Here is a 72,089-nt window from a genome sequence, read left to right as displayed (position 1 = left end):
TCTATGACTTGTATAGGACGTCACTTATTAAATGTTGGTTTTTGATGAATTCATCCTAGCGGCCTCAAGAATAATTAATTACATTTCTTATGAAGACGAAAAAAATTCCCTAAAAAAATCAGCATGGTACGTCATAAAACGATGGATTATCCACCCTTTTTTAGGATGCTGTGAGTATTGGTGCAAAAAATATGACGTAACAAAACAAAATTAGCCAATGAGAGTCCACTATAAATTTTACCAAATGGTCAATAACGGCCTCTCATTTGCTAATTTTTTTTGTTACGTCATATTTTTTGCACCAATACTCACAGCATCTTTTTTAGGGGTTTTCTTATCCACTCCTCCTCCTCTTATCCCTCATTTTTATGACGTCATTCGTGGACTTTCTTCGTCTTCATTTTTTATTTGTTTGTCCCTCCTATTAAGCTTTTATTGGTTGATTTTATAAATTTCATTTTGCTATTTATTTTTTTGGATTAAGGATTTTGAATGTTCTTGCCCATTTTAGATAGTTTAACTCAAAGCATTGTTTTATAACAAAGATAAAATAACAAGGATAAATAAAAAGGAAAGCGGATGGATATAAAAAAAAATACATCCAAACATATAGAATTGTTTAAAATTTTCTAAATGTTTGGCATATTCTTGACTTTGTGCTTGCTGTTGTTACAGGATTGATTGTGTAGCATAGTGGACAATTATCGGGTATTGGACAATACAACTGACCCAAATATGCTAATAATACGCAACTTTAACATATTTACACTGTTTATATTTACATTTTATAACAAAATCTTATCGTGCGTTTCAAAATCAACGGAATGACAGAAGTAGATTTAAGGCTGTATTTTCTCCCAATGATATATTGCCAAGAGTCCTTTTCATTTAGTTTACAGTCAAAATTGATTTAATCTATTTTTTAATATCGGATCTTAAAATTTTACAGAACTCAGGAATACAAATACCAGTTAGACATTAATTTGTTAACTTTTTTAGTAAAATATTTTATCTTTATTATTTGTTTGTTAAATGTTACTATAAAGTCAAACTGTATAAAATTAACACATTTTCTATAATTACCTCCGGTGGACAAACTAAAGTATAAATATATAAATTATGTAACGTGCATTATCCTATGTACAGTAATTTATTGACAATACCTTCAAAAATATATTTTATTATTTTTTTTAAATTAAACTCATCGTTAATAACCAAATGCTAATAATCCTTTGTATAATTATATACTAATTTGTACTTGAGAAAAAAGACAGTTAAAATAGTTATAATAATTATCTATAATACAAAGTAGCTTCATGTCTGTCAATCCGTCCGTCCCTTAAGATCTCGGTAACCACTGAACCGATTGCATTCTACTCTTCAGAGAATATATCTACTGGTCCTGTGGTGGTTTTAAGCTATTTTCTTAGGGGTTGGAACACCCACATCCCCCCCCCCCAAAAAAAAAACTTTCCCCTCAATTTTTTCAGGCATTTAATCTAAAATGTGTGGTCGCAGTACAAATGGTACTTAATAGAGGCTAGGGGCGAAGCCGCATATAATTTTTTTTTTAGATGTCAACATCTATAAATGGTAAAGCACAAAAAATCATTGATGGACCAACGGACAAAACGAGTTATAGAGCACTTGTTTGGTAGCCATCAAAATAAAAATGAAGGGGAGAAGAAATAATGTGACTGACCGACTAACAGACTAAGTAAATTGTTTCCTTGATACTCTTTGATTATGGACATTTTTACCAAAAATCAGCAGTCTAACATAGATAGCAGCCGATTAAAACACTTTTAAATTATTTGGTTATGGACAAACTGGAGGACAAACGGACGTTACTAAAAAAAATATTGTTATATTTATGTTGATATATAAATAACTGGAAGTGAATATTAGTTAAGTTGTGTGGATTTCTAATGTGAAGAAAACACAACAAGTTTTGTAGAGAGAGAGAAGAGTCTTTACACACAAATTTTCTACCAGCATCCATTATTATTGATTTACACCCCTGTTTTCCTCTAATATTCAATTATTTATAGTAATATTTTTTCAGTATCGCTCCGCTTCCGATTTATATTCGCTGCGTTACAGCCGGTTCTAATCCTATCGAAAAATTATGTATTGTATTCCATTATGAAGAATATTTCTATGTTGATAGTTAGGACCTTCGGCCCCTAGGGGCCAACAAAACTGTTCTTCAGATATGAATTGATGAAACATGATAGAAAATCCTAAATTTAAAAAAAAAAGTTATAAAAAAGAAATAAGTACATTTTAGTAACATAGGAAATTACCCAAAATTGTCCACAATATTGAACACAAGGGAAAACATTGAAAAAAAAGAAACTTGAACTTTAACTTTGTTGAGAATTAAATTGTTAACTTTTTATTCCTCATTATTCAAATTCTAAGTTTAAGTGTATAATAATGGTGTGGAAAATATTTGAAAATTAAGTTAAGGTTAATTAAACAAGTATCGTAAAAGCAATATTTTTTTAATGAATATTCTTAACCCTTAACAGTAATGCCCTTTGTTGCACCTTTATTATCTCAGCTCCTATTAGAGCTAGAGGTCTAAAAATGTCCCCTGTGTGATAATACATTTCCGACTATAAGCAAGTCAAAGTCAATTTTCGCTTCCATCACCCTTTTATTTAACAACATTTGTTTTTATGTCCTTTTTTACACAAAAATCTAGAAATTTATTTTTTTTTGGAGCTAGAAAAACATATATTTCGGCGGCTGCAGCTGTACTTGACAGCTGCAAGCCACCGCAGGCGGTTTACTAGAACCTATCGAGCGAAAAACATAAAAGTTACTACATTTATGCGGATCTAAATCTGTATAACCATTGATATCTGGATTAAAATACACAACAAGTGTTTTATTAGTTTTCTCTGCAACTCCCAACTTTATATCAAAGCATTTATCAATACACAGCTTTGCTCAACAGAAACTCCCTCATTTTATCTTGTTTTTATTGGCGGATTTGTTTCTGGTTTTCTACTTAAAAAAATAGTGAGGTTTTGAGTGTTTTGTCCAGTAAGATCTTGTAAATTACCAAAGAGATCTTTTATACTTGCAAGAGAAGCTATAAGTCTCAAATAATCATTTTATTTTTTCCTTGATACAATATAAAAAAACTAGCGGTTTCGCCCCAAGCCTCTGGGGCTTTAATTTTAAATTCAAGAAAAAAATCTATTTCTGGTGCTGCCACAAATAATTTATGTGAAGTAGTTTCCCCAGAGTTTTTTTTTGAGGGGGGGAATTTTCATTTTTTGGGGGGTTGGGGGTGTCCCACCCCCAAGAAAATAGCTTAAAACCACCAAGGACCAATAGGTATAAACCCTGAAGAGTAGAATCCGATCGGTTCAGTGGTTACCGAGATCTTAAGGGACAGACAGACATATATCATTCTACTTTGTATTAAAGATAATGAAAATACTTAAAGCTATATAAACATTTATAAAAGTGTCATATTATGTGATTTCTTGACAATACCAAAAAAAGTAAACTCTAGAAAAAATATAAGTTTGGGAGTGTATTTTTAATGTATTGTTTTTATTTGTCAAGTTGTCCCCTCATGTCATATACTTATATGGTTTATCATTTGTGACATCAGTCACACACCCTCACTTAATACAAGCAAGATATTTCAATATCTTATGGCATGTGTTATACGAAAGATGTTAAAAATGGTATCTACTTGCATTGTTTGGAAGAAAACATTATCAAGGAATGATATGGGGATGACCTCGCCAAAAAAACAAATTGAAAATGTGCTAGACATTTTTAGAGAACTATCATCAGAAATCAATTTAATATTTACTTTTTAGACATCTTTTTTCTTTCATTAAGATTTAGCTAAATATTTAAAATCTGGAAATTCACTTAACTCAACAGCAATAATCTGATATTTTATTAAGGATATTTTGTTCTCTTTAGCCTTTTTAGTAAAGTGTTTTGTTAGCCTTAAGATTGGGTGTGCAATATTTATCTTTAGTCATCATCAAAATACAAATGTATAAACACAACATGGAAATAGCAATTTCTTTTTTTCATTTTCAAATATTGTATTATATATGAGCTAAAATTCAGTATTACAAAAGTAAAAAAAAATTACATCTGTCTGTCATATTTTTTTAGTAATGACATATTTTGATATATATTTATGACTTATATTAATTGGAAATGATTATTTATTTAGTAGTGAAACAATTATATTCAAGTAATAAAAATTGTAAAAATATAAATTTTGTTTATATATAGAATAATATTATTATATAAAGTAGTAAGCTTTTTTGTCTGTAGTGAAGGATCTAATTAATTGATGAATCGATATGGTTTAGTTAGCTAGGGAAGGTACTCTACCCTCCAAATAAAAAATAACTCTGCCCAAATGGTTCTACTTCATAATTAAGGTTTTAGGCTATTTCATTTTTATAAATAAGTCTTGGTATGGTCATATGGTATTTTTCTGTTTTTCCACATCCCTTAGAATATAGAGCTCCTAGATGCTAGGTGCGCAGCTGCTGGTAACCTACATATAAGAATATGATGATAGATTTGACTATTTATCTATAAGCTATATATAGAAGAATAAAATAGTGTGTCTTCTATCTATAGATCTACATGTTATATGAGAATCTAATGGTTGGTCGCTCAACAGCCAAATTTGCATTTTTGTATTTGTCTTTCCTATGGATATTTCATTGAGAAATCTTCTATGCAAATAACTGTATATATATGTGTGTATTTGGGTGCCACGGATTTTGGCTATATTAATGTTTCAAAACATTCCATAGATTTTTTGTATCCAAGTAACTCTATAGCTTTCCGATATTCTTTTAGCAAAGAGTGGATATATTTCTCTCAACATTTTGAAGCTTATTTGTTTCTACTAGAGGCAGCGCCCCCTAGTTTATATGGGATCTGCTTTCAAAGGGTAAGAAAGATGACAGGAAAATAGTATAAAACCATCTAAAAATAAAATAGCCTTATTACATCTTGGGACTCATTTAGTTATGTAGTTTTTAAAATCTTAAGTTTCAGACAATAAACTTTACTTCTGTATATAATAGGAGACAGATTATTAAAGTGTATTTTGGGGGATTTACCTTTTTTAGACAATAAAGAAATATTAATATAAGTTTTGACATATTGCATATTAAATACAATTTTGATAAATTACCTACGCTTGCCTTATGTTTTGCTTTATGGATATTTTGATAATATCAGATATATAATGCTTTGATTTTTTATTGATATTGCCATCCACGTTTTATCAAATCAAACATGTCTTTTTACTTGAGGTAGATTCTATGTTTCCAAAATGATAAAATCTATGGAACCCTATATGTGCTTTACACTACGTACATATAATATATATGTGTATAAAATACAGGATGAGTGTAAAAAAAAGTTAAAATTTCCATAAACGTTATTAGCTTGTATTTTTGTATTTGCCGTCCGTTTATGAAACTAAGACGTCAAAGGGTTGGGGTAGAGGTATGTTTACTTCCTTAAAATTAAAAAAAATACACTACTCTCCTTTTATCCCCCTAAAAATAAAAAGCTTGGCCCTACCGTAATATTTAGTTATGAAACTGAGATATACTATTAAAATCCGCAAAACAAAAATAATAAAACATGAAACATCCTTTAAAATGTAAATGTACACATAAAATTGTAATAATTGTTCAGTAGTTCAATACCTTGAAGAATATTCTCACTCAAATTTTTAGGTAAAAATATATATGCATTAGATTTTTTGTACTTTTTTATTGGGATGATTTAAGAATGATAGAATTGTTCTATCGGTTTAAAACGTTTCATATACAGTAGGAGGTTTTTATTAGTTCCTTCAACTATTGAGTTTCCATGATAGTGAAGCTCCAAATAGGTCCCGGTATGGTTTTAGGCTATTTTCTGCCCCATGTATCAACATCTGCATTCAGAGCTTCTAGATACTTATAGAGTAGCCACAAATGAATTTAAATGCAGTGAAGTATATTAAGTAATAAGATAAAGGTCGATAAATTGATGTACAACTCCAATAACGAGAAATTAAATTATCCCTTATTTAGTAGAAATTTCTTGGGGGAAAAGTTAAGGCACTGATAACATGTACAATTCAATAAAGATTTAATTAAAGTCCCAATGTTTTTTTTTAATCTTTTGGGACCAGTAGACTTCTTGAGTCACAGGGAAGTCTAACTGCTAATATATGAATTTGCTTTAACAGTTACTTTGGATCAAAAAGTCTATTCAAACGGAATTGCAATTTAAATGCACTAACAATAAGTGTTTTTAAAAGGGGATAATGGGTTAGAAATTAATATATGAAATAAATGTTGGCTGTGTTTTATTTTAGAAGCTATCAGCAGATTTTTAAAAGACCCAATACAAAATCGACACAGGATCCTCTCCCCGAGGGTAGAGCTACATGTAAATAATGCGCCCTCTATTCTTTTACTTTTATATATATTGTATATAATGTGAACAAAATTATGAAAAAAAATATCATTATTTTTTATTATTACGCCAAACGATGCATTGATAAGTGAGATGATGTTTGGCCTACATTTTATGCCAAAATCACAACATTAAATATAAAATATAGTCCACGTTATGCACAATTTTCAATACACTTTTTATTCATCCTTTCAATTTTGTGTATATAGACGTTTTAGTTGTAGCGAAACTGCTTTATAAACTTATCATTTTAAAGTAAAGTAAAATAAAAGAAGAAACAATAGCTGTATATAACATATGCATACAACAGATCACATTGAGCCTAATTGAAATTCCTATATAGTAATTTCAATGTCAAATATTGTCAGCAACAGTTTTTTTCTTTCTCTAAATTTTGCATTTAAAGCAGCTGCAGCCTTTAGAGTCTGCTAGTATCGTCAGAAGTATAAAAACAGCAGAGAACATAAAAAAATTTGCTAGCAGACGAAAAGAATCTCTACCACTTTTGCAAAGTAGTTGTATGGATTAAACATCTACATATACTTAAATTTATTTAAAAATTACAACGTCTTCCGCCTCTAGACTGCAATTTTGCATCATAGCCCAAAATAAAATCAATAATAATTGATTTAATTTTTTTTTAAATGTATTTTGTATAATAAGAATTACTTGCAATGTTTATCTAACATATATTTTTCGTATGATGATAATATCTAAAACTATTGAGCATGCTTAATAGTCTGGAGCAAGTTATAGATCATGTGGCTGTCAAAGAAAACCGTATAATTACCAGTTACTATAGATATACGGATGATGAGTAAATTGTAGTAAGTTTTCGGATAGTTTTCCTCAAAGTTTCTAGTCGAGCATATGAACCCCCCCCCCCCTTCCTCTTAAGATAAATTTAGAATAAGGAATGATTTAGCTCAGTTTTCCGTGTGTTTGTGTTTTACTTTAGGCCATGTTAAGTAAGGTTTTATTGTATACAGAATTGCCTAACATGGTTAGGGAACCGTAGTTATAGGACTCCCAAAGGGCCAGGAATAAATCGCCCCCTTATTTTCAATTTATTTACAAATAAGGAAGGGGGGGGGGTATAAGATCACTAGTCATGTAAATAAAAGTGTCATATTTTGTAAGAAATTAATGCTCTATTGTAATATTTTAAATAAGATGTAAAATGGTTCTATAATCAAAAGTAACTCTCACGATTATAGAGAAATAATTTGTCATATAGAGAAATGAACTTAATCTTTAAAATATGTATAGACAAAGCATTTTATCAAGATGATTATGAGAAATTTCTTATATTCCTGATACATCATATGCTCGATACAAATATCTTTTCCGCATTTATCTACATATTATCTTGGCTTGCATTTTCAGATTTTTAACAGACATTAGAGTAAAACACGACAGAGGGGAAGGGTTAAATAACTGTGTCTACCCATCGCACTGGCCTTGTGTCCTATTTCAATTAGGTCATTGAAAATCAACCACTGGTGTGGTGTTATTAATTCAGCTGAGCCAAGTAGCAGGACATAATTTGGTAGCAGACGAATAAGGTCATAAAAAAGGAAGGGAGGCAGTTATCTGTAAATACATCTATACTATAGATCTCTTTGCCAAATTATCCTCATAATAAAGTAACAGGATGTGTGTTAGTCTGTATGTTTGTCTGTGTGTTTGTTGGTGTGTCTGTACCGAAGGATCTCTCTAACCGCTGAACCGATCGGGTTCTCCTTTACAGGGTAGCTTCTCATAAGTCCCGGGAAGGTTTAAAACTATTTTGGGGGAGGGTACCACCAACCTTCCAAGATAAATTGCCCCCAGAAAAAAAGGACAACCCCACAAACAAAAATTATTTAAATTTTTTAAAACTAAAATAAAAAATGGAGTCGATGGAGGGGAACCCCCACTCCCCCCTCCCACCAATATATTTCACTTTTTTTTAAATCTAGGGGCGTAGCCGCTAATATTAAATATCTTAAGAAATCCTATTAAATTTCTAAATATCTATGTAGAGCACAAGGCTAACTTAAGAAATTTTATAGAATTTGACCCATTGCTTTTCCATTGTAAAATTATGTCATTCTTATATAAGTTATGCTTGTAAATATTTTATTCACTAGCGGCTTCGCTCATAGCCTCTAGGAGCTTTGCCCCAAGAGGTAATTAAAGAAGAAGAAAAATTACCTCTGGAGATGCCCCCACAAATTTTAAATAATTTTTAAAAAAATTAAGTACCTGATGCGAAGCCCCCACTCCACCACTTATTTTAAATAATCAAAAAAAAAAAAAAAAAAAAAGAAGGGGGGATTTTTTCATTTTAGGGGGTGGTTAGGGGTGTCCCATTCCCCAAGAAAATAGCCTAAAACCACCACAGGACCAGTAGGTAAATTCCCTGAAGAGTAGAATCCGATCGGTTCAGTGGTTACCGAGATCTTAAGGGATGGAAAGACATCATTCTACTTTGTATTATAGATGATATAGAGATTTTTGTACCATAAATAAGAAGCTTACCAATTGCAAGCGATGTATATTTAATTTAGAAAAAAATGTATTCATATATTTTTGTCTGTTTCAAGAATGTCCAAGCTTTAATTTTTTGGGAGAAGGGGGGAGTTATGTTGGTAAATGTAAATGTGAAAAACTTAGGGATCTACATGGATAAGATAATGGCCGACAAATTGATGTACTTCCCCAATAATGATATACAAAATTACCACTACGATTATTGTATGAATCGTTTGGACACTTAACTCAAATAAACCAACCAATCAAATGCAATGTAAGACCCCAAAGTAGTTGAGCCAACGAATAAGAAACGTTATTATAAAACTTCAGAGACTTGTAATAAAAAGCCCATTGTCCCTGTTAAAAGCATGATTTTATGAGTTTTGAAAAGTACTTTGCAGTTTTGTAATAATCATTAATTTCCAGAAAATGTTATTTTGTTTACTTTTCATAAATTCTTTTCAAAAATTTGTTCTGTTTTACATCATTTTTTTTCTTTTTCAATGAAGATATTTTATAATTATTTTGTTATATAAGCTTGATAAATTTGCTATTTGAATTATTATGAAGATTACTCAGCATAAATCAAGTGAGGAAAAATATTTAACATTATTTAAAGAATAATTACTTCATTAAAAATATCATCTTTGGTTCATGAACGATGAACTTATGTTAAACATTTTTTAATTATATAAGTGGAGGTGGAGGTTTGTCTCCCCCCCCCCCCTTCTTCATACCATAACATTTATTTATAAGAGCGAAGCTTTTCTATAATTAGGGTCGGTCTGTACGTCCGTCCGTCAGTCCGTCCGTCAGTCCGTCCGTCCGTCCGTCTGTACGTACGTCCGTCTGTAACGGAAGTTTTTTACGTTGATTTAGGCATGTTATAATTGTCCTATCGATTTCAAACTTTGCATGATGATTCCTGTAGTAGTTAGGTACTATTAAAAAAAGCATAAATACTTTGTAATCGTAACCAGAATGTCCATACGTCCATTTTAAACATGTTGATTTGAACTTTTTAACAACAAATTTTTATGTGATAAAATAATCCGATTGATCTGATTTTTTTAATACTGATTGTAAATATGATAAAAAAAAGTACAATGTTATAAGCGAAGCATATCCATAATCAAGTACTAAACATGTAAGTATGTTCTTAGACATTATCCTGTATTTAAGCAATTTTAAACAAATTTAGTTATGTTCTGAATATTCAGTTCTGAACTCTACAAGTGTTAATTTTCGTTTATCCTACCGTTTTAGAGCTTCGCTTTTATGGATGTTGTCATCCTTTTTTTTAAGGAAGTCCTGAGAAATATAGACAGATTTATGAGATTAAAAGAACTTAAAGTGAGGCGGGGGGGGGGGGGGGGGCGGGGGGGGTGTAGTTGAGATTTAACCCTGACTAAAAGATTTTTTTTGATAAAGTATGGAATTTTTTCGAGTTCTTTCTAAAGGACCGAATTACCCTTTTAAACTTCGTAGTGATTAATCGATTCTAACAATTTACTTTTTAAAATAGCTTTAAAAAATTCTATCTTCTCATAATATTAAAATAATCTGAAGAACTATGTATTTTAAGACTCCACTTATGTTAAAAAGTTAAGCTTGTAAAAAAACAACACAATTCCACCTCAGCTGCTATTAAAAAGTTTATAAATAAGATGTAACAAAGTATTACTCATCGTCTCTAGAATCTGCTTATAGTGTTGGTTGTTTACAGTAATTAAGAAAATACTTGATACATCCAAACTTATTGACTTTACTAGAGTGTGGCTCACATATAACATATTATTTTTTGTCTTTCATACATTTTTCTAATGATCGTTTTAAATTATGAATAAATTGACGTCTTTTTTCTTAGCGTTTTACTGTGATATATATCTTGGGGGGAGGGGGGGGGGGGGTGTTTTAGCCTTACTTTGCACCCATTTTAATTTCTTTATTATCTTATGATTTGATATTCTAAGTACCTTGCATTTTGTGAGCCACATTTTTTGTTGACTTTATAGCCTCGAATGGAGAGTAAAGAAGTGTAGCTCACGGTTGAAGAAAATTTAGTATATTAATCAGAAACTTTGTCTTAAAACGATAAAGATTGGCAAAATTTAAGCTTAACAACTCTAGGATTTAACGGGATAAGACAATGGCCGATTAACATACGTAAATCCCCAATGATGATACACAAAATTAACCCTTCTTTATTATGGGTTTATTATGGGTTAATTATGGGTTGAAACGTTTGGACAAGCACTTTAATGGTCTCACCTATCAAAAATCAGAAAAGTCTATAAAAGTTGTTAAGCCAACAAATAATAAATTTTTTTTATAAAACTTTAGAGACTAGTGCAGTAAACAGCCCAATGTCCCCTTCCTCCCTGTCAACAACTGATAAGTCAAATACTGAATCATATGATCAATATATCTGACAAAAAATCTACCTTTTTGTAAAGATTTATTTAAGAAAAACAGATCTCGCTGTTTTCAATATCAAATCAATTAAATGCTTCTTTAACATCAAATTACATGACAAAATAATCGTTATTTTCTAAATGGTTTTACTTTAATTAAAGCTTTTTAGACTATACTTTATTGCAATAGGAATCTCTACACAAGATTAACAAACTATTTAACTTCGCAATTTTATTCTTTTACATAAGGATTTTTTTAATCGCCATTTTTTCCTACTTTTGTCTGAGACATGACATTGCTATACTTCATAGAGTATATTTATTTCATTTATTATTTATTCAGTTTTCCCACGGGCTATTTCATTTATATCCTTCCTTATTGCTATTCATATGTCATTAACAGGGTTAGGGACATAGATACATAAAAATAATTTAGATATTGAGAAATCTAATAAAAGTGTATAGTTACATATAATATAAAAGTAAAGCTAATGTTTATATTTTTTTATTGCTGGTAAAGTCAATTTATAGTTTATATATTATTCTATTTATATGTATATTCGTTTGTCTTTGATTGGTTTTACACTATTTTCCTACCCATCCTTCTCCTTAGAATACAGAGCCCTCTAGATGCTAGGGGCGAAGCCACTAGTCATACAATGTAATGTAGTAAGGTTGTTTTGTCTTAAGTTTAAGATTGCAAGGACTACTGAAATGATTAAGTTCTTCTTTTATTAAAGCTTTACATAGGTTCGGGGATGGTTTTGGGCTATATTATGATGGTTTTCAAAAGGTAAATTGAACTGTTTAAAGTCAGTAAACCCTAAAATAATAATTAAATTGATAGAAAAAAAACATTACAAATTTGTGTACAATTATACATGTAAATGTTTATGGTAGCTAGTTATATATATAATGTTTAAATATCCATCAAATGATAAGACTTGGGGGTGACGTATTTTTATGGGTATTCGCACATCTTATATGCATGGCGTAATCAGGGGAATTTTTATGAAAACATATTTTATTAAATCAGTTATGGAAATTATTACCTTCTAAAACATTCAAACAAATGGCATGGTATTTATTTCACTAACTAGCTTTACGAAATAGACATGTGTTTATACTTTATAAGTGAAGCCAAATTTGGTAAAGGCAATTTTCCTCTAGTTTAAGTCAATATTTCCGTTAAAGTAACCAATCAAAATATGTAACCCATAAACTACTTCTTTTAATTTACAAAAATAAAAATAAAAACTGATTGTTTTAAGATTCTTAATACGGCCTTGTCCATAACAAATTGTTTATTTCCCCTTTTTCTTTTCTTCAGAACTCTTTATTTGCATTATGCCTGTTTGGTCTCATAGTATATGTATATTTTATAAACCAAAGTTCTTGTACAACAAGTATAAATATTTTCATAATAGAATGTAATTCATTATAAGTTAAAAGAGGGGGTGGATATTTGAATGTAATTAAACTGGTGGCCAAAGTTTTATTAATATGCTCTCTTTTTCGATTATTTTTAATAACTAAATGGTTGGATCAAAGTAGTAGGGTCTTAACTTTTCAACAAAAAATGTAGATAAAAACGGTAATTTTGTCAGGGAGGGAGGTGACATTGGGCTGTTTATAACACAAGTCCCCAAAGTTTTATAACGCGTTTTCTCATTCGTTGACTTAACTACTTTGGGGACTTTAATTTCTTTATTTTCTATTGGTTGATCTATTGAGTGTCCAAACGTTTCAATCACTTATTGTAATTTGTGTATCATTATTGGAGATGATTGTACATCAATTTATTGGGACTGTGTATGTATTAAATTACCTTCCATTGTCTTATCCTTTAAGATCCCTGTAGAAAAACCCTACTTCCTTGCATATAGATAGAATTGCATTTGTGTTAATGTATTAATACAAGGATGCCAACATCCATAAAAGCCAAGCTCTGAAACGGTAAGACAAACGGACATTAACACTTGTATAGTGTCAAAACTGAAAAACCACAATATAGATGAATAAGAGTCAAAGCAAAATTGTGAGTAAATTTTTTGAAAAACTTCTTGATACAGGATAATGTTTATGGAAATACTTTTACGACTTGATTATAGAGTTGCTTTGCTTATAATATTCCAGTTTGTTGTCCTAGGAATCAGTATACCAAAAATCAGAACAATCGGATAATTAGATCACATAGAAATAGTTGTTGAAAATGTAAAAAATCAACATGTTTAAAATGGACGTACGAACATTCTGGTAATGATTATTGAGTTGATACGCTTTCTAGATCGTACCTAACTACTACAGGAATCAACATGCAAAGTTTGAGATCGATAGGACAAATCTAACATGCCTAAATTAACATAAAAAAAGCTATCCATCTTGGACGTACGGACGTACCGACCCTAATTATAGAAAAGCTTCGCTTTTAGTAAATATTTGTGTACATATGATATTGCAAATATTGATCACTACCAAGGGTACAGGGTTAAGACAATGGATAATTAATTATTCTTCCCTCCAAATTAGTGGATTTTTAGCGATGGTAGATGATAAATGATGGGAGAAAAAAAGGTTGTAAATTAATCATTTTGTCTTCTTTCTTTCCTGGTTATTGCACAATATTAATCAATAACAAAAGGGTGTAGAGATATGTATATAGAATAGTTTGTAAAAAGGTTTCAAATAAGAAAGAGAGAGAGAGAGAGAGAGAGAGAGAGAGAGAGAGAGAGAGAGAGAGAGAGAGAGAGAGAGAGAGAGAGAGAGAGAGAGAGAGAGAGAGAGAGAGAGAGAGAGAGAGAAAGAGAGAGAGAGAGAGAGAGAGAGAGAGAGCGAGAGAGAGAGAAAGAGAGAAAAATATAAGATCTTATTTATATTATTGGTAGACAACATTGGACACTGCCAACCAATCAAAAAGTCCCCAAAGTCTGAAAAAGGAGATAATGTGTTTGTAAAACTTTGGGTACCAGTACAATTTAAATTAAATGTCCCTTCCTTCCCTAGATAGAAAATATTTTTGGCCCTTCCAAAGACACGCTCTATTTCGCGCATTTATTTATCCCAATATTTCAGTGATTAATGCACTAAGATGAAACCTTTCAGCATTATAAATGAATATGTTTATCAGAATAATATGCTTAATAATAAATACAAACACAATGGTTATGGGAGGTTTTTTTTAAAACTTATTGTTGTAAACATACGTTTTCTTTTGCAGGTTTTTATCTATTTTATAAAGCTTAAGTCAAACATCCTACATAAATATCCAGAGAATAGTAATTTCATGCATCGTATTATATACAGCTTTCTGCGGTCATTAAAATAAGAAAAATAAAAAGATTAAGTAAAGTTTTGCTAGCCTTGAGGACTCGAAGGATGGGACTTTTTTCATTTTGTTTTTATATTCATAGAAATTTGTCTGTAATACGATGCTATACCTGATTTTTTAGTATGAGAACCGGTCCTAATCCAGCGGATAATAAGCGACTGAGAAGGCATACTAGAAAAAAAACACATATGAGGTAAAGTCCCTTCAGACTAGTGCCGAAACCATAACTTATTAGTAATAAGAAAATTCTGAATAAAAAAAATTACAAAAAAATACTTTACAGGTGTTTTATTACCGAAAGCAAATATTTTCAACATATGGTTCGTTTGCCTGTCTGTAACACAAGGGCCTGTTTTAAACGTCATATGTCCAATAGATTTCTAACAATGTTTATAGATTCGTGCATAAATTGGGTGTTTTGTGACTTTTAGACCGATTAATTTCGATATAAATAACATACTATCAAAGCAATTTTACAACAAATTTAAACAAGGTCTGACTAATTTTCAAGAACGTTAACAACATTGTCCGTTTGTTATTTTGTCTTGTTTATCAAGTTTTGCTGAAATGTACATTGCTATCCTTGTTGCTATACAAAAGACATAATTTTTCTATCTACAAAATTGATACCTTATTATTTTTCCAAGTGTTTTTTAACAATAAGAAAAAAATCATGTCATTGCCGTCAATATTAAAGCAAATATTAAGGATTCTTTTATAAGTTTTTGTTGCTTAGGATTCCTATATACTTTATTTTGTACTAACGGCTACAACCGTGGCCTCTTGGGGCACTTAAGGAAGGGGGAAAGTCATTCCCCTAATTTTGATTTGAGATTTTTTAAAAGAATAACAAGGTTCCTTTTTTTCTAGTAGCAAATTATTTTGGGAGGGTGGTGGTACTTTTCCCCAAAATAGTTGTGAACCTCCTCAGGAGAACCATATAGGTTTAGCGGTTAGAAAGATCCCTCATTACACACAGACACACAGAATAACAAACTCTTTTTTTTTGCAATAATTAGGGGGGTTAATAACTTTGATTCCCAAATTAGGAATGTTTGAATCGCACTGTTGAATTAAACTATGGTATAAGTAACCCTTTACTATTATACTATCATCTATACATTGGAGCGACTCTAAATTTTTAGTATTCGTTTTTTCTTTTAATTTTTTGAGAATCACTTTTAATCTTAATTTTACTCTTATTCCTAATTCCATTTCAATAAAATTAAATGGATATCTCTGCTACACTTTTCTACAAAAGTTAAGTTTAATATAAAAGATATTTTAGAACCTCATGTATTTCAAAACTAAATTAACATTAAAACAAACAAATTAAATAGTTTTTATATATCTAGATTTGAACGGGTAATTAATCAAATTCGTATTTGTAAAACAAAATGATGAACAATTAACCATTAAAAATCAATACGGACAATTAACCTATCAAAATCAATTAACAAGTAAAATAATTAGACAGAATTATAATTAACAAATAATACCGTGCTACTTTTTGACAAACAAAGTAAAGTTTATTCTTATTTCAAATCAGCTTGACTCAATGGTGCTTTTACTATGTTTTAAAAATAAAGTTTTTTTGTTTTACGTAGACTCTTAATAAATGTAGACATGTACTAACTATTCTATCATAGGATAATTCCTGTAGCAATATGGTACAGTTTCAAAAGCATAGCCACTTGATAACCATAATTAGAAAGCCTTTGTGTCTATTGGGGTCTGTTCGTCCGCCAGTCAGTCCACCCGTAGCGGTTAGCTTCCTTCGTTAATTTGGGCATGTTAGGATTGTCCTATCGATTTATAAAGTAGTCAGGTACGATTTAAAAAACGTAGCAACTCTATAATATGTCATATAATTATTTAATTCACTTGTTTTTTTTTAATACTGATACCTATGACAACAAATTACAATATTAAAAACCAAGAATCTCTATGATCAAGACCTAAAAATGTAAGTATGTCCTTAAACATTATCCTGTACTTACTTAGGTAGTTTGTTCAACAAATTTACTCAAAATTTTGTTACCACTTTTATACATTTATATTCTGATTATTTATTTTTTACACTCTACAAGTGTTAATGTTCGTTTGTCCTACCAGTTTACTGCTTCACTTTTTATGGATCATGGAGGTCATGCTATATTTTCAATTTGTTGTTTGTTCTGCTATCTTTTTAGTTAGTTTTTACTTTTATATATTGAAGCATGGATGAGTAATAATTCGAAGTCGTAGTAAGTAAATAAAAAAATAATTTAATTAATCTATGTATTGCAATTATAATGACTAAACAAATAGAGTTGAAAAACTTAAATTATGAATGTGAATTTATATTGAACATTTCTTGACACGTGGATTCATATAAAATAAAAAGTGTACAAAGTTTAAATAACTTCAATTTAAAAATCTAAATACATTTGATTGTTTGATATCCAGTAAGACTTCAAATCAGACTAATATCCGCTGGATTAAAACTTGTTTTCAGCCAAACTGAAAAATCATGTATAGCATCGTATCATAGACAACTTTTCACGGACATTAAAAATAAAAATAAATAGAATTTAAACTAGTTTTGTTAAATAACTATTATATATTTTTGTATAACAAAAATTTGAGTCAGAAATAAAAAAACATCTATTTAAAAAAAAACTACAATTAATTTTATAAAATGTAATATTTTACTGCGTAAATTTAATAGGTTATGTTTGACATTATTCTCAATCGTAAAATTCTGTTGTTTATAAATTTGAACTGTATAAAGTAGAAGAAATTATAATGTTGAATTAATGTTAGTTAGACTTTATAACAGCGTTTAATTATTTAAATTATTTTTCTATTATTCTCATTTCAGCACTTATATATTAGTACAACAGTCCTTTTGATTATTTATACTGGCTGTACCCTTAGCATAAAGGGACAGCGCTCTTTCTTTGGGGCTTTATTAACCCTTTTTAAAATAGACAAAAACCTATTAAGACCTATTAAAAATGGGTTCTTTGGATTACGAGAACTTTAAGTACAAACACAAATTTTTGGTTAAAAGAACAAATAATTTGAGATATTAATTGCATACTATGAAATGTGTCATATGATTAATATAACTTTATATGCATAGTAAGAAGTATGCATTACAATAACCAAATAAAAAGTAAAATAAATTAACATATGTAGGACAATTAATATGGCTGTCCAAGGTCGTAATCTACAAAATTAAATTTGACAAAGTGTAAGAAAATCAAGTCACAAGACACAGGTAAAGTGTTACATGGCTCTATGCTTGTAATAAAATTAAAAGATGTTTGTCTGTCTGTTTGTACCGAATCTAAATTTAAAAAGATGGGTTTTGGGATTCCACTCCCCCTCCTCAAGTGCCCCTAGAGTCCTCTAAGGGGGGGTAGCCGCTAGTAATTACTAAAACTATCAAAGTATTGCTCTCTTTGACTTAAGTAAAAATGGTCCTAAAAACAGTTGCTAAATAAAGGGGATAATAAAGTAAAGAATGACTTTGACTGCTCTTTAGTCGGAAAAGGACATCACACAGTAAAATTATACCTCTAGTTATGATAGGAGTCAAGTTTTATAAGGTGGGCATCCCCCCCCCCCCCCCAATCCCTCTTTTAATCTAGTAGGATACGACTGAGGACCTAATCTTGGACTCAGAGTTCTATTTTCTAAAATAAAACTAGCTATTACAGACATACATTTAGATTTATTTGAAATAAACAAAAATCTTTTTTTGATTATGAATAAAAATAAAATTTTCAGGTGGCAGTGGCTGAAATATTCCAACAAATATATACATATTTTCATATAGTGGGAATTGGAAGTAACAAAATAGGCCCAAATCCTCGGAAACTACATATTCCTCTGCACGGGCTGTGACGGCCTCGTAAACCGATACTTAACACCACCTCTCTGTAGCAGGGCTCTCGGAGATAGTAACCTTTCCCCCTCACAAATAAATTTCTACCCCCCATTTCACCTCCCTACCCCTTGCAGGCCTTTTAGAGCTTAGTAGTTCTTTATCTAAGATTGTGAACGGTGTAAATAATTTTTTTTAAAATTGTGTTATGAAATTAATTTATTCTGTAAGTAAAAAAAGGAAAAAAATATAGGTAAAAAAAACAGGATTTTGATATTTTGTCAATATTGTTACTATTATTTTTTATTATGAAAATCTAATGATTTAAAAAAAAAACCATTAGGGCCTCAGACTGTAGATGAATTGATAAGCTAAATTACTTATACACCATTTACAGCAAGTAATGACCATACATTTTTAGTAGCGCAGCTGTTCTATAACTAGGAAATGTCTGTACTTTCTTTCGGTAGGAAAACAAACTGTCCTGTAATTATTATCAAGTGTGCTGTTCTTTTTTAGTTTAATTTTCAACGTTTGATATTCATGGACATATTTATGCCCTACCAATATTCAAATTTGTAATGGTTTTATATTAGTTTTTAATAATACACATTTTTTATCATTTCTTGTTAGAATACACTAGTCAATTGATTTTTTTGTGTGTCCAAATTTACAATCTTAAGGCTTTTATGCCTAAAGCAAAAAAAAAATAAATAAATGTGCTTTATAGAATAGCATTTTATATAATTTGGGTAGGTTTTAGGCCGATATTCCCTAAATTCTGCTATGAAGTCTCTAGAGGCTAGGAGCGCATCTTTTAGTAATTAAAGGTAAAATCTATATTTGGGTTGAAATAAACTATTTCAAAAGATGCTAGACCGAATGGATTTTACTTTTTCGAGAAGGTTTAACAAACACTAAAGTGATTTGAAGCTGCTATTCTTTTGTTCAACATAAATTTCCCGTAAGGACGAATCCTTCAAGTTAAAAGGAACTAAATTCTAAAGCATCTATATTAGAATATAATACAAAAGGTTAAACTACATAAAAGATAGGCATATACATTTTTGGGTGAATCCAATTATCAGTTGTTGAAAATAAATTTAAATGAAGTATTAAACTTTTTTCATGAATTTATAGTAAAAACAATATTTTTAATGATAAAAATATTAATAATTGTTGCACTCCCCCCATTGTGGTGTGTTTTCTTAAGTTTTGGTAAAGTTTTAAACAATTTTCTTTGGCTAATTAACCTACCAGCTTCAAAAGTTTCCACAAAATATAAATAGATTAGACACTTTGTTTACACAATCACTAATTATTATAAAATTAATCTAGCCGCTGAAATAATAATTTTGATGGTTTGATTTTTATTAGTAGATTTGAAAGCACTTCAAAACTGAAAACCCAATTTTTAAGATGAACAACTGTAAAACTATTTTCCAGTTAGGTTTCGAAACCGATTAATATCCGCAGGTTTAGAACCGGTTCTAAGCCATACGGAAACATCATGTATAGCATAGTATTACAGACAATTTTTAATTATTTTTTTGTTTAAAATCTTAAAATTTATACCAGTAATGTTAGTAAAGGCTTTTTGGCTCCTTGGGGTTAACAAAACTGGTTTTATCTTATAATCTTCTTATCAATATCCGCAGAAAGCTGTCTTTATTCGATGCAATAAATAACCATTAAAAAATAAAAGTTTCAGGATTTGGAGAAAAAAAGTCATTTTTCTTTTACTGCAAATTCATGTCAGGAAAAAACTATTTTCTAAAGTTTACTTCAAAGTGCTTTTCTTTAATTCAATTATTTTTCTCTCTTTCCTTTTCATAGAGAAATTAAATTATCTTTTTCTATATTATTGGTTAGTGATTCATTTAGTTTTACAGATAAGTGACAGAGTAGAACAGACAAAGATTTAATTGTAAATGAGCTAATTTTTCATATAATACAATTTTGGGTGATTCTGTTCATGGGATCTATAGCAAAACTAGTTATCTATCGCATCTATCTATTATAGGCAGCTTTCCGCGGATATCAAAATTATAAATCATAAGATTAAGACCAGTTTTGTTAGACCCGAGGGACCGAATGCCCGGACCAACATAACTTGTATTGAATTAGGATTCTTATCTCAATATTCGTGAAAAATTGTCTGTAATACAATGCTATACATGATTTTCCAGTCTGAACCCCGGTTCTAACCAAGCGGATATAAATCAGTTTCGAGGCCATACCGGAAACAAAATTACAACAATTTAAAAAAAAAATTTCCAGCACAATCTTTAATAGTAACATATCAACGAATCACTAACTAAGTACTTTAAGCTGCTCTATTCAGTGATTTAATAACACTACCTGCTAATAGTATTATACTATTCTTATGTTTGATAATCTAGCCTCTAGGAAATTTAAAAGGATTTAGCCCATTGTTGCTGTTCTACTTATAGTTTCCTCTTAATTCTTTAGAAAGGTCATGATTCTTAAGGGATAAGACAATGGACGATATACTGATGTATATCCCGTTCCCAAATGAAGAAACTAAGTTACTAATTCTGTAGATAAACTTCAATGGTTAACAGATTTTTTGACACATCTAGTTTTGAACTAATCAATCAAAATTTTTAAAGTTTTTGATCCAATCAATGGGCTGGACAACTCATTTGTAAAACTTTGGGTACCAGTATAATTTACAGTCCAATGTCCACTGTCTTCCTGGGAAAGGTGGAACAACTGCAGTAGACATTATTATTGAAAATCTTGACTGTATAATTTTACCCACAAGTGTATGTAACCTTGGCCTTAGTAGGCTCTCTCTCTGCTTCTGCCAGTCCAATATACAATTGAATACAGGGATAACAACTTTCTTTGTAAGCCAGCATTTTAAAAATTTAAAATAGAGAGGGAGAAAGATATATAAGAAGAAATAGGAATGGAAATGTGTGTGTGTGAGAGAGAGAGAGAGAGAGAGAGAGAGAGAGAGAGAGAGAGAGAGAGAGAGAGAGAGAGAGAGAGAGAGAGAGAAAGAGAGAGAGAGAGAGAGAGAGAGAGAGAGAGAGATAGAGAGAGAAAGAGAGAGAGAGAGAGAGAGAGAGAGAGAGAGAGAGAGAGAGAGAGAGAGCGAAAGTGAGGAGTTCATAGAAAAAAAAGCATTGCAGATGGACATACGGACTGAATGACAGACAAGAATAAAGACAGGCAAACACAATTTCTTTAAGTCACAATTTTTTTTATAAAATGGTCTTTTAAGACTTTAAATCTATTAGTAATTTGAAAAACTAATCTTTATTAACGAACCAACAAACAAAATTTGTAGAATTGCTTTGCTTTGAAATAAATATGAATTATACTAACAAGGCAGTAATTCTGGTTATGGAATATTCTTAAGAATTTGGTTCTCCAGAAATACAGAGATTTGGTTCAGGAATAAGGTATAACCAATAAGCAAAATAAATCTAAAATAATATTTGGGGGGCAAATGGAGAGGTCGTCAATTTTACGATGTGTTGCCCCCCAAGGACAGCTGAAAAACACTTATAGGTTTCGTGATTTTCTTCCGAATTAATTTCGTTATTAGTATGAGCTGGATTTGGTTAGAGATTCATACAAACTTCTGTTAAATGAATAATCTGAAGTGTCTCCTAAAAAGAGGACACATGTCACAACCAGGGAAAAGGGAATGTAATTCTGACAAACAAATCTAAAGGAAAATTTCCCCACAACCCCCTTCCCCCTTTTCCTCTCCTTCTTACCAACCCTCTTCAGTTACATGAAAAATAAGATATACCCCACCTTACATCCATAGGTTTCGTGATTTTTTGTAGAATTAATTGTTAGAATAGCTAGGCCTGGTCACAACGTTTGGCAAAACTACTCCGACTGATGTGATATTAGAAGGAAGTGAGGATACTTTGGCCAAAAGATTTGTCGTCTTTTATAGAAGACACGTTTACCAGCTTATTAGCTGAAGCAAAACATGAAGCGCATTTGCTCGTTTCTGGGAGTTGATGGGTTCGAATCCCGTTTAAAAACGCGTCACGTTTAAAGACGTTAATAAATTCAATTAACGCTGCTAAGTCGGATGTGTAACACTAATATTAAAGGTAGTACACCAAAATAAGACGTTTGAAAATTTTTTTATCGGATTTTGGTTTGAAGTCTTATTTAGTTTTATGATGAGAAATGTTAATTGCTGTCAAAATATAACAAAATTAACACAAATGTGCACCTAGATCTTATATATATCTAAGTAGATAGATACACCTTATTTGTTTTGCATATTATGTATCAAGATTCACATTTGCAGTGTGTAAGAGTGTTCGTGTGCGTGTAAGTGTGTGCGTGTGTGTGTGTTTTCGGGTATGCAAATATATTATACATTTATGATAGGGTGGTATACCTTTTTAACTTTTTTTTATAAATTAAAATTAGTTGTCATGTTTTGTTTAAGTCAAAATAAATTTGCTCTTTACCTGGATGCTCCTGCTGGTTTGCTGGCATCCTGTACCCGCCAGTATGGAGATAATTAAAAAAACTCTAAGTTGTATCTCATATCTATATTTAAAAAATCACTCAGTAATAGCCCTTTATCTTTTACACAGAGAAAAGGGTTAATTGATGATATGCATGGTTTTTCAGTATGGCTCACAAATTGTTCTAATCCAATGGAAGTTGATAAATTTTAAAACCACTCTAATCCCATACACTTATACACATAGTTTGCATAATTTAAGGCTTATCGATCTTACCAACAATTGTTGGGCCCAAATATATTTATGCGAAGAAGAAGGCATAAAAGTTTTGCGTATTTTCAGTGCATTTTTATGCCAAGTTTATTTACTGCATATATCGCAGTTGTGGCAGAGATAGAAATAAGCAAGAAAAATATGGGGAAAAATTCAGAAAAAAAGGAATTATTAATTTGGATTTTGCCATTGACAAATTTTAAAGGTGAAAAAGGTCATCAAAAAAAACTTTTATTAAAAATTGAGATTCTATGCTTATAATATTATTTCCAGTGTGGCTTTAGAACCGATTAATATCCTATGGATTTGGGGCAACCAAACTAGAATTAATCTTATAATTTTATGCTTTACTATCTGTGAAAAACTGTCTATAATACGATGTGATAAATAACTATACTAATCGCTCTAATATTAACCAGAAATCAATTTTATAAAATACAGATGTAAAAAAAATTAAATGCAGACCTAATAATAGTAATATTGGGTTTAAAATCTTAAAATTTTCAAATGATTAAGTGTTAAGGACTGACTAACAATGTCTAAATGTAGAAAAGCTTAACTAAACTTTCTGTAAAAATATAAATACTTTGAAATGCTGTTTTACACCTGTAACACATTTCAAAGTTCTCATGTAAAAATTGTAGCAAAAGGATTCAGTTTAGGTAAAAAGTTACCCGTACTTTTTATTATTTTAACTATATTTTCATTTAAAGTTACAGTATGGTTAAAAGCAAAGCTTTTATATACAGCCCAGTGTGTTCGAATGTAACAGATTTCTGTAATAATAAATAAATTCATAAAAGCTTTCAAAATTACTATTTATAGTATTTTAAGCTTTGTAAGATATTTTGTCATCCTTATCAGTTACGAAGCTACTCTAAGATTCTTTTAGTATGTCCGTCCACCTGCCAGAACGTAGCACTATGGGGAAAAATATTATTTTTCTCTGTTGCTATTTAAGAAACTAGTGGCTTCGCCCCTAGCCTCTAGGGGCTTTGCCCCAAGAGGTATAATTACATCTTCTATTACTTACCCAGCAGAACGGATCACAAATTTTCGCACCTACCCAGCAGGAAAACATTTTGCGATTAAATTCGCGAAATTCGTAAATTTCGTAAAATTCGTAAAATTCATAAAATTCGTAAAATTTGTAAAAAAAAAAAAAAAAAAAAAAAAAATGGGGGGGGGATTTTTTTGGTTTTTGGGGGGGTTGGGGGTGTCCCACACCCCAATAAAATAGCTTAAAACCACCGCAGGACCAATAGGTATATACCCTGAAGAGTAAAATCCGATCGGTTCAGTGGTTACCGAGAACTTAAGCTTCAGACGGACAGACAGACGGACGGACGGACAGACATCATTCTACTTTGTATTATAGATGAAAAGATTTCATGATTTCCTTATAACTATCTTATACTTTTATTTGTGTATTACTACTATAGAACTTACATAATTATTTTGGTGCTTTGCTACTTATGGATGTTGCCATCCACAATTTCATTTTGAAACACTAAATTATCAAACTAGGTTGTTCTTACTGTGATTAATAATAAACGAGAAATGAACATAAATTGTTTTAAAATTGCATAGTTTAACTATTTACTGTATTTATTGCGACATTTTCAGTTTTTTTAGTTTTTAAATTAAATTGATCAATTAGGTAATAGCATAATTGTTTTTTAATAAGGCAACAACCATTTGGATTAATTTCAAATAATATTTCTTTTTAGAACAGGAATCGTTTTTTTATATTTCCAAAAAACCACTCCATGGCGGTTCTAACAGCATGCCTACCTTTTTTCTACCATTGACACAAGCCGCGCAATTTAAATTTTAAAAATTTACGCAATTTTTTTGCTCCCCCTTTGATATTTAAAAGAAAGCTTAATTTTAGGTATAGGCAAGTTGGCTCATGGAAAGAAAACAAAGTAGCGGGTTTCGTTGTATTTTCACAGTAGTTTTTTCCTATTTCTAGCCCTGACAAGGGGCTCTAACATTTACCTAACCTAAAATAACCTAACAAAAGCTACTGTGAATATAACGTAACACGCTACTTCGATTTCTTTCCATGATCCGGCAAGTTTTATAATTTGAGAACTAACTGATTTAGACAAAATTGATACTAAACATAGTTTAAATTGTTAAATCATTATAGCTCACTGCATTTACACATAATCAAATCATCCTTGTTTCTACAATCTAAATCTTGCCTTACTGGGAAAAAAAGAGACGAAGCCATCATTCTAAGACTTGAGCTAATGACTAAATAATTTGTGATGGTAAATGTTAGAGATGAACAAGGATGAAAACATACATAACAGTGAAGCATAGCAGACAAGTGAAAAGCCTAAATCTTATTTATAGATTGACTACAATTTTAACATTTTATAGACATATACATATTGAGATTTAAACATTGATTACCCAATGCTGTTCGTCGCATGAATCAGCACATGTAATTCAGTCGGTCTTCTTATATCATACCCATTAGTGATAAGAATCTTCAATGAAAAATTATTATTAGTTTGTTTAATTTAACTAATATGTTGGATGGATGGACATACCGTAAAAGTATAAAAATCTTCGCTCTTAAAAAGAAGTTTTCTTGTCGCCCAACTTTTTACATCCATCCATTTTGCCAGGGGGAGACAAACAAACTTGGAACAAAATGACTAAAACCCTAAACTTTTTCTCCACCTAGTTTTAAGATTTCTGGCAGCCTGGGCAAAAACATTTGTTGTTGAAGTTTTTGTTGTAAAAACTGGGGATAATCTTACATATTTGATGAATTTTCTCTAGGCCTCTTGCATTTTTTTTTTTACATTTTTTTGTTTAATTTCTATTTATTTCTGAGTTACTTTTGTGTTTTTTTAACATTAGAGCATTTTTTTTAACTAATATTGTCGAAAGTTCTAAAGTTATTAAATATCTAATTTAAAATGTCATATTCGTTTGGACGCCCTTGATATCCACTAAATTAGGACCGGTTTTCAGCCATACTGAAAAATCATAAACAGCATCGTATTAAAAACAATTTTTCACGAATATTAAAATAAAAATCATAAAATTAAGTTTTGTTAGCCCGTGACTTTGGCCCCTCGAGTATAACAAAACTGGTTTTAATCTTATTATTTTTCATTATATTATCTTCTGAAAGTTGTCTAATATACAATGCGATAAATAATTATTATTTCATTAAATAAGAAAAAGTATTCTAAATAGATTTTTCCTGAAATATTTAATTAAGGAGAAAATATATTTATTAATTTAGAGATAATAAAAGAGGTCATCAAATAAGTGCCCTTTTGAATAAATAAAAATCATTATTTAGTAATCAAGTACCACTAAAAACATGATTTATGAAATTCTATATAAGGAATGTTTATCCTTAAATAACAGTTTTATACAATGTCAATATATAATATGTAACCCATTAACACTTTTATTTAATGCGATCTAAGAGGAAGTGAACATTAGACTTTTAATTAACTATATTTTTATGACCACGTTATCTTATGTGTTGGCTCAAAAGCTTAGGATTTTCAAGTATTGAATTATGATTGGTTGATTCCAAACTATAAGTGTCTAAATTGTACAACAAATAATTTAAATGTACAGACGGGGTAACTTTTTTTGTAATCATTGGATATATATTATCAATTAATAGCTTATTGTTTTATCCCTATACATCGATATAATATTTTATGTAAAAAATATCATTTAGATTATAACAATATGACCGCAATAACAAATAACATTAGATTTACATACTTATATCCTTTCAACATATACACAGCATAGGTCAATTTATCGTAGGATTTATTAGATATACCTAAATAAACATTTGATTAAATGTGATTGATACTAAAAAGTTAAATATGAAGCCCACAAATACTGAAAAATGTTGATAGTTTAAAGTTTTGATATGAAATTCTGTAGAATTTTGTCTTTCCAGTGAATATTGATTGTAAGTATTCTAGTTTAGATAAATAACAAGGATTACAAAATGCCTAAAATTTTAATATCCACTAATATACGTAGATTAAGTATTCACAAAGTCAGAAAGTTATAGAATCATTCACTTAATGCTATAATGTAGAAAATAGCAGCTATTGACTCATGGAATATTCTAGGTTTTAGTGTAAACAAAATAGCCTAAAATCTGCACATGATCTATATAAAGATCTCCTGAAATGAAACATCTAGTAGATTTAGAAGTCAGCAAGATCTAAAATTACCGACAAAAATAGTACTAATTTATTTTATACATTAAAATAAATGTATCTAACTCTCCCCTCAGGGCAAGGAACCTGTCCCAAATTTGTATTGGGTCTTTGAAATGAGTTAATAGCGTCGTAAATATAACCAGAGCCGAGTCCCTACAAAAACACAAAAAAAAACAATTTGATAACAAATGAAAAGAAGTTTTGCCTCTTGAAACAGGTAGTTGTCCTGATAATACTTCTATACATTTATTGTTTTATACTGCAGGATAAACATCATATGATATCATTTGATTATTTACATGTCGTTAATATGCTTACAAAGAATGAATTTGATATACAAAAAGTGAAGGATTACTTATAGATATGCTACGCATTTTCAAAGAGGTGAGATATGCAAAAGATGCGTAATTGTTATCTTATTACCTTGAATCTGATTCTTGATGCGTTATTGGATTAACTTACAGCTTTTATTCATTCTTTATATTAGATAAATTACTTAGAGTGGTCATAGATTGGTTCTTCCCCAGGACGGAATTAATACCATAAAAAAACCTAGTTTTTACCACTTTTACGGTAAAATTTTACCAGCCTATACGATTTAAAAGGTGGTAAAATTTTACCGTAATCGTGGTAAAAACACTTTTAGTGGTACTCCGAGACGCTTTTTACCATCGATTTTTACCACAATTATCGGTAAAATTTTACCAGATTTCCGGTAAAATATTACCATTTTAGGACGCAAATTTATACCAGATTTTGACCAATTTTTACCACTTTTTTGGTAATATTTACCAGAAATTTGCGGTAAATTTTACCAAAAAAGTGGTAAAACTGTTCAACACCTGGTAATATTTTTGCCCTAAACTGGTAAAATTTTACCAGAAATAGGGTAAATATGGTAAAAATTTACCAATAATTGTGGTAAAAACGGGTGGTAAAAATCACGAGAAAGTGGTAAAAAACGACCTTAATTATAGAAAAACCTCGCTTGTACACAAAACGCAAAAATAAAAAAAAAATTGTTTTCATTATTAACTTTATTGATTGAAACACTTTTTTTACATAATGATTTACATAGGTACGATAGCGCGATACTATATAGGTATATATTCACAGAAATTTTCTTAATTAGTCTATAATTCTAGACGTGGTTTAAATGGCCAAATATTACATAGTTTTACAGATAATATAACTGCATGTTTAATCGGTTTAAGCTGAGAAATTAACACAAATATACATAGGTTTTAATTGCTGAGATCTGGATTCTAATTGTACTTTATACTAGAACATTTTTATACAAGAAAAATATATCACGAAGTTACTTTCCATTATTAAATTTTCAAAAATTTTGCTATATAGGAATAGCGGTTTCAAATATAATATTTATATGAATATTTTCATCGTCAGAACAAAACTGTCAAACTGTCAAGATTAATGTACGTACAAATTAAAGGTGGTTAAACATATTTTTTGACTCAAGATATCTTGATATATATCACTTTTTTATCACAAATAGTTTATATATGATCTGACTGGATGGAAGGACTATTATACATCAGCTTACTTTTGTCCTTCTTTTCTTTGTTTTTGCCTCTTGTGAAAGAAGACGCGGCAGTCTGGGCACATATAGGTGCATTCGATGAGTCTCGTGTCCAATGGCAGCTCGCTTCGGGGACTGCGTCCATGGGCGCATGTCTTGATTTTCCCCGGTGTTGCACTTCTTTTGCGCCTACTCAGTTTTGATGCTGGCCGGATTGTAGGAGGGGGTGGTTCAAACATCTCCTGCTCATCATCTGACACCCCATACACTGAAATTAAAATATTTTTTAAAATTACTTTTTTTTACAAAAAAATACTTCAATTTTACAATAGTTTTTTTTCTAGCCTAACCTAACCTAGTGTATTAATAGAAAGAGTAATATTTCTAGTTTTAACCTAGCCTAGCCTAGCCTAGCCTAGCCTATTCTAACCTAACCTAACATAACCTAACCTAACCTAACCTAACCTAACCTAACCTAACCTAACCTAACCTAACCTAACCTAACCTAACCTAACCTAACCTAACCTAACTTAGTGTAATAATACAATGTAGTACAGAAATGTTTCACTATATGCTTTGGGCACAGTCGCTAGTATAAATATTGTACTATACCTGGGCTTTTTGGTCCTGGATTCTTTATGTTCTCATAAATTATATCAAAATCCGGTTGGTCTTTCATCCTGAAATTAAACAATCTATACTACAAAGTAAAACGATTTTTGTTTGTATGTAGCGAAGGATCTTGTTAACCGCTGAACCGATCGGGTTCTTCTCATAGGTACCGGCAAGGGAAGGGAGTGGCAAAAGAAACTTTAAGGATATACTTCATATTAGAGGGTTTAGCGTACAGAAAAATCATTTACAACACAGTCGTCAGGATAAAGTAGTAATTTTAAAAAATCTTACTTTGCTGGTGTTTCCATAACAGTGACTTCCTTAACCTCGTTCTCATCCGAATTTTCTGGAGAGCCAGCTGCAGCTGTTTTGTTCCTGAATTAAACAATATATATATAATAATCTATTTAAATTAAGTAGTAAACTTTTTGGTTCCACATTTACCCCTTCCACCTTACCCAGCTAGAGGCGTACTTGCTAGTACTCGCTTTTAATAAATAAAGGAACATGTTGAATTTGTCTTTACAGAAAAATCATTTACAACACTGTCGCCCGGATAAAGTATGAAAAAATAATATTAAAAGAAATATCTTACTTTGCTTCTCCTTCCATAACAGAGGCTTCTCCGACCTTCTGGTCATCCTTTTGTGCCGCCGGACATTTCTCGGATTGCTCCCTGAATTAAGCAATCATATTATTATTAAATAGTAAACTTTTTATGGTCCACATTTACCACTCCCACCTTACCCCTAGAGGCATACTTGCTATAGTTTTGTAATATATAAAGGTGAATTTGTCTGTACCGAAAAATCATTTACAACACAGTCGCCCGGATAAAGTATGAAAAAAGATTATTAAAAGAAACTAGTGGCTACGCCCCTAGAAACCTCTAGGGGCACTTAAGGTTGGAAGGGGAAAAATCAACATCTTCCCATTTTCAATTTCAGTTTCAGAAGAGTACAAATATTTTTTGGGGGAGGGGGTGAAGACACCCTGCACAAAAATAGTTTAAAACCTTTCCAGGACCTATAAGAAGCTTCACTTTAAAGGAGAACAATATCGGTTTAGCGGTTATCCTTCGGGACAGACAAAAAACGCTTACTACTTTATATAATAGGATATCTTACTTTGCTTCTCCTTCCATAACAGAGGCTTGTCCGACATTCTGATCATCATTTTGTGCCGCCGGACATTTCTCGGATTGCTCCCTGAATTAAGCAATTATATTATTATTAAATAGTAAACTTTTTATGGTCCACATTTACCACTCCCACCTTACCCCTAGAGGCATACTTGCTATAGTTTTGTAATATATAAAGGTGAATTTGTCTGTACCGAAAAATCATTTACAACACAGTCGCCCGGATAAAGTATGAAAAAAGATTATTAAAAGAAACTAGTGGCTACGCCCCTAGAAACCTCTAGGGGCACTTAAGGTTGGAAGGGGAAAAATCAACATCTTCCCATTTTCAATTTCAGTTTCAGAAGAGTAAAAATATTTTTTGGGGAAGGGGGTGAAGACACCCTGCACAAAAATAGTTTAAAACCTTTCCAGGACCTATAAGAAGCTTCACTTTAAAGGAGAACAATATCGGTTTAGCGGTTATCCTTCGGGACAGACAAAAAACGCTTACTACTTTATATAACAGGATATCTTACTTTGCTTCTCCTTCCATAACAGAGGCTTGTCCGACCTTCTGATCATCATTTTGTGCCGCCGGACATTTCTCGGATTGCTCCCTGAATTAAGCAATCATATTATTATTAAATAGTAAACTTTTTATGGTCCACATTTACCACTCCCACCTTACCCCTAGAGGCATACTTGCTATAGTTTTGTAATATATAAAGGTGAATTTGTCTGTACCGAAAAATCATTTACAACACAGTCGCCCGGATAAAGTATGAAAAAAGATTATTAAAAGAAACTAGTGGCTACGCCCTTAGAAACCTCTAGGGGCACTTAAGGTTGGAAGGGGAAAAATCAACATCTTCCCATTTTCAATTTCAGTTTCAGAAGAGTACAAATATTTTTTGGGGAAGGGGGTGAAGACACCCTGCACAAAAATAGTTTAAAACCTTTCCAGGACCTATAAGAAGCTTCACTTTAAAGGAGAACAATATCGGTTTAGCGGTTATCCTTCGGGACAAACAAAAAACGCTTACTACTTTATATAATAGGATATCTTACTTTGCTTCTCCTTCCATAACAGAGGCTTGTCCGACCTTCTGGTCATCCTTTTGTGCCGCCGGACATCTCTTGGATTGCTCCCTGAATTAAGCAATCATATTATAATTAAATAGTAAACTTTTTTTTTGGTCCACATTTACCCCTCCCACCTTACCCCTAGAGGCATACTTGCTAGTTTTGTAATATATAAAGGTGAATTTGTCTGTACCGAAAAATCATTTACAACACAGTCGCCCGGATTAAATACCAAAAAAAGAAGTGAAAAAAATTTCTTACTTTGTTTGTGTTTCCAAACAAGCGATCTCCTCTTCCAAAGAAGCAATTTTTTGCTTTGCTGCCCTAAGGTCTTGTTTTATTTTCTGCATTGTCTCCCATCCATCGTCGTCCCTGAAAAATAAAAAAAAATAATACTAAAGTAACAGGATGTCCGTGTTTATGTACCGAATGATCTCGATAACCACTGAACAGATCGGGTATATCCTATATGGGATCCCCTGTTCAGGTGGTGGGGGGAAAATAACTAAAATATGTGTGGTAGGACCAAAAATTTTAGTTCTTTCAATATTTCTCCATTTCCGTCCCTACTTGGTGAGATAAAAATAGGTGGGAAAAAAATACAAAATTTTGTACCCCGGGAACAAAATAAATCTTGTGCGTAATGTACACCCCTGAATGAAACTATAATTATTCGCCATAACAATAATGTTTATCCTACTCTTTTCAATCCGGCTACTACCACCTTCCGAACAGAAATAGAATGGTAACAAAAATAAATAAACTTACGTAGTGCAATCCAAAGTTAGGTTCAAATCTTCTGTATCAGACGATTTAGGAGGGGTATCAGTCAGGTCATCCAGCTTAGCAGGCAGCTCAGGCTCAGACACACTCATTTCGTTCTTCTGTTTTTCGCTATCACTGAAATATATAAATATATATTATATATCCCAGGTAATCGGACCTTTGCCCAAAGAAGTAATTACCAAAAAATATGTAATATGTATTTATGTAATTATGTTGTGATGGATTGTCGAATCCGATTCGATGAATGGTTACCAAAATATAGCTAGGGACGGACGGACGGACAGACAGACAGACAGACATCATTCTACTTCGTTTTATACATATTAAAATATTACTCACCCACTTGTGGTTTCCGGCTTCTGTTCTTCGTGCTGTTCGTCTCTCTCTAAGTCGGCTGCTGCTGTGGCTGTCATGTCGGACATTCTATATTAAATTTGAAAAGAAACAAATTCTCACTGGTAATTAAATTTTCATTAATAAATGTCCAAAAAACTGACGTAGGGAATTTTAATATAATACGGTGGCCAGCAAGATCACATATTGGTAAACAAGTATATAGACAAATTTAACATTTACAAAAAGTTTATACAAATTTGAAACGTTCTCTTTTTTAATACAGCACATAAACATTACGCATTTTACCATGGAAATCTACCACCGTATTAATTAAAACATTCCCTACGATAACTGTCATATATATAATATTTTTCTACAAAATTAAACAAATATATAAAATTAACAAAAGCTAGTTCTGAATACTTTTTTCCTTAGTTTAGGGGGTAAACTACAACTGCTATATACTGAATTACAAAAAATGCGACAGATTATACAACAAAAAATTTTCAGTTTAAGCTCTTAACTTTAAGCTCATTAAACTTAATTGGTGGAAAGGGGTAGTTTCACAAAATGCATTTGAACTTAATTTTGTGAATTGCATATTTTTCTTTGTTAAGATGGTAAAAGTACGTGGTAGAAAATTTAACTTTCTTCAAATTTATGCCATATAAATAGAGTTTAAACACATTTAAACAGGTTCAAATATACGGTTCACTAAATTAACTTCAAATGCATTTTGGGAAAAGACTCCTTTCTAGATATTATAAAAAAAAATTGAAGATGAAACTTATGACATCAAAAAAAATTACATATAAATATATATATACGTAAAGTCCTGGAATTATTGGGATTGACTGCGACCTATAATCAGGTCTTCGTCTTGTTCTTCGTCTTGTTCTTCGTCTTGTTCTTCGTTTTCAGACGAAGGTTCCGACGGATAATACTTGTCTCCATTCTGCCAGGGATGTATATTCTACATGGTTCGGATGTGTAATATTTTTTCCAAGAATGCTCAGGGATGTATATTAGATTTCATTAAATATAAATAGATGGAGGTAAGAAAAAAAGGTAATAATTAAGAAAACTGAAAACATTTGTAAATTTTAAAAATTTTTAGCCGTGGACAAACAATATTTCTTGTGCAGAATATACACCCCTTTCCCGAATCAGCTGTAATGTAGCTGCCAAAGATACCGTAATTGTTTATGTTTTGAGAACATTGTTGAGAACTTGCTCTCTGTGGTGGTCTGGAGGTTGATCTTTTCTTCTTCTCTAACTCATCATCTTCAGGCCTGTGTCCCTGTTCCCACAATCTTTGCTTCTTCATGTTGTCCTTTACTCGTTTGTTGGCATCTCTTCTTGTCCGAGCCTCACCACGCTGGCCGAAATCGGGCAAATGTGTATTTGTTCTGTTCAACATTTGCTGCAGCTTAATTTGGTTAGGTTGCTCACTGAGTTGACTATTACTACAACCTGGCTCTGGACTATAACTACAACCTGGTTCTGTGTTTACGTCTTCATCAGGATTTGATGTGCCTGCGCTTTCAGCATATTCCCGGCTTGAATTAATTTGTGCTGTGCTCGTGCTTGCTCTGCTCTGGTTTCTGTACAACACCGCATTAATTTGATTCGTTGATGGAAATGTTGTTTGTTTTCTGGGACGTTTAGGAACTTCTTTGTTAGGCTTTGGCTTTTGGGCCACTTTTGCTTTTGGCTTGCGTTGTTCTTCTTCTTCTTCACTACTACTACTACTGCCAGTTCCAGTGTCTGGGTCTGATTGATGACCTTCATCTGTCTCATCACTCTCTGGTGCTTCTTCTTTGATGTCAGAAAATTCACCTTCTTCTCCATCTTTTTTCCACTTTGCTTTTTCTCCTACAAAGAAATAAAAAATGTTAAAGCAAATGTACATAATTGTAGCTTCAATATTATTTCCATACCTATATGAACATTAGTTACTATTAATCAGATTCAAATGAAAACAAGCAATATTTTTTACCCTATATTAATATGCCAATCAAAGATAAAAGGGGGAATTTTGCATTGGCAATTGCTTTATAGGGGTACAATATGGAACTGTGAAGAAACGGCGTCGCCACCGCCGAGGACCGCCAATAAAAGCCCCAAAAAAGTGTCACTTTCGCCCACCCCCCCCCCCCCCATTTATTACATTAAGACCTGTAACTTACCGTCAATGTTGATGAGTTCTAAAATTTCCATTTGGTTGTATATCGAAACATTTGAGCCTACTGCAACAACCTCATAATGACCCGTGTGGTTGTGATTGTGAATTATAATGGCAAGTTTGGGTAATATTATTCCACATGGATGTATCTGAATTTCCTTACTTGCATTGCCGTCATTCTTGCCCTCATTGTCCTCAACCTCCAAAATTTCGTCACTCTGGTTTCCGTCATCTTCGTTATCCACCTCGAATGATGGGTCATTGACCTCGAATGATGGGTCATTGGAGTCCAGCTGTCTCTTGGTTTTTTCTTCGGCTTCCAATGCGGTTTGCCTTCGCTCCCGGTTCTTCTTTGGAATGATCGCCACATCATCTAAATAATTATTATAGTCATTATTTCAAATAGTATAAATGTTACCCAACCCCCCCCCCCCCCCCCCTCCAAGGAAATAGCTTAAAATCACCGCAGGACCAATACACAGAAGAGTAGAATCCGATCTCCAGGATACAATTAATACCATAAAAAACCTAGTTTTTACCACTTTTATGGTAACATTTTACCAGCCTATACGATTTAAAAGGTGGTAAAATTTTACCGTAACCTCGATCGATTCAGTGGTTACTGAGATCTTAAGCTTCTGACGGCCGGACAGACATTAAGCTACTTAGTATTATAGATAGCGGCTGCGCCCATACAAATTTTAGCCTAAAACCCTGTCAGGGCCTGTACGAAGTTTCCCTTAAAACAAAATTAATCCACAGGGTTTTTATCTAAGACTACTTCTCAAATAAAATATTAATAAACTTAAATTTAGGTGATACAGTTCCTACGTTTTTCAAACTATAAATAACAATACCTTCGGCATCCTCATCATTCTCATCACTGCTGCTTTCCTCCACGACACTTGTTGCCTTTCCAGTCACCTGTCTCTCGTTACTGTTGCCTGTAAATAATTAATTTATACATTAATTTTATACGTTTCCAAACAAAAAGCAAGTACTGAAAACATTTTTTCCACCCCCCCACCCCCCCTACTTGGTTGAAAAAAAATTTTAAAAGGAAATGTGTTGTAGGAGGGATAGAATAAATAAATCATAGAGTTCTTTAAATATTTTTCAATTTTCCCCCTACTTGGTGAAAAAAAACTAGGGGGGGGGGGGGGGGGGGAAGAAAAATTTAAAAAAAATTAGTAGCAGAGGAAAAAAAATCTTGTGCAGTATATACACAATACGAGGAAAGATAAAACTTATAAATAATAATTAATGTTCAACAAATATGTACCTGTGATTGAATTATTTCGTCCATAAAATTCTTTCTGTCTTTGCAGTGGTGGAAAGTTTGGTGGTTGTTCATCATCTTGCATTGGGACTGTATCATCAAGATTTCCCACATTTTGGCCCTCATCGTCTGTTTCAGAAATAATTACCTTCTTCGACTTTTTCGAGCCCTTTCCATGCTTCTTCCTTTTGGAGCTTGTGATGTTTTGAAATACATCTACTTTGGGTTTATTATTGGACTGGCTGTTGACAATTTGATCTTCATATAACCTACGTGGCTTTACTGGATGCTTTACTGGTTCTGGAGTTACTGCTGGATTATCCGCGGGTGGTATGCGTAAGTCATTCCCAATCTGATCATCATTTGAATTCATTTCAACGTCGTCGCCTCCGTCATCAATTACAAGCTCCTCACCATTGTTGCTTTCTTCATCAGCAATGTTTTCCATACCATTTTCTTCAACATCATTGGCTTCAACAGCATTGCCTCCATCATCATTTTCTTCACCATCAGTGGATACATCAGCAGTGGAATCATCAGCAGTGGAATCATCAGCAGTGCAATCATCAGCAGTGGATTCATCAGCAGCATTCATCTTTCTATTTCTTGAAATTCTAGTTGCTTTCTCACTGGCATTGTGAATCTTTGTCTGTTCTTCACTCATTTCTGGTTTCAAATTGGTTGTGGCGTACGAATAATACATTATAGCTGTTTGTATAACCTTCTTATTACTATGGACTGTCTTGAAAAATTGCTTGGGGTTCTTTGCCATGTCTGCATAATCTTTGATCTGAAATGAATTTCTCGACCTGTCATTGTTTATTCTCAAGTAAATCTGGTTCTTTCCTTGAACTTCGTGGGGTAAGCAACCCATTGAGTGGGCACCTAACATGTGGTAAAATTTCCTGTCTTCGGCTGTAACACCTGGTGTTGAAGTTGTGATTGTCTTCGGTTTAATACGCCGCTTAATTCTTTGTATCTCTGCAGGGGCCAGATAAAATTCACACATCTGTAAGGCTGATCGTTTCTGTGCCTTTTCCTTCTTGTCTTTCTTGTCTTTCTTGTCTTTCTTGTCTTTCTTGTCTTTCTTGCCTTTCTTATTGCTTGTCTCCTTCCTTGGCTTGATTTCAAAAACCTGTTCATACGTGTAGTTTGAGGTTGACAATGCGCGTTCTTGTTTTCGCGTTACTATCCCTCGAAATAGCCTCCAGCAGACAGGATCCTCATTAGCAATCATATAATCTTCGGCCCTCTTCTTATTTTCACAAAAACCATTCGCGTCCTTTTTAAAAGTGTGATCGAAATTGCGCAAGAACCTAGATAAAAAAAGGGTTTATATCAAAACAGTCTCAATATATAACATATAACATATATCAAGAAAAGATGAACTAAAAGTCTTGCCACATAAAAAAATACATGGTACAAAATTGAAATTCTTTGAAACATATGCCATAGAAATGTAGTTTAACAATTTAACAAGAATACAATATGCAGTTAACATTTCGTGAAACTACTTTTTTAACTAAAGAACATTGAAATGCATTTTGTGAAACTACCACTTTCTCATTTAATAGACGCGGAATAGATGCGATAAATAATTGAATTACCTACAAGCTTGTATGTGGTTCCTCACTAGAAAAAGGTCGCTTGAAGACACATAGGTTCCTGTTCTCCACAAATTTGGTGGGATAGCTTCATGTAGGTACGTCTCGTTAAGCACTACCTTACAATGATCCAAGAAACGTTCCACTGAAATAATAATGAAATTTTCAATTAACTCTGCATAGGTACATGTTTATTATTGTACCAGGGGTGTATATTCTGCACAAGATTTATTTTCAAAAATAAAATATATATATAAAAAGATTATTGTACATGGTCACCTGCTAGCAAGAATAGGAATGCCCCTTTTATTCGGTTTATTTCCCTTGCCCCCACCTCCCTTCTCCCTGTTTTAAACGTTTTCTCATCATGTCAAATTTACAAAATAATATTTACTTACCAGTTTCGTCATCAATAACTTCCGGAGCAGTCCAAAAGGCAGCTGTGATGCGGACGTCAAAGGTGAACTGCTCGAACACGACATACAAAAAGGTTATGATGTCTCTGCATACTTTCAGTAAGGTTTGCCAGCCTATATCCACTTTCAGTGAGTCTTCGAAATTTTGGATGAAAAAGATAATTTCTTCTCTTCTCATATAACCCTCTTTTTCCAAGGGGTCATGGTTCTTTATTCTTTCTCTGTAATATTCTGGTGAGAAAATCTGGTCCACGACAACCTCCTGATTCTCACTAGGCCCTTTATTCGCCTCCTCCTCATCAAGCTCATCCACATTGGTCAGTCTTCTTAGATCAGTCACCAAGGTTTCCACAATTTGGCCGGTTTTCTTCATTTCTGTTTTCAGGGTTTTAGTATTTTCAGCCATATCTCTTGATACACTGTCTTGCAGGTCTTTGATTTCAGTCTTCACTAACTCATGGTTTGTGGACGTTTTGTTTACCAAGTTTCTGATGGACGCATTAATGGGCTCTAATTGATTTTTCATTTGTGAGGTCAAGAAAGTACGTAGCTGCTGAAATTGGTTCTGAATTTGGTTCATAACGGCCCCGGTGAACAAATCCTTAAAATGAAACATATTAAACCACATATTTTCAAGTCTTGGTATTTTAAAAACTATGTGGTAGAAAAGAAGACTATCCACAAACAAGAGCAAGTGATCCTAAGCATCTTCCATCATTTTTGGACTTTGACAAACAAAAAAACTTGGTAAAATTTGACAAACTTTTTGGTAAAAATTGACAAGGTAAATTTTTAGGCTAAGTCCAGATTTTTGGACTTTGACCAAAAAATCAACTTGGTAAAATTTGACCAACTTGTTTGTAAAAATTTACAAGGTAAATTTTTATTGGTCAATGTTTACCAAAAATTTAGTCAAATCTTACAAGTTATTTTTTCCAGGCTAAGTCGATATATATCCTAAATAATTGTAATTTGTATCCTCTGGATGACAAAATGAAATAAAAATAATACCTCGCTTTCTTCCATCTCACCAGAAGGGCCAGATGATCCCTGGGGTCGTGATGACTGGGACTGGGATCGTGATGATGTTGCAGGAGGAACTCTCGCGGTCCGTTGACTCGCGGAGTGGTGCCGTGCCCGTGGAGATGGAGGTGGGGTAATATTTATTGGCCTCCTTGGAGATGTTGTGGTTCCAGTTGTGTTCTAAAAATAATATAGATAATTATTGTAAAGCATTACTTACCGAGGATTATAGTTTTAAACAACACCGGCATTATCCTAATTTTTTTCTTCTATTTTTTAAAAATTTACCCTCCCCCCCCCCCCTCTCCCGACAAAATGACTGTGTTAGGTTAGGCTAGGTTAAGTTATATGGTTAGAGGGACCCAATTTGTTCAACGGTTAACGAGATTTGTTGGTACAAACCCACAAACAGACATCATGTTAGTAAGTTTAGTTTAACAACAAAACACCAACAAACCAAAAACCGATAACAATAAAACTTAAAATCCTACCTTTGCTGTTGTACCTTTGCCACCTCCAGTAGATTTGTTGCTTCCAGTTTTGGCACTTGGAGCTTTGGCACTTCCACCTCTGGCACTTAAATTAGGTTTGCCACCTCCAGTAGGCTTGTTGTTCTAAAACAAGAAATAATTGTTGTATTTACAATGCATAAAAAGATATTAGATAGCAGTGGCTACGCCCCTAGAATTTTAATTACTAATATCAAATGTTAAACACACTGTGGAAAATTAATAAATAATTATACTTGGTCAATAATCTTTTGTGGTCTGTTAAGCATGAACCGATAAGGTTTTCCTTTCGATCCGGTAACATGCGAATTTATAAGTTTTAAGAGCGAAGGGTAGCAGCAATTTGTACAATAGTAAATTAGGCCTTAAATATAATTTTTACCTTTACAGAACTAGCACTCTTTCCAGTCCTCGTCATTTTGGGATCTAGCTTGATCAATTGCCAGTCGAAGTTACGCTGTTCGATCCAGGTCGTTGGCATGGGCAATTTGCATAGTTTTAAATCTGAAATGTGTAGACAGAAATTAAAATTTTATGTAAAATTAAATTAAATTGCAAACATGTACTCTTTCAAATTACAGACTAGACTTATAACACTTTAACTTCATACCCATCGATGGCCAAAAAGGTAGGGTTTTGCTAAATTTAGTTGAAATGCCTTTTTTAAAATTAGCTATAAAAAATAATTTTAATGAAAAAAATATTTTAAAGTACATTTCACATAAATTCCAAATAAAGAGGGAAGGGCCTTCAGTTGAATTTTACAACATTTTACATACATATTATAACAAAAGGGGGGGGGGGGGGGGGGGGAAGTGACACTTTTTGAAACCAAAACTAAAAGTCAAAGGAACTGAACTAAAGAAACAGTTACAGATCTGTAATTTTGCATGGCAGTTGTTTTATAAGGGTACAATATGGAACTTTTAGTTTTGGTTTCAAAAAGTGTCATTTCCCCCCCCCCCCCTTTCTCTGCTTTCAATGTACAAAATTAAATTCCGATAGGAATTACGATGGAGACATCTTGATGCAACAGGTGTACGGAGATATGTGCTACTCTGTACTTCAGTAGGTTGGAGGCTAGTTCTGTTGGAGGATGGCTATAGTCTTCGGGATCGTCAGTCTTGCCTACTCCTAATACCAGGGGTGTATATTTTCAGTGTTTAAAACCATAAAACTTAATTCATATTTCCTAGACCCCCCCTCCCCCCTTTACCACACTCTCCTCCTGGCATGATAAAGAATTACAAATAAATTGTGGTAGGTTAAAAAGGAATTAGATGAAATGTATAGTTCATGAAATATTTCTATACAACAATTAATCATGTGCAAAATATACACCCCTACCTATTATTCTGGAATCTTCAGGAAAGGTGTATGCCGGAAAAAATGTCCTCACTTTGTGGACCAACCATACTGTTTTATCACGACGGCAGTCTGGGACAAAGTAGAGGTCTTGGCAGTCTGTATAGAATTGATTTCTTTCGAACTTTCGTTTGTTGGCATTCCTTTTTCCCCTGACAGCCAGCTTTTCATTTATGTACGGTTTCACTGTGTGAAATATCAACAATCTAAATATGTCATTTATGTCATTAATGGCTGTTAAACGGAAAGGTATGTTGCTGGTGAAATCGTTATAGCTTAAGTGTTTGATCAGCAATACACGGAAAGAAAGTTATGTTACATTTTTAAAAATTACATTAAAATTTGTAAAGAGTGGGGGGGGGGGGGAGAAGTGACACTTCTTGAAACCAAAACTAAAAGTCAAAGGAACTCAACTAAAAAAAAATAGTATTACCTGTTTGAAACCTCTTTAAGGCCAAAATTATATCCTCGGATGTAAGTTGCAATCACATGATTGGCACTTTCGAAAGCATAACAACTGAACGCCATGGATGGTCCAAATCGGCGGACATGTTCCGGCATATGGTAAAGCATGTGAGTATTGTAACTCAAGCACGATTCGCCGTACATCTCCGCCAATTTTGAGTTCAGGACCATTATCATGGTCTTGAGCTCAGCCACACGTTCAGTTGTTATATGCTCTTCGAGACAGCGCAATATGTGGAATAAAAACTTGCATATCAGACGTTGTTCATCTTTAAGATTTGCCAACTGGAAAAAAAAACATTGTAATAATTTAAGGGAAAACTAGCTCTTTCGCCCCTAGCCTCTAGGGGCTTCGCCATATATACTTATTGGAAGTCCACCCTCCTCAATAGAAATATATATATAATATAGCACACGTGCGCAAATTTAAAAAGAATGTTATTGCTATACAATATAATGAAACTGAAATAAGCTTTAAATTCTAAAAAGATTATAATATGGTAAAAACCTACCTCTGCATAAAATATCATATGGTAAAAGCCCAGTACTTTGAATTCAGAACTTTTCAAATTGAGGGCTAGCTTCTTCTCTGTCAGGCGCATGATGGACGTACGGGGAACGCGATCAAAATCGCCAACAAGCTTCAATTGATCGTTGATTTCATCTATAATTGGAGTTACTGCAGTTCATGGTAAAATATGGGTGATAAGGAGAAAATTTTCAAAATTTAAGTTCTTTAAACTTTTCAAACTAACACTCTTTTAAGCGGCATAACAAGGCGTACAAATAATGTGTAATAGACATAAATCTAAAAATGCAGAATTTTATCGCAGTGCCGACAAATGCGCGAAGAAAACACCTATTTTACGCGTCATTTCTTTAGTCAAATGCAGTACATCCCTGTAATTCTCTCCATTTGAACTAAGTCTTCTTCTTCCAATTCTGGATAACTATTACGTCCTTTCTTCAGGTACGTCATCACTTTCTTTACATAGCCCAGGTGCAACGCGTGCATCGGATCACTGGGGGTATCTTGTATTAAATCCAAGCTCGGGTCAAGCTCAGAAAAACTGGTTTTCATGTTCTGATTATTTTCCTCTAACTTGCGGAATTTCTCGTCAGACCTCGGCGTACCCATATTTTGACTGTCACTGGGGTAAAATACATTCATTGATTCGAACAATACCAAGTTCTTTTGACGGAGATAAGTCTGTGAAAAAGCCATCCCTGGAAGGTCACAGTGTGGGCATCCATTTTTTGATCCATGGCCAAGAATGCCGAATACATCGGCTCTCGCAACGGCATCGTGGATGATGGTTCTACATTGAAAGGTATGTCCAGGTAATCCTTCTTGAATTAGTTTGTTGATGAATCGGGTAACATTATCCAGAAAGTTGTAACTGTAGGGACGCCTCCTCGTCTTCTCAAATATGCTGACTGGCAATATAACACTGAAATCCTTGTTGAAGAATAACCTGAAATAATAAAGAAGAATTAATAATAATAGCATTTAATAACTTAGACTTAAAATTGTAGTTACTGATTTATAAAACGTAAAGGCTGGTAAAATTTTACCGTAAAAGTGGTAAAAACTAGGTTTACTTATGGTATTAATTAAGTCCTGGTATACAGTAAGACAGATTTTTATATATGTATGCAATAGAAAAAAGTATCAATTGTAAACTTAGTTTTCTTTTTTATTTCTTTATTGAATGGTTTCCTAAACTTTGGCTTTAAAAATCTGGGCTGTCAATTGATGTAAAACAAATATTTTGATATCCTTTGAAATATAGGGTGCCATTCCTAAAAAATATTTTTTCGAGGGTCATGCTGTATATGAAAAGAACTTTATCCCAACCCAACCCTTTCAAATCCACAATAAATTAATTACTTACCTAATCCAGACAGTATAATAGGAGATATGAGATCCCTGAGCTGCTTTCACTCCGTCGCCCGAGATGTCAAAAGTTATATGATCATCAACGGCCTGTTGTCCATTCAACCGTTTAAAGTCTGTGATGGCGTCTTGGAGGATCTCATAGGTAGGGAATCTGGAAAAAGAAATATATTTTTAACTAATAATAGCTTATAATATTGTTCTCAAGTTGTCGCAGGAAGCAATATACCAAAGAATGATCAAACTGATAATTAGAACACTTGAAAGTTTGTTGTTAAAAAAGGAGAAAAATCGACATGTTTAAAATGGACGTACGGAAATTCTGGTAATGATTATAGAAATGCTACGCTTTCTAAATCGTATATAAACATACCTGCACTCAATCAGTGAACCAGGAGCATTTGTAGGATTATATTTGTTTTCTTTGATTTCAACTTTGTATTTGGGTTTGAATAATGTATTATATGACGGAAATTTGAAAATACACGAGCGTTTCAGAATTGCCAGGATGATTCTAACTTTGTTGTGAGAGATGGGGTTGTCTAGAACACAAACGCTTCTGAAATCATTAACAATTTCTTTCTCAAGTTCTGTAAGATGTTTGAAGGGATCCCCGTCATGATCGCCATCAGGTTCGCCATCAGGTTCGCCATCAGGTTCGTCATCAGGGTCATCGTCATCATCTGGGTCAAAATCATCTTCAGGTATATCAAACAATTCCCAGTCCTCGGCATCTTGAATGCTGTCATTGTCTGCATCATTATTATCGTTGGTATTATTGTTGTTAATATTGTCTACAACAATATTAATGTAGTTTGTTTCTTCAGGATTGTTATTTAATCGCTCCAAAACTTGGTTTGCGTAGCATTGATAACATATACTTTCGGTTTCCTTTGTGAAGTTGGTATTGCAGCCTGTACAAACTTTACCTAAAAAAATACGATGTTAAACATGGTGTTTTATAGTTATAAACCTTCCCGGGACCTATGTGAAGGTACCCTGTAAAGGAGAACCCAATCGGTTCAGCGGTTAGCAAGATCCTTTTGAACAGACACACAGACATCCTGTTACTTTAGTATAAGGATAATGCCGTAAAGAAAAACTAGTCAAATTAGAAAGTTAAAAAATTAAAAATTCCAGAAAAAGTAGATAAATGTAGAGAGTGGGTGAAGGTGGGTTAGGTTAAGGGATCCCATGTAGAATATACACCCCTGAAACAAGGATATCTTGAGACAAACTTAACTAACGTTTGATCAAACCAATTGTTTGAAATTTAGATTGAAAGGAAAATAAAAAACAAAAATTGGGAGACAATGTTTGTGGGAATTTGGACAAACAAACAACAAACATACAGACCGACATCGTTCTACTTTATATTACAGATATTGTAGGTTACCTTTTGACGATGCAGTTTCGTTCTCATATTCCACATCCATCAAATCCTCCTGCTGTTCTTCTTCTAGTAATGGCTGACTGTCTTCACTTTGTGGAGGTTTCTTGCGCCATTTTCTGTTTCTCGTTGCATTACAGAAGAGTTTTCTTATGGACCTCAGTTTATGCTGCAACTGGAAAAAGATTACATAATTAGTGAATTACTTATTTAAAATAATATAGGGGAGTTGTTATGGATCGTTATTTGGGCAAGCTACACGTGTCAATTGATTACAGTACATATGACTATACTGGTGTAAGAGCAAGCATGTTTATAGTACGCTGACTGCAAGTGAAAAATAGAAATTAAAGTCGAGCATAGATTATACTTTAAGTACAGTAATGAAAAGTAAGGTCTCATCTTAAATATGTAGAAATAATTAGTTGTAAAAAGTCACCTGTACATTTTTCCTCTTATCTCCACTTCTTATACGCTTCAGTAGAGCTTTAGAGAGTGTACCAATCAAATTGTCTCCCATTGCAATAACGTCTAACAGGGGTGTATAGGTAACTCCTGAAATAAGAAGTATATGTTATAATCAGGGATGTATATTCTGCATGGGATCCCCTGCTCAGGGGGGGGGGTGGAAATAAAAAATAAGTGGTTGGAGGAAAAAAAAATGTAAAAATTAAGAAAACTGAAAACATTTTTTCCATTTCCCCCCCCCCCCTCCTTGGTGAAAAAAAACTAAAGAAATGTGTGGTAGGAGGGATAAAATAAATGAAGTATAGAGTTCTTTAAATATTTTTCTATTTCCCCCCCTACTTTTTCAGAAAAATCTAGGGGGGAAAAAAAATAAAAAAATTTGTAGCAGGGGAAAAAAAATAAATCTTGTGCAGAATATACACCCCTGGTTATAATAATAAGGTTATTACTTGTTTACATATAACGAAAGAAGGAGAAAGTAAAAAAGGGGGGGGGGGGGGGGGGAGTGACACTTTTTGAAACCAAAATTAAATGTCAAAGGAACTCACAAAATAAAGAGTTAGAGTTACAAACAAGAAAATACCCTTATTTATTCTTTGATTGTCTATAAAATTAATTAAACTTACCTATCAAAATTGTGATCCAATTATACATACGTCATCCAGCGTTGGTCTGACATTTTTTTACTTTGAAAAAAATAACTATATACAATATATACATAAAATTTTGTTTGTTCCAGTCCTGACCTGGATAATACCTATATAAATTTCCTGCCTTCCCTGAAAAGCCGACGAACGCATATATAATCGAGCCCCACTGGTCGTGACTTTTGCAGAATTCTGCAGTTGCATGGAGTTTTATTATAACAACAATGTTGAACCCAGAAAATTTGTTAATTTGCTATAAAATAAATAATAATAAATAATAAAAAACAACATAACAAAAAAAACAAAAAACAAAAACAAAAAATAAAACATATCAATTAAGATCTCCTAGAGAGCTATAGCCAGAAGCTTAAAAAACTGTACACGTGCATACGTAATCGTCGGCTTTAGGGGTAAATAATGTTTATTAATGTTTATATGCAGGAAATTATATATCTGCACGACCAGTGGGGCTCGATCACTGTCACCATGGGTACTTAATTATAAAATATATGGGCGCTGCAATCAAAGAGAGGTTAACGTAAATGTTCTGAAAGAACAAATTGATGTTATCCTCTTAGGAAATACCCCCCCCCCCTAGAAAAACGGCCCCTGGCCTCTACCTAGCCGTATAACTTAACCTAGCCTAACCTAACCCAGCAATTTAGTTTGGGGGGGGGGGGGGGGATGGGGAGTTAAATAATACAAACAAAATTTTCTAAGAGGATAACGCCACAAATTACAATTAAAATTCGCTTTCAGCATGGATATCCGGAGGCTGGATGAAATCGCCGGCGGCGAGCTCGGCTTCTCCTAGCTTCTCCTTTCTCTTCCCTGAAAGGAAAGAACATTGAATTAAAAATGAGAAAACTAAAGCGTTTTTTAATGAAGAAACTCAAAGAATTCTGAAACATTTTTTGGTTAAAAACAATTTTTTCCCCTGCTAAAAAAGACAACTAGCCATGAACAAGAGCATGTGATTTGAAGCAACTTCCATCATTGATCCACTTATTTCTTTTTTCCCCCTCCCCTCCCCCCCCCCCGGAGCAGAATATACACCCCTGCAATAATTTCGTAGTTTTTACCTTGTTACTCTGGGTTTTATTTAGAAAAAAGGGCTGACGTTGGTGAGGAAAGGTGCACAGTCGGCTTCATGGTCAATGACACGTCTCTCGGTATCATCCAGGCGGGGTCTCTCGTTCTCGTAGAGATTCTCGGGCATAGGTTCAATCTTCTTTAAGTGTGTCTCTACCCAACCGTGATGGTATAAGAGTTTTACTATTTCAACAGCGTCATCAATGCCACATGATTCTTCTTGAACTCGAATATTTAGCTTGGAGAAGAGTCTCAACATCCTAACCATGAGGGCGTCCCATCTGTCATGCAGCTCGTGGTATTGGTATGGATCCATCCTAATTTGAGGAATGATTATTTTGTTTGTCTTGTTTATTTTTGGGAGGGGTGTGATTAATGTTTTTTAACTTTCCGGTATTTTATTTGTCCTTAAACAAGGGGGGGGGGGGGAGAAGGCCTGGAGCTCCGGAACCTGGAGGCCTATCCAAAAAATATTAAAACTTGGGAAAATTCATCATATAAGAATGATTTTATCCCTAATAACCTATACTCTCAGTCCAAAGATAAAGCCTATACTCCCTGTTTACGCAAATGTGTCAAAACTTCCCCCCCCCCCCCCTATTTATTTAGAACAAATTTTGTAGCAGGAGAAAAAAAATAAATCTTATACAGCTAATATACACCCATACCTGTTATTATGATGTACGCGTACCCAGGTGATTAACTTGAATAGCCTGTTATTCAGAACTATCTGAAAAGGTAGAATATTTAAGAAATAAAAAATTACAAAATAAAAATAGCTCGTATTCATTCGAATCCGGTGGATAGGAACAGGTGTTCTCATTCATACGCCAAAAAACTAGGTAACTAGCATATCGTATTATATGCATGGTTTTCTACGAATATAAAAATCTAAAAGCATAAGATTAAAAACAGTTATTTTTAGCCAGTGCCTCCGGCACCTCTGGGCCAAAAAAGTAGTTTCATTCTTATAATTGTACTCCTATATTTGCGACAATCCGTTTATACTACGGTGCAAGACATATATTTATTAATTTTACATTTAAAAAAGTCCTGTATATTACGTAAGCTAAAAAGAGTCCCAAAAATGGGAGAAAAAACGAATACGAAGAATATTTAGAAAGAATTTTCAATAATTAATGATAAAATTTGAATTATAAAACAGAATGATACATATTAACGTCTTAATTCACTGTAATTTCACTAAAAATGATTACTAAAATACAAAAATGCACCGTAGTCATATAGTCCAGTTGAATTATTGCGCCGATGGAAAGTTACGGTTGCCAACATACAGATTGAATAGGTGGCAAAACACTTTGCAAGACAGTTATATTTTTAATCGTAAAATTGCAACGAATAATAACATTTCATGAATTATATAAGTTATGCAGTTTTAATTAATTAACCGGTAAAATATTAAAATGATATTATATACATAAGGTGTTTTTTAAAGTTTGGCAACTTTGTCCAGCACGTTGATTTTATCATCTGAAAACAGGGTTACGAAAGTTAAATAAATGTAAATTTTTTTTAATGTGAATGTAATATATTTTTGGCAATGACTTAAATGAAATATCATCGATAAAATATAAAAAAATATATTGCAATGGATATAAAAGAAATATTTTTCAATATAAAGTTGTATACCTGTACAGAGCATGTGCATGAATGCCGCTATACCGATTGAAAACTATTGTAAACAATGAGTGTTATAGTTCAAGTCTCTTAGAGAAAATACGTGTTATATCCAAGTATGATTGACAGGAGATGGTCCATGTCACAAGATTTATATGAATGTCAGTTAAGAACTCCTAGAGAGCTATATATTCAGAAGTTTAAAAAAGTACCTTGCTATACTGGCATGATACTTGATGTTATGTCTACCAGTCTTGGCTGTTAGTGTTGATATATGGACCCTGCAATCAAAGAGATGATAGTCAGATGTTTAAAAAAGTACGTGTCCACCTTCAGTCTTGGCTGTTAGTATATGGACCCTGCAATCAAAGAGTGGTTTGCGTAAAAGTAAGTGTTTAAATAATTTTAATATAAAAACATTAATAATATAGGACCTTGAGCGTACGGTTTTAGGCTGCCTTCGATTAACGGTTTAAGTTTTACTAGCGGCTATGCCCCTTAGAAGCCTCTAGGGGCACTTAAAGTAGGAAGAGAAAAGTCGAGGCCTCATCCTATTTTTAATTTGAGTTTCAGCTATAGATTAAAATAAATAAAAAGCTTCGTTGTAAAAGAGAACAATATTAATATATATAATAGGATAATTGTTTTAAGCCTTTTTTAAACCTTTTTGATTTGATCTAAGAAACACTTTTTTTTTATCCTATTCTTAATATTAAATAATCCGGGTTTAATATATATGAATGTAAGAAATATTAATAAATTATATTTAAATTGAATATTGTTTTTCAGGTTCAGCAACACTGATTCATCAGAAATAACTATTTGGGCGCTGCAATTAAAGAAGGGCTCACTTAGTAGTAAGTTTTAAATAATGTAATAAAAAAATCAATATAATTTAGGACCTTACGCATGGTTTTAAGCTACTTCGATAAACTGTTTGTTTTATAATTTTTTAAACCTTTTTGATATATGATATAAGAACGACTTTTTATCCTATTCTTAATATTTAAAGTATTCTACTATTAATATATATAAATAATAATAGAAATATTAACAAATTATATTTCAATTAATATTGTTTTTCAGACTTAACCAGGAATCAGATTCGTGAGAAAATATATGGGCGCTGCAATTAGTGAATGGTTTACATAGAAGTAAGTGTTAAAATAATTTTAATAAGAACATGGATATTTTAGGCCATGTTATTAAGACTATCCTTTAACGAAACCTTTTTAATTCAACCTTGCTACGAAGCCTTGTGTGATACCGGTAGAGTGTTTGAGTTCTTAGGGAACCACACTAATTACATAATATTATCTTGAGTTAGACAGGTTTTATAAGCTGTAAACAGACTAATACAATTAGCTATATGTCATTATCTTTAAATTATTTATTATAATTTATATAATAGCACCTTTGAAATAAGCTCATATTATATCCAACCTATATTCGCCCTTTAAGGTTTATGATTGTTTTAAGCGTAACGAAGTTTTATACCCTTAATAGAAAGATATTATAAGATGTGTTTTATGTAAAATAATATTAAAAATATATATAAATTATATTTCAATTAATATTCTTTTTCAGGTTTAGCTTCGCACACAGCTGGGTGTATTCTCTGATTATAAGCTGACCGCAATTCGACCGTGGAACATTTCTTAAGCACCAACATGAAGCTGTTGCCATCAGAAATTCATCCGTTAAAAGTAAGTGTTTAATTATTTGTAATAAAAGATAGTTGGAATAATCCTACACGCAACTACGGCAACACCTCGGCCCCAAAAGGTAGTTTCCATGTATACAAGCATAACAAATATGAAGTTAATATACACAGACACACATCGAACTACCTTTATGAAACTGTATACTAAATTATATTAACAATTAAGCTATTATTAAATTTATTAGATAGATATTAAACTGGTTAGACAAAAGTTAATACATAAAAATAATGTACTAGATAGGTAGCTATTTAAAATTAGATTTTACTACTTTATATTATTGAAACAGTACATTCAGGATATTATTAAAATCTAAACAGCATTACATTCATCCTCGTGCATGTTTACTTCGTGAAGAACAGCTGCCAGTTCGGCAGCCTGGGCAGCGGCGGGCAGCAGAGGGGAAGGACGGCAGCGATTAAGATGTGTAGTAATCCATCCATGTTGATATAACCTCTTACAAACCTCCCTCTGGATCTCGACATTGTCAGTTCTGGCTCTAATCTCTAGACTCTCTCTTAGTACTAACATACGACTATTTAATTCATACCATAACTCCAAATTCCCGTTATAAGACATTCTTAGTTTCTCTCAGTCTGGTTATGTATTGATAACTGAATTAAACTTTCTCTAATAAGCAGGCACATACACAAGCTGTATCTACTTTCTCCATGAAATTTTCCCAAAACCGTTAACTTTCCTTTTTGTAAGGCCTTTTTGATTTGTTAATCCTTTAATTGCTTAATTTAAAAATGAATATTCTTTTTCAGGATTTTGGAGTTGAACCAGTTTTGAAGTACGTGGAGCTTTGCAGTTCCATGGAGAACAACGAGAGTTCCATCTCAACATGTAACAGTCACAGATTATACAAAAAATTTCATTATATTTATTATAACGACAATGTTGAACCGAGAAAATATGTTAAAATATGTTAGTCAGTTAAAATTAACAAATAATTTACAGAACGATACTAATAAGTTTTATTATGACGATCAATGTTGAACAGAGAATATTCTGTTAGTCAGTTAAAATTAACTTAAATAAAGCGTATTGATATACAATCAGTGTTTATTATGACGACAATGTTGACACCTAACATTCCACAGCTAAAATTCTAAAAAATATTGACTTTAACATATAAAGCGTATTGATTACAATCCGCCCAATCGGTGTTTATTAATTAAGTTCTACTCGAGAGCTCCAAACATTCCACAAGCTAAAATTCTAAAAAATGTTATTTACAGAAACGATACTAGTAAGTTTTGTAGTTTCAGTATTGACCTGGATAATATCTATATAACCTGTTATGTTATAATATGAAATAAATTCTAAATAAAATCATTATCATCATTATATTTTATTTGCGATTTTTATCATTAAGTAGAAGGATGTTTGTTTGGAAAAATCTGGACTTAGCCTAAAAATTTACCTAAAAATATTGACAAGAATTTAATTAACAAGTAAGAATGGAAAAACCTACCTTAAATACTGGAGATCTTGAGGCAAGTATAAACTTGTGCACTTTTAATTTGGATGTACTAGTTTCTATCAAACAATCATGGTAAACTCTGGATCCTCAAAACAATTCTCCAGGTCACCAGAGAGACAGGATACTGCACTTTCAGGTCCAGGTTTTATAACTTCCAGCCAAATAGTCAGAGTACCTCCAGGTAGGAGACTTGCCTGATTGTTCTTCAGTACATTAATCTCCATAAAAGCAGCATTACAATTTACCTCTCCAGGTGGCACTGTTATCAATCGACATTTAGGCATCAGTAGTAGACTGTTGTTATCTTGGATGCCAATCTTTTGTAGTTTCAGTATTGACCTAGGGATAATATCTATATGACCTGTTATGTTATAATATGAAATAAATTCTAAATAAAATCATTATCATCATATTTTATTAATTTCATATTCGATATAACGAAAGCAAATAGTGCTGAGTAAAAGGATGCTTTGTTTGGAAAGTATTAGGTCTGAATATTTCCTCATTATATTTTATTTGCGATGTTTATCATTAAGTAGAAGGATGTTTGTTTGGAAAAATCTGGACTTAGCCAAAAAATTTACCTTGTCAATTTTTACCAAAAAGTTGGTCAAATTTTACCAAGTTTTTTTTTTTGGCAGAGTCCAAAAATCTGGACTTAGCCTAAAAATTTACCTTGTCAATTTTTACCAAAAAGTTGGTCAAATTTTACCAAGTTTTTTTTTTTGGCAAAGTCCAAAAATTTGGACTTAGCCTAAAAATTTACCTTGTCAATTTTTACCAAAAAGTTGGTCAAATTTTACCAAGTTTTTTTTTTTGGCAAAGTCCAAAAATTTGGACTTAGCCTAAAAATTTACCTTGTCAATTTTTACCAAAAAGTTGGTCAAATTTTACCAAGTTTTTTTTTTTGGCAAAGTCCAAAAATTTGGACTTAGCCTAAAAATTTACCTTGTCAATTTTTACCAAAAAGTTGGTCAAATTTTACCAAGTTTTTTTTTTTGGCAAAGTCCAAAAATTTGGACTTAGCCTAAAAATTTACCTTGTCAAATTTTACCAACTTTTTGGTAAAAATTGACCAAATTGTGTTTTTTTGTCTAAGTCCGAAAATTCGGACTTAACCTGAAAAATAGAGTTGTAAAATTGACCACATTTTTGGTAAAACTTCCAAAAGTGGTAAAATTGAAAAAAAAAAAAAAAATTTAAATTTAGGCTTCATTGTATAAAAGTCATTATTTTAAAGTACTACAACTGATTATGAAGAGCTGTTTTTTATTTAAAACACAAAAAACGGGTTTTTTTGTTTCGTCAAATTTTACAAAAAAAATGGTAAAATTTGACTAATTTTTTGGCTAAAATTTTTGCTGGTAAAATTTACCACGAAACTGGTATATTATACCAGGTTGACCAGCTTTACCACTTTTCTGGTAAAACGAGTTTTTTTTCTGGTATTTCGTAGAACCTGGGTCTGTTTTGGGGACAATGCATTTCTACAATATAGGTAGGGCACTAGATAAAGATTAATAAACACATACATTGCTAATTTTCTGTAAATATAGTAGAATGTCTATATCTACCATTACAGTTACAGAAGGGTTAACCTCTACTGGTCCAAAAAGAAGTAAAAAATCACTTTTAGATAAGAATGTTCCCTTTAAAATGATAATTTGATTGTTTACTCCCCTTTCTTCCCTCAAGTAAAGGCCTCTAGGGACGTAGCTGTTGGTTTGAAAATAAAGGCAGTTATGGCAAGTACAAGCTTTTCATTTTTGTAATTTTTTTTTGATTTTTTCAAAACTTGTTAGAATCTTATATGAATTAATCTTAAATCATTATTAAGGAATCTTATTTTAATTTTTGCTACTTTTGTATATGTCTGTGTGCACATATCTATTTTCCATTTCCTTTACCGTTACAACTCCCAAGAGTCCTCCTACCTCGCCACAAAATATGTTCATAAATATTCTTTATGAAATACATTATTTTCTTACACAAAAGGTTTTTATTTAATTTTAACAAATACTAAAAATAATTGAAAAAAGTAAATATAGCTAGACAATTTTTGCACCTTTGTCTTAAAAACAAAAGATTAAGATATCAGTAAGTGCTCAACTGATTAGGCTCTACTCTTCAGGGACTATAGATAATAGTTCTGTTGTCGTTTTAAGCTATTTAACAACTTTGGCATATGATGTGGTGCAATTCAAAGACCATAGAGGCTACGGGCGAATTCACTAGTTCTATACATAAATTTTAAAATTGCCTCCAGGTTTAACTAAAAAATGTTTTAAAAATATGGCGTTTGATGCTCTAATAGTATAATAAATAGATTAATCTATTATATTCTTTAGTGCGTACTTAGGATACATTTTCTTACAGGGAGGGAGGCGAAATTGGGCTGTTTATTACATTAGTCTCCAAAGTATTATACTAACGTTTTCCTATTCGTTGGCTTAACAACGTTGGGGACTTATGATAAGTTGGTTCGTTAAGATGAGTGTCCAAACGTTTCAACCAGTTATTGTAATCTAGTGAATGGATATTTTTTTAAATCTTCATTACGGATGTAAATCAATATTTCTGCCATTGTCTTATTCCTTTAGATCCCTGTATTCTTATTTGATTAGTTTTTTAAGGTAGGAAAGTACATGATAAAAGTTTTATTTGTATACCCGGATAATGACTATGTTTTAATAGGCAATACTTTTCTGTAATAAGGCCATATCAGAAAGCATTAATTTTGTATAGTCCCTTAAGTGGCAACGCCTCTTAAGGGACGTTTCGTCGTATTTTCACAGTAGCTTTTTCCCTATTTCTAGATTTATGTTTATGTTTGTTAATTTATACTAGAAATCCATTCTAAAAATATTAATAATGAAAAAATATATATCAAGCAAGCTAATCCTAAAGTAATATCAGTAGGTCATTCTTAAACTTTAACGGATTTTATTTTACTTTTGGGACTGTTCTTTTTAATTTAAATCAAGGATAAAAGAAAAAAAGAAAAAATGAAATATAGAGAAATGTTTAGTCATTTCCCTCTGGATTTCTGAATTAAAATAAAAAATTAAAACATTAAATGAATATAAAAATTTACTATTTGCTTAGATTAAATAAAGTACAAGCATTTCATCTTGTATTTGTTTTGTGGTATGTCATTTGATATGAAAGATCTAAATTTCTACTACAAAATTAAAAATTTTCTAAAGATTGAAAAATATACAATATTATGTTTAGTTATCAGACTGCTAAGATCTAAAGGAATAATACACTGTAATATAAATTGGGGGTGGTTAAAATTTTTTAAGGGGGGGGTAAAATGGCGCGCGAAGCGCGCCGCAAATTTTTTTTACCCCCCCCAAAATTTTTACCCCGGGGGTAAAATTTGCTTGGGGGGGGGTAATTACCCTCCCTGAAATCTGTTGGCAGGGGTAAATTTAGTTTACCCCCCCCAAAATTTACCCCCGGGGTAAAATTTTTGGGGGGGTAATTTAAATTTTATTAAATATATAGTATTAAAAATTTTTTTTTATTAGAGATTTTTTATTTTGGGGGGTATTTATCAGATGATTAAAACCAATTTTTTTAGCCGGTGCCTTCGGCACCTCGGGGCTAAAAACTAGTTTTAATCTCATAATTGTACATTCTATATCCGCGGAAAGTCGTTTATAATACGATGCGAGAAATAACTATTAAAGATTTTATGCCAACGTTTGAGAAAACGTTGAAGGGGTAGGAGGACGTATCTTCCATTCCCCTAGACCTTTTCACCCCCACCTCTTCATACCAATTTGTCATAAGAATCAGCATCACAAAAAGACACAATTCAATCTTTGAAATGCTACGCTTTTAAAAATCTGTTGTGTATAGTTTGAGCTTTGAACAGAAAGTGTGTAACTATAGATATCATATAATTAAGTTAGGCTGGTTCCTACCAATAATTTCTATAATAGAATTACAGTAGACTATTGGACTTTGAAAGCATAAAATGTTATGTTATTTACAGAGATAAAGGTTCTCTAAAGCCCCGGTTTAGTTGACAAGTATCGGCAAATATCCGACATCAATATCATCAAAACGTTCTCTTTCGGCCCTCCTATAATATCAAATCTATAAGGGATTTAAGGATAAACATTTTTAAAAAATCTATGCTTTTTGTTAGGAGCAGAGCTTTTCTACGTTTAGGACCGTCCGTCCGTATGTTCATTTTAACAATTTTATTTTATTTTAAATATAGTGTTTGATTCTTAGGACCAAAGCATTTTAATAATCAAGTCTAAGTAAATATGTCCATTTTAAGCATCATGAATCTAAGTATTTTTTGGAAATAAAAGTCTGTAATGCACCGTATATGTCTTTTGATATATTCAGTAAATGTCAAGTTTCAACTACAAAATATCAAAATAGTATTAGCACCATACATGTATGAATGATCTCTACTACTTTTGTTTGCTGGTGTTTTATTAAATAATCCTTATAATAAAGTAACAGGATGTTTGTTTGTTTGTCTGTTTGTCTGTTTGTGCTGAAGTATCTTTCTAACCGATATGTTTTTCCTTTACAGAGTAGCTTCTCATAGGTCCTGGGGAGGTTTATAGCAATTTTAGAGGAGGCTACCACCACCATATCATGAGAAATCGCAAAAAAATATAATAAAATAAATGCGAAGATTTTTGGTACTGTCGGATAAAAAAAAATATTTTTGGTATATAGCTGATTTAACATAGATTGACAAAAACAATTTTACGTGTCCCTAGAGGCCTCTAGGGGCGTAGCCGCTAGTAAAAAAACGATAAAATACTTAGTAGCTAACTGACAGACACACTTTTATAATAAGATTGAAGCTGTACTCCTAAAAAAAAGAAAACAGAATAGAACTTAATTTCTCTTATCTATGAAAATCTAAACATTCAGATATAGGATAAAACTTTCTCTCTTGTTTGTATTAGATCAGAGATGATATGTTTTTACAAAGAATATATTAACTTTAATATTAACTAGAGTCTCAGTCCCTATTCTCTAGGGTTTGGTTGTGACGCATATAGATAAGTTTATTTAGATAAAATGTTTTTTTTCTGATCTTTCCTTACACCATATCTGGAAAGGACCAAACCAATGCTTCGATGAAAATTTAGATCAACGTCTGTATATCCTTTAAGTCATACAGAAAAGTCTGCATCAATACTTATTAATTTATCTCCCATTGCTCTTGCCCCATTTCATGTGTAAATACAATTAGATGCAGACATTAAAAAGTGTGTATCAACATTTTATATCCCAAGTTATGGGTCATATTACAATTTTAATTTTGTTTTATTGTTTTGATTTAAAAGATTTTTAAACAAGAATTGAGGAGATATTGAAATTCAAATTATAATGGTCCCCAAATTTATATAAACAACATTCTACTATCATTCGTTATATCATTTTCAAAATCTAAATTTGCTAGTACAACCAAACTTTACAAATAGTTTTAGTTTAAAGAAAGGCAAAATAGGAGGTGTACATCAATTTATCAACTATTGATTTATTCCTTATGATCCCTGATTTTGAAATAAAAAAGATAAGCATTAAAATGATAAAATATCAATATAGAAATAAAGAAAATGTTTTGACTATCTTACTATTGATTGTAGAATAAACCCGCTTATCAAATATTCCTTCAAAATGAAGAAGGATTATATAAAGTTTAAAAATTAAAATTTTGATTTTTATAAAATTTTAAATTTTACAAGAAAACAAATTTATAAGTATCCTTATTTTCTTAAAATCTAGAAATTGAAAATTTGCAAATTTAATCATTAACCAAATAATCAAACCTTCACTAATAATCTTTTATTTCAATTCCTATTGGTTAAAACTAGTCACTTCGTCCCTAGCTTCTAGGTGAAGCGGGATGTTCTGAAAACCATCCTGAAACATTTATAAAGCCTCTATGAAAAGTAAAAACCCATTCCAACTAGCCATCCTACTACTTTATATAATAGGACTAGCGACTTCGCCCCTAGCCTTTAGGGGCTTCACCCCAAGAGGTTTGGTCAACCACCCCCTCCCGAAAATAGCTACAACCATCCCAGGACCAGTAGGTATATTCCCTGAAGAGTAAAATCAACTCAGAGTAGCCATTTCCGAGATCTTGAGCTTCAGACAAGAAAATCTTACTACTTTATATAAACTACATGTTTTACATGAGGACTGGTTTTAATTAATACTAATATTTCATCATTTAATCATTAATGTTAATTGACAATGTTCTAAAACATTTGTGTTAGTTGAATGAACAGCTAGATCTATAGTATAGATGTATATAGAGACTACTACCTCCCTTCCTTTTTCAAAGACCTCTTTCGTCTGCTTCTAAATCATTTTCTGCTACTTGGCTGTGTTTATATAAGAGACACCATTGGTTGATTTTCAATGACCCAATAGAAAGGTTGCACAAGGTGGTTGCGATGGGGAGATACAGTTATTTAACTCTTTCTCCCTCTAGTGTTTTACTCTAATGTTGAATGTTTAAATGGGATATCACTAAAATGTAAATTAGATGTGTGCATAAGGTTTATTTTCAGTCTGTTGAAAGTCACAGGAACTAGCATTCAGAAAATCATTTTTTTTGTACAAATATACATTTTCAAATATTTTTAAAAAGTGGTTTAATTTTGTTTGTACAGTAGTCAGCCTTAAAACATTTAAAAAGTTTCAATGATTAAAAAGATACCTCTATAACAACAATTTTCAAGAAATACAATTTACTGCAATGTCAGCTATGTATCATTATTAGTAAGTGTAAGAGACTCTTGGCTCAAAACAGGCGCAACTCATCACTATACACAGATGAGACTTTCAGTCAAAGGTCATGCAATCACAGGGTTGGTTGTCTATAATATTTGGAATGTTAGTGATTTGGGACCTACTATAAAGGTCTGGTCCTATGATGTTATCAGCCATCCCCACAGGTTTTAAAAATTGTATTACAGATAATCTATCCCTATTCCTTATCCTATCTGTGTATGCATAATTACCATTTTTCTATTCACATGTGAATTATATAGAAACTGGGGGAGAGTCTAGGCAGTCAGGGAATACAACCGTTTTCCTTATTATAGAACATTTTTTTTTCATTCGATCAAAATTGTCTCTCAGCCATACTGAAAAATCATGTATAGCATCGTAATACAGTCAATTTTATATGAATAACAAAAAGGGAAAAGCAAGTTTTGTTAGCTTGTACCTTCAGTCTCACGGGGCTAACAAACCTGGTGTTAATCTTGAAATTCTTTATTTTAATATCCGCAGAAATCTGTCCTTAATATTGTAAATTTTAACTTTCCGATTACACATTTTTAAAATCTTCAATTATACAAAGAAGTCATTTAACATAACTTACCCGTTGATGAATGACTGCCTTCAATTTAAAGCAATTACATTTTTTCATCCAATTGAATTGAATTAATTAAATCCAGTTAAACTGACCCAATTTGAATTATAATCTACCTCACAGTATTAAGTAAAAGTAAACAATATAAATTTCAATTATAATATTTAGGATTATCCGAATAGTACATTTTGTGTTTTAAATATTTTAAATTTCTATCCACTTTTATTATAATCAAAATGTCTTTTCTTGCTATAAAATCAATATACTTTTTTTTATAAAAAGAAGATATAATAACAACGAAAACGGTGTGAGTAATTTAATTCAGGGATCTAAAGGGATAAGACAACGGTCGGTAAATTGATGTACATCCCCAAACGATTATACACAAAATGACCCCTGCTATAGATTTAAATTATTGGTTGAAACGTTTGAAAACTCAAACTAATTAATCAACCAATTAAAATTAACTTTAGTCCCCAATGTTGTTAAGCCTAACGAATAAGAAAACGTTATTATAAAACCTTGGGGATCAGTGTAATAAACAGCCAATTTTCTCTAGATTTAATTGCAAGCTAAAATAGCAATTTAAATTTGAAATATTGATACTAAAAAAAGATATGCAAAGTATAATTCAACATGTCATGAGTTACTTACAAACATTTAAACATACAGAGTGAGAGAAGCAAATCTATAAATAACACATCCTACGTGATAAAAACAAACCACTCAATTTTATTAATCACATAAAATATGTTAATTTATGCTCTTATAAGATCATTTAATATTCTAAAAGCCTCTTATGTGGATTTATAGGAAAGAGATATCAAAATATTAATAATTTTAAGATGTTTCATATAAAATCTATAGAATTTTAAGTATTAATAGGTTAAAATAAAACATTCTTTAAATATTTAAATGTTTCATAACCTTAAAAACTTTTAATATAAAACCAAATTGATATACTAAATGTAAACGATTAATTAACAAGTATGTACACATTTTTAATAAATTAGATTAGTCACAATTTTAAAATTTGGTAATTATTAATTTCTCATAATTAAATTTAAAATTTAATTTCATGGTCGCACATTGATCATAGAAGGGTCTAGAATTTGGTTATAAACAAAATATTATTCAAATATGTTATTAAACTCAGGGAGTAAGGGAGGGGACAATGGATCGAATATTCAATTTTTAAGGAGTCTCAGACTTTGGGGACTGGCTTAAAGGGAATGTGCACGAATACAGCAGATTCTTACTGATTTTGGGGACTTGCGCATCAATGCCCCGCTAACTAGCTGAGCTAGTTTTGAATATGCAGACAGAAAAGTTTGTTATTTATCGCTGGTTTTAACAAATATTTTTTCCCAAAAAAATGTCTCTTCATGTATAGAAACTCTACTGTGATATTTATGTATTAAATAATCTAAGAACCGCTTGAATTTAAGGGTCAGTTATAAATATATCAGAAGGGTTGAGGTAGTTCTAAACAAGATTTTTCTAGTGATTAATTACAGAATGTTTACTACATTGTGATGTATTGATAATTGAATTTTCAAATAAATGATTTTTTTCTTAGAACTAATTTTGTTCTAAATTAGGTTACCATGATCCCCTTACAATTTTGGTAATATTTTCTTGATAAATCTGGTTTTCATTGCTTTTCAGCGAACGCTCTTAAATTGAATTAATTGCCCATTGTCCCCTCCCTTACTCCCTGTATTAAACTGCCTTATCCCCCCTTTAATTACTTAAATTTAACACTCGTTTTTTAGTAACGAAGCTACTTTATGATTTACTTCGTCTATCAGTCCATCGGTGAGTCCGTAATACTCTGCGTGAAATTTATTTTTTCTTAGTTTTTTGTGAAGATTCCCTAACCCACTAAACATCTATTGTAATATTTGTCTACTCATAATTTATTTAGCCCTTCGTTACTTATGAATGTTATAATACTTATTTAAAGATAAAATGTTTTTTCCTTCTCTTTTAATGATAATTTTCACTTTTTCTATATCAACAATATCATGAATATAATTCGGCAGTTGACCTTAGTCTATAAAAATACAAACAAGGACAACTAATTCCAATCCAAGTTTGGGGTTCAGTAGAAGGGTGTCAACATTTTAAATTGAGAAGCTCTGCCTTCTTTTTCTACCTACTAATGGTTTCACACCTCCTGGTAAATTCCTATGCACGCCACTGGCCTGATATTTAGATAAATTTGAAACAATTTTTTTTTTATTATTTTCAATAACCAATTCATGAAATTTATCTATATTTTTCAACTTTTATTATTCTAGTTTTTTTGTGTGTATCTTTGCACCAGATTTGTATGAAACAATAGACAGACTAACAATTAGAGCTAGTGGAATTGCTTTGCTGCTATCAAATACAAGAAATGGAGACCCTTTTCCGACTAAAAATATGAGAATTATCGACAAATTGTTTTTTCTTGGAATAAATAAATGTATAAATGACTGAGCTATATATAGGAATATATTCGTATTAGTTCTTACCTCCTACTGAGCTTAATCTAATAAGGAATAGAACCCATGTCATGAAATACAATGGTAGAACATGGCAATTACTTTTTTTATTTATCTATGAACAAGACTGTAAGGATTGAATTAATATTTTTTTTTCACTTCAACAACCTATCTATCGAAATAATACCACCAAACAAAATTATAAAGCTACCCTAGAAAAATTACTGTATCTTAAGAACACAGAAATAGTGTCTGACTGATTATGACGTAACAAAAAAAAATTAGCCAATGAGAGGCCGTTATTGACCAATGGTAAAATTTATAGTGGCCTCTCATTGGCTAATTTTTTTTGTTACGTCATAATCAGTCAGACACTATTACTGTGTTCGTATCTTAAACCAGATTTTTATGTTCTATAATAAAGTGAACTCTGTTTTATGTGAACTAACTTCTGGGGGGATTTTTTATTTTTGGGGGGTTGAGGGTGTACCACTCCCCAAAAAATAGCTTAAAACCACCACAGGACCAGTAGGTATATACCCTGAAGAGTAGAATCCGATCCGAGATCTTAAGGGACGGACGGACAGACAGACGGACAGACATACGGACAAACAGACTGACAGACAAACGAAAACACAGACGGTCACACAGACGGACAGAAAGACTGACAGACATCAAGCTAAGACAAGGCCATGCAGTTTTTACCTATAGATAATATCAAGCTCATTTTAGGAGTATCAATACGAAACAGTATTAAAATTCACACTAATATTAAATGTAAAAATAAAAAGTAGTAAAAGTTTTAAATTAAAATTCATTTAGATCTTAATAGTTTGTAGAATTTTTAAAATACAAAGTTGAATCCTACATTTTTGTGGCTGTATGAACAACCCTAGTTTTTTATGTAGCTTCGCATTTATAAAATGGAAAATATTCGGTTAACGCTGGTAGCTGTAACACTTAGACGTTCATAGTAATTGATGATTGTATATTGAGCAGAGTGAAACAATTAGACCTTTTTTCTTCAGACTATGCTATGCACTGTACCAATGCAGGGATCTTAAGGGATAAGACAATGGCCGATAAATTTATGTATAAATGATACACAAAATCACCCTTTCTTTAAATTACACTTTGTGGTTGATACATTTGGACACACAACTTAACTTGGACAATCAATTAAATAAAATAAAAAGTCCTCAAAGTTGTTGATCTAATGTCCGCTTCCTCCCTGGTACCAATATGTATATATGCCTAATTATAGAATGCTTTCGGAGCAAAGCTTTTCTAGTTATGGTTTAGTTCATTACCTGTGAATAATAGCTGATTTGCCTTTTCATTATGAGGTTTGAGTAACCAAGAAATGTTACTCGTAAATTTATTTATGTTAAAATTGTCATATTGTATTCAAACTTGAAGTAAAGGTGCAGTATAAGTAGTAAAGCATACATTTGTTGTTTCTTATTCTCGAAATGATTGCACTTCTTGATGGTTTTATTCTAGTTAATTAGTATAGTTATGCCTAGGTTTTCTTTTATTTTCCTGTATAATTAGTCTTCCTTAGACTATCATTATATGGATGGGGTTCCATTGGAATTACATCCCATCGAGATTCCATCCACTTGCCTTGTTATTCATTGGCCCAATATATTGCAGAATTTGATTTTAATTTCATATTTTGAAATAAAAAATAAATTTATAGAGGTCAAAGCTCGATTAGGTAACATTTATTCAACTTTGCCCTATTAAACATAAACATAAATGTATTTGAATGATTTTATTTTTTCACTAGTAACTTCAATTCAATGGTTTTAATCACAGTTTAATTTTGAATAGGAAAGATGAATAAAAATGTTTCAATATGCATTTATCTGTATTTAATGATACAGAAACAAGGATAACAACATCCATAAGTAGCTAAGCTCAAAAATTATAAATGGATATAGGGAAAAAATTTACTATATTTACTAAACATTAAACTTGATGAAATAGGGAAACACGAAAACTTTAAAATCACCCAACCTTTCAATTCACGAAATTCTAGGAATCGATCTAGTACCTTACAATGAACAAATCTTAATAAAACTTGGTTAAAATATGTAAAATGTAAAATTAATCAATCCCTAAAATTTTAAGCACTCTATCTTGAAAAGGAGTTTAGAAAATCACGAAGACTTAAAGATCTAGAAAATCAATCTAGCACCCAAAATAACAGACATATGGACAAAACAATGTGTAGATTAGATGGGCATATGCTTAGACGTCCAAGCTTTTTTTTGGGGGGGGGGTAAATTTTTTTTATTAGGGATTTCTTATTTTTGGGGGGGTATTTATCCCCATAAATTGTTTGGGGGGGTAAATACCCCTTCCTAAATGGTTGGGGGTGCCTACGGCACCCCCAGGGTAGGGGTAAATTTAAAATGGGGGGGGGGGGGGGGTAATCGCCCCATTACCCTCCCCCTTGGACGTCTATGGGCATATGTCACATGAATCTTCCCTAAAAATGTCAGCCGTCTAACTTGAATAAAGGCCGAGAAAATCACTTTCCACCTATTCATTGATTGCGGACAGACAGACAGACGGACGGACATTCGGAATTATAGAGTAGCTTCGCTACTAAAAAAAGAAAAGATATTGGATTGAGTAGCCTAGTACAAAAAAGCATTTATTGTATACATATCCTGTATATTGATATTGTATACCAATAATAAAAACCTGGAATTATCTCAGATTTGTCAGATGAAAGAGATATTAATAGTCTGCTACATTTACAAGAAAAATAGGAATAAATAGATACTTTTATACATAGTTTAGGAATTAATGGGTTTTTTTAATGATTCTTTCGATCTGCATTGTCTAAAAGAAATCATCTCCACCCTTCTTTTAAAATACGGGAGGTTGTATTTTTTTTTTGTTATTTTGGGTATTACTTTAGATCAGGTTAGGTTAGATCCTATTAAGTACTCGGTAACCCCGCAGGTATAGGAAACACAGGGTTTAGCCATAGAAGAATTTTTTTTAAATCATTGAAAAAGTAATGCTGGGTTAGTGCTTTATAGAAAATTTGAGAGAGGGCAACAAAAACTTGAATTTAATAATTATCCTTCATGTTAGCTTGTCCATAGAAGATTATAACGAAGCTTGGCTGTATCTTTATTTTAATAAATCTTTTATCTCTGATATTATTTGAGATGTATTGGGCTGTATTATTATATACTCCTCATCATAAATAGAACAAAAGATGCATTTTTATATTTTTTGTTGAGTTTTGTATGCAGGAAAACACAATTTTCGAAATTTCTATTCATACTTATTGGAGTGAACTTAAATATAATATAACATAGTATTTATAGTATCTATTGTTAATATAAGCTTTTGACTTAAAGTAATGTGCAGGACCTAAGGGTATCGTGTATTTTTAATAAAATATGTATATAAACAGACAACCAATCGGTGAAGTAAAGATTGACACCTAACCTAAGCTAAGATAAGGACTTAAAAATATCTACTTGTCTTGATATAGCTTGATAACATATCCTTCAAATTAAAATATGATTCTTAGAAAACAGTACATGCCGTAGAGTAGGAGGGTAAATTCTGGGAGGCAATATTTATTTATATTATGCTGTTACATATTTGATAAGGTTCTTGGGAAATCTTGCATTTTACTATGTAATACAATTACAATACAATTGCAAACTACAAAATGGGAGAAAAAGAATTGGGTAATACCTAAACTGTACTTATGTAACCATGAAGCAAATAAAATACTGCTGAAATTTTATAAATTTTTATTATTAAAGAGCAAGAAGTTGTGCTTATGGAGATCTTAAGAGGCGATTTTTGGCTATATTAGGATAAAAAATCTTCACAAGGAAATACAGTGTGTAGAAAAAAAAATATCGCTTCTTTTTTTAATATAAACTAGTTAAAAAAAAGCCAAATCATGCTCAAGCAATGACAATGAAAAATACAATATTGTATTTTGAATCTTCTAACCTTTCCAGAGTATTACAGCTCGAGACCTTGCCATTGTGGAGAATTTTTCAACACCCTTTATATGAAACAGACAGATATAGAGGCTCTTTTATTTTAGGGTATATAAATATATAAATACAAGTTATCTATTGAATTCAAACCAAACCTACATTTTTTATAAAGTAAACTGAACCCTTATTTGGAACTTTTTTTGTGTGCAAAACTGGCTGCAATTATTCCAACTTTCCCCCTGGCTGAAAATTATATGTTTTACTTGAAACAAATTATGATATTGCATTTCACTTTTTGTTAAAAGTATTTTTTGTCATCATTGATAAATTATAGGATATACATAATATTATACTTCTTTATTTCTAGTACTTCTATCATCTATTATCATCATTAGAAATTACACAAAGTAGAACGATGTCTGTCTGTCTGTCTTTCTGTCCGTCTGTCTGTCCGTCTGTCTGTCCGTCTGTCTGTCCGTCTGTCTGTCCGTCTGTCTGTCCGTCTGTCTGTCCGTCTGTCTGTCCGTCTGTCTGTCCGTCTGTCTGTCCGTCTGTCTGTCCGTCTGTCTGTCCGTCTGTCTGTCCGTCTGTCTGTCCGTCTGTCCCTTAAGATCTTGGTAACCACTGAACCGATCGGATTCTACTCTTCAGGGAATATACCTACTGGTCCTGTGGTAGTTTTAGGCTATGTTCTTGGGGGGTGGGACAACCCCAACCCCCCCAAAAAATAAAAAATCCAAGCCCCATTTTTTTTTTCTTGCGTAGGTACCTATTTTTCCACAATTTTTTTTCTTATAGGGAAGTTAGTTCACATAAAACTACTGGCGGCAGCACCAGTATTTCTTAATTTTATTTTAATTTCCTCTTGGGGCAAAGCCCCAAGAGGCTTGGGGCGAAACCGTTGGTATATAATAAGGTAATAGGATTTTTGTTTGTATGCATGAATGTCGAATATGATCTATTAAATGGCAATACCGATCGCCCCACTTTTTAAGAATAATTGTCAAGCGAAATTCAGGTTCAGAGTGGTGTAATATTTATTTCTCACATCGTATTATAAACGTCTTTCCGCGGATATAGAATGTACGATTATAAGATTAAAACTAGTTTTTTTAGCCCCGAGGTTTTACATTTGTTGTACATTTGTTTTTTTATATTTAAAGCTGGATATAATACGATGCTAGACATAGTTTTTTCGTATGGATGAGATCCGGTTCCTATCCACCGGATTCGAATGAATACGAGAATAGTTATTTCTCGCATCGTATTATAAACGGCTTTAGCCGGTGCCTTCGGCACCTCGGGGCTAAAAAAACTAGTTTTAATCTTTTGATTGTACATTTTTATATTCGTAGAAAGCTGGATATAATACGATGCTAGACATAGTTTTTTCGTATGGATGAGAACCGGTTCCTATCCACCGGATTCGAATGAATACGAGAAAGATAATTATTTCTCTCTTTAGAAAACCACTTCTCCCTCCCCACCCATAAGACATTTTTGAAGTTTGTAGTTAATGTTTTACTCAATTTCAATAATCTCTTGTAGTAGATTTCAATAGAATCCATATTCATTTTATGCATAACCATACTTACCTTTACAAAGAATTAAAACATTGCTAAAGAATTTTAGAGTTGCTACGCCCTTGAAAATTGTTTTTGCAATGTATATTATATCCATTTACCTTGAGACCAACAAGTAATAATTTATTAGCCTATGTGTTCATACAATAACTCTCATAAGCTCATTCTTTTTTACAAACTGATACTGTGTTAGTATATGCCGTCCCGCAAACCACTGAAAAAATTACGTACTCGAACTCATTATACTTGTAATAAAAAAATATATTTTAATTACTATTTAATTTGATTTAATCAATCTTTTGTTAATGAATATATTATTTATGTGTATTAATAAAAGCAAATGTTAAATAAGATTTGCTTAATTTCAGATTGTTAAAATGGTAAAATGTTACTGAACTGAACTGAAATTTTTTTTTGAATACGAGAATATAGATTTGAAATGTGAATAAATTTTAAGATTATTGTAATTGATTGAAAGTAAGGCTTGGTAGGTAGGGTAAAGTTTAAGTCATATAAACTTATCAGAAGTTAAAACCAAGTCTTTTTTTTACATTTTTATTTCCTATATTTGCTTTTTGTATCAACACCCCGGCCAGACATGAAGCTTGCTTTGTGTCAGGTTAAATTATGGCTGTCTTCATATCCCCATATCTGACCACATACAATATCATAAAACCATTTCCAGTATGCCTTCAAAACCGATTACCATCCGTTGTATTAGAACCGGTTCTGAGACATACTGAAAAATCATATATTTCATCTTATTATAGACAATTACCAAGAACAAAACTAAATTGATCTATAAATTTGTAAATGTTTCATTTCAATATCCGCGGAAAACTGTCTATAATACGATGCGAAGAATAACTATAATTATTTATCTATGCACACAAGGTCATTATATTGCACAAAAGACTTTTATTTTTGACGGATTTTCCTAAAGGCAAGTGTTTATCAAACCAGTTGTCAGCTTCTACATTTTAGCTACATATAGACAAAATCAACCTCATTTCCTTTTAACAAGGATGACAACATCCATAAAAGCAAAGCTCTGAAACAATAGGACAAACGAACATTAACACTTGTAGAGTATCATAACTTGATAATCAGAAAATAAATGTATAAAAGTCGAAGCAAAAAGTTCGATAAAAAGTTAGGGTCCTTAATCATGCTTGGACAAAGATGATTTTTTTATATGGATTTTTTAGCTTACAAATAGACAAAAAGATAATAGGTTATTCAACAAAAACAGTTTTGTAACTTAATTAGAAGTACTTCTCTTTATCATAATATTAACCTAGACTGACCTATATCAGGGATAAGGGATAGGAAACCTGGCCATAAATTAGGTCTCGGCCTGTTTTTGAAAGGGATCATGCAACTTTTACCATTTGCCTAATTTAATGACTTTACTGGCGGACGGCTCATATTGGCTACCGCTCTAAACCAATAGTGTTCTGTGATTTGGGCTTGTTTTGTATCAACCAATCACCAATTTGGTAGTTTATAAATTAGATGTTGTATTTTGAATTTTAAAAATTTAGTACGGAATTGATACAACACCTTAACCCTAATTTTTGTACAATACAACACAGTACAGATATATCATTACATTATAGTATCCAAAGAACTTGATAGAATGTTACCCAAGTGCATATTTATTTATTTATTTTGAATTTTAATTAGCAATGAAATTTTCAAATAAAATTTTTACTCATTAATAAAAATGCGAATAATACAAACTAAAATCTGTCTGAGGGAAACCCAACGATAGCTTTCTGACAGTTCAAATTACCAAAGTAAAAGATAAAAAATTTTGGGAGAGAAAAAACTTCATTTTAACAAAAGCCATTAATATATAGGTTTATAAAAAGTTATGTTTTTTACTTTAAACTAGCTACCTGAATTTGATTCTATACTTTATCTACACACACACACACACAGCTTTTTCATTAGCATTTTATACGAACCACTGCGCTATCCCAAAACTGGTTTATTAGGCTAGAAATAGGCCTAGGCTTGAAATAGGCCTGAAATAATATTTTCCTACGTTTCCCATCTCTTATCCCTGGACCTATAAAAAGATAAACAAATGTTCTAAAAATCGATGTATAATTATTTGGATGTTGCATCAGATTTTCATGTAATCTAATAAAGTGATACCCCTAGCTGGCTAAAATAGCGATACGCCCAATCAACTGTCTTTACCCTATACCTCACCCTCCAAGTGGATGAACGAACTGACCAATAGGTGAGGTTCATATTAGCAACCTAATTTAAAGACAAATTTACCCCTATCAATATATCATTGTTCTAAAAGGACACTTTTACTAAAAAAAAATAATTATCTAATTTTATTATAGGTGAAAAAATACAGTACAGTAAGTAAGTCAATCAATTTGCATTAGCTTACATAGTACCTCTGCTCTTAAGATTAGATAATGAACCTGGATGTTGTAAATTTGTTTAAAACCGCACATTATTCAGAGCTCTGGTGGTTTCATATGCCAAACTTAAAATAAAATTTGTTAAATTTTCTACTTTAGGGAGTATTTACATAAGTATCTGGGATTTAAAGGGATAAGATAATGCATGATTAATTGATGTTTGTACATCCCCAATGATTAAACACAAAGTTAACCCTTCTATAGTTAACAATTAGTAGTTGAAACGTTTGGACAACTAACTTCATAAAATAACTAACCAAAAACAATGAAAGGCCCAAAAGTTGTTAAGTAAACGTTATTATAAAACTTTGGGAACTTGTGTAATAAACAGCCCAATGTCTCCTCCCTCCCGGCATATGTATACATTACACATATATTTGGCTTTTATTCATTCATTTATTAACCATATTTTAATTTTCTAGATAGAGTAAATGAATGTATTTAATTAGGCTTGGCATTAAACAAAACAAAATATTTGAAATTTAAATTAATCATTTAATGTTATTTTCCAAAAAAGGATACATGAATCCAAAAATGGATACAAATTAATTATTTTTTTACATTGGGAAGCTAAAGTATATTAGAATTTAAAATGCTAACAAAATCTTAGGGGAAATGGGCTTGGATGGATTAATTAATCAACAACCCATTGATTCACTTATTTTTTTTCTCTTTTAAAAGTCTGAATATTAAGATTGTTTTCACAAGTTACTTTATTAGTGTTGGTTTGACTTTAAAATCACCTTTGACAAAAGTTGTTAATATTTTCAATTCTCCTTTTCCTGGATGCCCCAAAAGTATTATCCACCGTTTATTTTGGTTGCAAGTTTACTCTAGAATTTCTGTTTAAACATCCATCTTATTTTTCGGTTTGGACGTTCTAATGTCCATCACAAATGAAATCATAATGTACAAGCTTGCATCAATGATATATGTATGAAAATTCTCTTGACTTATGTATTTCTACTTAAGAATTAACTTTATCCATCCGTACAATTGTCTCTGGTATTGATGGAAACAATTGTCCTAGTTTCTGAACACATGGTTGAACAAAAACATAATTTTGCTTTTAGTATGAGTTTCCTTAGCTTCCTTACTGCATACTTATGCCCTATTGTAAACAATAAATAAACAAACACAAAACATTTACATTGCCACTTTTTTTCTATTCCAACAGTTTTTATGTACATTATTTTTGTCTTTTTGTCTGAGACATATTTTTTCTTCTTCTTATTTTTCACAAGAAATGGCAGTCAGTTAAATGGCGTAGGTAATTCCTAACAATTTGCTTATAAATACAAGAAGATAAAAGTTATAAACTTAGATTGATTGAAACAAATATGTCATTTTTAATGATTTAGTTTTAATAATCTATTTATAGTTTAACATCTGTGATTTATGTATATTTCAAATTTTTTATAAAGAAAACAGTTATAGCTGCCCTTTTTTATAAATGTATATAATATTCAAATGTGTTTGATTTCATTTCTAAAATTCCCCCCCCCCCCCCAAGTAATTTGGATATTAAATTAAAGAAAAACTTTAGAATGAATGATTTATATCATCCTTCAAAGTTTGACGAAGAAATCAAATTTTATTGAATTGATTTTTATCTTTTTTTATGATGTAAAACCATTATAAATAATTGTTTATCAAAATGCCCAAACCACTCACATATACACACACTTGTATATGACTGGCCTATATTTATTTCCACGTTTTTTTTTTTTATTGTTTAACCTCAACTTAAGTTTTCACGACCATTTGTATTTGACGTAGTTAGACATATTTATTAGGCTGTACTTGGCAAAGTTAGACTCCTAACAGGTTTGATTCTGACAAGCCTTGACAAATGGAACCAGAAAATGATTGAATTTCTCTTTTCCGTTCCTTACCAAGCTAGATTGAACACTTTTATTTAATGGCCCGTCAGCCGCATAAA

General features: G+C 31.9%; 4 protein-coding genes across 4 annotated transcripts; all 4 read right to left on the bottom strand.

Annotated features, from left to right (window-relative positions):
• Positions 1–28,121: 28,121 nt before the first annotated feature.
• LOC145324942 (uncharacterized) lies at positions 28,122–33,186 on the bottom strand. The gene is made up of 8 exons (XM_080167702.1): positions 33,080–33,186; positions 32,723–32,854; positions 32,216–32,326; positions 31,940–32,020; positions 30,344–30,424; positions 30,040–30,123; positions 29,746–29,813; positions 28,122–29,401 (listed from the first exon to the last, which is right to left on the bottom strand). Exons 1-8 carry the CDS (start codon positions 33,160–33,162, stop codon positions 29,154–29,156), a joined length of 888 nt encoding a protein of 295 aa, XP_080023828.1. The 5' UTR covers positions 33,163–33,186; the 3' UTR covers positions 28,122–29,153.
• Positions 33,187–35,728: 2,542 nt separating this feature from the next.
• On the bottom strand, positions 35,729–37,791 carry LOC145324941 (uncharacterized). The gene is made up of 2 exons (XM_080167701.1): positions 36,544–37,791; positions 35,729–36,205 (listed from the first exon to the last, which is right to left on the bottom strand). Exons 1-2 carry the CDS (start codon positions 37,775–37,777, stop codon positions 36,039–36,041), a joined length of 1,401 nt encoding a protein of 466 aa, XP_080023827.1. The 5' UTR covers positions 37,778–37,791; the 3' UTR covers positions 35,729–36,038.
• A 3,128-nt stretch (positions 37,792–40,919) lies between these two features.
• Positions 40,920–42,563, bottom strand: LOC145324940 (uncharacterized). The gene is made up of 4 exons (XM_080167700.1): positions 42,435–42,563; positions 41,891–42,207; positions 41,440–41,663; positions 40,920–41,226 (listed from the first exon to the last, which is right to left on the bottom strand). Exons 1-4 carry the CDS (start codon positions 42,522–42,524, stop codon positions 41,084–41,086), a joined length of 774 nt encoding a protein of 257 aa, XP_080023826.1. The 5' UTR covers positions 42,525–42,563; the 3' UTR covers positions 40,920–41,083.
• A 242-nt stretch (positions 42,564–42,805) lies between these two features.
• On the bottom strand, positions 42,806–46,413 carry LOC145324418 (uncharacterized). Its single transcript, XM_080167008.1, has 6 exons — positions 46,304–46,413; positions 45,649–45,764; positions 45,216–45,384; positions 44,193–44,748; positions 43,818–43,973; positions 42,806–43,397 (listed from the first exon to the last, which is right to left on the bottom strand). Exons 1-6 carry the CDS (start codon positions 46,329–46,331, stop codon positions 42,806–42,808), a joined length of 1,617 nt encoding a protein of 538 aa, XP_080023134.1. The 5' UTR covers positions 46,332–46,413.
• Positions 46,414–72,089: the final 25,676 nt, after the last annotated feature.

The sequence above is a fragment of the Acartia tonsa genome, chromosome 7 (assembly GCF_053477335.1).
Source record: "Acartia tonsa isolate MP-2025a chromosome 7, ASM5347733v1, whole genome shotgun sequence".
Taxonomy (NCBI): Eukaryota; Metazoa; Arthropoda; class Copepoda; order Calanoida; family Acartiidae; genus Acartia; species Acartia tonsa.
The sequence above is the reverse complement of the archived record's forward strand: the minus strand, read 5'-3'. Positions and strand labels throughout refer to the sequence as shown.

Bases quoted from the DNA above. Each gene is read 5' to 3' on its own strand.
- LOC145324941 (XM_080167701.1), bottom strand. From the start codon at position 37,777: ATGATTGCTAATGAGGATCCTGTCTGCTGGAGGCTATTTCGAGGGATA. The intron at 36,206-36,543 runs GTACATATTTGT...AATTATTTACAG, and splicing joins ACGAAATAATTCAATCACAG to GCAACAGTAACGAGAGACAG.
- LOC145324940 (XM_080167700.1), bottom strand. From the start codon at position 42,524: ATGCGCCTGACAGAGAAGAAGCTAGCCCTCAATTTGAAAAGTTCTGAA. The intron at 42,208-42,434 runs GTAGGTTTTTAC...TTTTTTTTCCAG, and splicing joins ATATGATATTTTATGCAGAG to TTGGCAAATCTTAAAGATGA. The intron at 41,664-41,890 runs GTAATACTATTT...TGACATATTTAG, and splicing joins CTTAAAGAGGTTTCAAACAG to ATTGTTGATATTTCACACAG.
- LOC145324418 (XM_080167008.1), bottom strand. From the start codon at position 46,331: ATGTATAATTGGATCACAATTTTGATAG. The intron at 43,974-44,192 runs GTATGTTTATAT...TTCTTTTTCCAG, and splicing joins GGTTCACTGATTGAGTGCAG to ATTCCCTACCTATGAGATCC. The intron at 43,398-43,817 runs GTAAGTAATTAA...TTATTATTTCAG, and splicing joins TATTATACTGTCTGGATTAG to GTTATTCTTCAACAAGGATT.
- LOC145324942 (XM_080167702.1), bottom strand. From the start codon at position 33,162: ATGTCCGACATGACAGCCACAGCAGCAGCCGACTTAGAGAGAGACGAA. The intron at 32,855-33,079 runs GTGAGTAATATT...TATATATTTCAG, and splicing joins AAGCCGGAAACCACAAGTGG to TGATAGCGAAAAACAGAAGA. The intron at 30,124-30,343 runs GTAAGATATTTC...TGTTTAATTCAG, and splicing joins GTTATGGAAGGAGAAGCAAA to GAACAAAACAGCTGCAGCTG.